Genomic DNA, 72,089 nt, shown 5'->3' with positions numbered 1-72,089 from the left:
TAAAGAAGTTTATTGTTTCAGTTGATACCTGGTTTTTGGTGATATATTGTTTGTTGCTGTTATTTTTAAAGCTATTCAGTTACTTTATTTTGCAAGATGGGTGTGGGAAATCCTTTCTTGCCCTTTGGAACTAGTCCATGTCTTAACCTACCAGTAACAGCAACTGTTCTATGTCAGTTACTTTCTGGGCCCTGCTTGTGAATGAAACCTCAGGAGACTTGCCCAATAAGCCCAAGGTACTAGAAATCATTTACACACTAGGGGCACTGTGCTCCTCTCTGCACATACCAGTGTGTTTATTATTGAAAACCACATTGGGGAAACATATTCTGAGCTTTCAAGGAGACAGTGCTAAAAATATGTGTCATGCCTATAACAGTTATGTTTGTAATTGGGATTTCTGCCCATTAGCTCTTACTTCTAATTGCTTTGATTTAGAGGTCTTAAAGACAAGAAGCTCTCTTTTTATTATCAGGTCAGATAACTTAAGGCTCTTCTCTGATATATCGTCCCTTTAAAACCACGTTGCAGGACATGGAGTTGTCCTGACAAGACATGGCCAAGATGAAATGTCCATGGACTGGGCTGACATGAAATAGGAAGTGGCAAATAAATCATCTGAGGACTCATGACCAAGCACTGCTAGGACCCATGTCCCATTTCCACATACAATAATAGAAAACCTTTTGAGATACTCATTGGACAGTAAGGTTCATGAAAGTTAGCCCAGGATAGTACTGACATTCTCATTAATCTTGACCCATTCTAGAAGTGACCTGAACTCCCCAATTGATTCAGTACCTCATTTAAGCCCTCTGGCATCTATAAGAGTAAACTTCAGCCACCTAGGACCATATGTCCCAAACATACAGTTACCATGTTGATCATAGCAAGATCTGCCTCCAAATTATGACAGGAGTGTTAGGCTACTGGTTTCTTTAATTCCTTTTCACTCTCCCTGACTGAGAGAGAAGGATATACTCATGACAAAAATAAGGTGAGGGAATTTGATAATGATTTAATGTATTCATTTTGTGGTACATGAAGTCAATTAGAATTTCACAGTCTCGACATTTTTTAAAAAGTACTGAGGAGTTATAAAATTTCAGAAATTTCTGTTCAATTTAAATGAAAGGACATTATATATACAAAAAAATTTTTTTTTCATTTTGGATGACGCCTATTGGCCTGTCTTTCAGGTCACTAATTCTCTTCTGCTATATCTAATTTTTGTTAAATTTATCTATAAAGCTTTTAAGTTCAATTATTTTTTTAGTTCTGTAATTTCCATTCTTTTTTTTAATGTATATAAAATAAAACTCCAGTTTAATTTTTCATCTTTATGTCTACTTTTACTGTCTATTCCTCTGTTCATTGAACATATTAATCAGTTAAAATCCTTATCTACTTATACCAATATTTGTTATCACCTATGGGGTCTGTTTCTACAGTTTGTTTTTTCTCTCAGTTTAAAATCTTATAGCCCTGTCTCTTGGAATTTCTAGTGATTTTAAATTTAATTTCTAGTGATTTAAAGATTAAAATCAGGACACTGTGCATTAAAAATCTTAGATGCGTCAGCTGATGTTCTCTTTTTCCAGAGAGGTGTACACTTTCCTCACCAAATGGATAGAATAAGAGCTGATCACCCAGGTCACACCCAATATCCATTAAAAAAAAAAATATCTGGAGGTGAGAGCAAGGCATCAACACTTTTTAAGGATCCCCAGTGATTCCAGTATGCAGCTAAGGAACGACTGTTACAGCCTAGTAGTTTCACCAAGGACTTGCCCCTAATCCTTGTGTCCTCAGCCCCTGAGAGTGAATCCTAATCCATGTTGCCTTAGCCTGGCAAGACTATCTACATCTCCACTCAACTCTCTGAGATATTCTGCTTCATTTCATAACCATACCTGTCTCAAGAATCTTCAGAATTCAGCAAATGTTTGGAGGGAAAAGCAGGTCATATCTTGGGTTCAGTTCTCCACCAGGATTTCAGGATTTCAGGATGAAACCTAGGATTTTATCAGGATTGTGGCCTCCATGTCTCTGCATTGCTTTAGCCCCATAAGCTTGACAAAGTTGTAGTGGTTTCTTGAACCCCAAAAGCTTCCCTTTTCCCAAAGTCCATATTTTCAGCTTCTTCTCTATTTCCCAAATCGGTGTATGTCCCCAGGGGAAAAGGCAGCAGAATATCAGTCCATCTCTCCATTATCTGCTACCCCACTCCTCACTAAATCCTGACCTTTCTAGCTTCAGCAACTCTCCAATGCCTCTAAAACACACATACACACGATTTTTAAAATCCAATTATCTAGTTGTTCTCAGTGAACATTGGTCAGCTGTTAACTACTTCATTATATCCAGAAATAGAAGTCTCAGTTCTTTTAAAATATTTTACTGTATCATACTCATAATTAATAGTATCTTATGCCCCAATACATAGTCAGATAATAACTCGGTTAAAAATTATTAATCATCTACTATGTGTCAGATACTAGGGATAGAACAGTGAACAAAACAAGCACAGTTCCTGACTTTGTGCACCTAGCACCCTTGTGTGAGAGAAATAAAGAAATAATATAATGCCAAGTGGTAATTAAATGTTATGAAGAAACATAAAGCTGGGTAATGGAACAGGGAATAGGGAAGGAGCTCTTGTTTTAAAGTGTGGCCAGGAAAGGCCAAATGGTGCAGCAGAGACCTGAATGAAGCCAGGGTCCAGCCAAGTGACTTATCTGAGATAAGTGTAGTCTAGGTATAGGAATAGCAACTGCAAAAGTCCGGAGTACGGAACACCCCTGGCATGTTCAAGAAATAGCCAAGAGAGCAGCAGGGCTAGAATAAGGGGAAGGATGATTGAAAATCCTCTCATGTTTTCTTTTTTTCTCTTTCTCTTATTGCTCATATGTCATGTTCCTTTTCTAAGGATCCTAATGGGGAAGAGAACACCACTGTCTTTAAGATTCAATTTTTTATGTACTGAAAATCTTCACAGCCATTCTTTTGAGATCATGGCCTACTATGATGTCCTGGGGCCTACACCCTCCACAGGTAAGATTTACTTGTTTTGTTTCATAGGAAATCTTTAAAATGGCTATTCATTCAATGTGTATTTATAGAGGACTGACCACATGAAGACACAATCCTGGGATAGGTATACACAACCAGGCTGTTGGCAGTGGCACTGAATCACTTACTGGTTTTAGAAGTCATTTTTTTTTTTTCCTGCAGTGCATTAATACTGTGTATCCTTATGCTACCAGTTGTTAATTTAAGAAGTACAATCAAGTATTAACTATGTATTCTGTATAATGGAGTAGAGAAAGAACACAAAAGAAGTATGGACTTGGCCTGCAAGGAGCTGCCTCTTGTAGCAGGAATTCCAATTTGAGCCTAAATTGAGTTTGCACTGGGATTCAACCACAATCTGGCTAATTCAGGAAGGTAAATGAGTCTCCTATAATGGAAAGGACTGGTTAGGAACAGACCTTTGGTCTAAATTCAACAGATTGTTGAGGGTGTTTAATACTCAGCACCAGTGGACTCATGCCTCTGTCTTTGGGAGAGAGTTCAAAAAATTAAGTAAAAACCAGGAGAGCTGTTTCCTGGATGTCTACTAAGGCAGCCAAAGCTCAAGTTGGCACAGTTTTGCAGCCTGAGTGGAAGAAAGCTGCTCCAGAGTTCCTGTGTAAGCAGAGAAGGGGCCCAGAGTGCCTGAGCAGCTAAGAGGACCACCCTCACTCTGAATTGAGAAGATGCAGGAGCGGCCATCTCTCTTTGATGTTCTGGTACTGGCAAGAGCAGTTGTGCCTTTGGCATGGCATGGCCACCATTGGAGGCATGACTGTTTTTGGCTGGACCATCCATGCTTCTGGTAGACGCAGCCACAGAAGGCATCAAACCCAGCACAAAAGAACAGAAAATGTTAATGGCAGATACCATGTGGTACAAAAAGAAAGAGCCTGCAAGCACATGGGAGATAGTCCCTGGGGACTGAAGTAGGATAGGGATTTGAGGGCGTTGGAACTCCTAAAAGAAGTGAAAAGTGATAAGGACAGAGTCATAGAATGGCATTGTTATGGTCATTGTGATGTTATTTTTATCCCTAAGATGTTGTGGTATCTAGGGTAAGATATGAAATACAGAGTCTAATCATACTCCTAAAAGGGGGGTAGAGTATCTCCACTTTAGGCAAAAACATGATGGTCCTGTTATGAATTGAATGTTTGTGTCCCCCCAAAATTTGTATTTTGAAGCCCTACCCCCAAATATGATGGTATTAGGAGGTGAGGCCTTTGAGAGGTAATTAGGTTTAGAAGACATCCTGAGGGTGAGGCCCCAGTGATGGGATTAATTCTCTTGTAAGAATAAAAAGAGATACCAGAACTTCCTCTCTCAGCCACAGGAGCATGTAGTGAGAAGGTAGCCATCTGCAAGCCAGGCTCTTCCTGGCTAAATTTTCCAGCATCTTGATCTTGGACTTCCCAGACTCCAGAACTGTGAGAAATAAATTATTTCTGTTGTTTAAGCCACCCAGTCTATGGTATTTTGTTTTAGTAGCCCAAGCAGAGGCCCAGATGACTAAGTGATTTATATAGAGGTAAATGTATTCTCCAGAGAACTTGGGGGTTGAGTCTAGGCTTCTGCTTGACTTAAAACATTTGTATATTCTCTGTGTGGCAAAATGGCAGAACTGAAAACGCCATAGCAATTTGTGAGCTAATACATGTCCAGTGACCCTGCTCTGGCTTAGCAGCAGGTATCAAATATTTTCATTGATCTATTCATTTAAATATTCTATTCAACCATCATTTCTGGAATACCTACCATGCACCATTAAATACTTATAGTGAATTAGGTAGGAGCTCAATATTTTTGCTCTTTTGGGGCTCACATTTGGTAGAGGAGAGATTCATGAGTCAGTGACTTTTTTTTTTTTTTTTTTTTTTTTGCGGTACATGGGCCTCTCACTGTTGTGGCCTCTCCCGTTGTGGAGCACAGGCTCCGGATGCACAGGCTCAGTGGCCATGGCTCACGAGCCCAGCTGCTCCATGGCATGTGGGATCTTCCTGGACCGGGGCATGAACCCGTGTCCCCTGCATCGGCAGGTGGACTCTCAACCACTGTGCCACCTGGGAAGCCCAAGCCAGTGACTCTTAAATATTTCCCTCCTATCTCTGTCTTTGCACAATGCTTCCACTGATAAACTTTTCTTAACCTGTCCCATCCTACACCCTGCCTTGAAAATTTCTGCTTACCCTTCAAGACTCAGCACACCTCTGGTGAACTTCCTTCCCTAATCAATCCTTCCTAGACCCGCCTCTTCTGCTTTCCCATGGAATCCTCCCTGGTATGCTTTTGGTGCATGATCCTCTTGTATTGTCATTGTGCCTAGCTTTGGCTTCCCATTGCATTTGGAGGTCTTTGAGGATAAGGTTTGTCTTTGTGCCTAGAACTGTACTATTTAATAAATATGTATTGAAAGAGGGAATGAATGAACATAACGTTGATCCTACCATCTCTCAGCCAGACCACAGAGCAACATGTTGACTTTCTTGAGCTGGTTCTTCTACTTATCAGCACTGCTGGACAATGTGTTGCTCATATTAAAATTCTCTTCTGTTGTGCTATAATTTGTTAATACACATGTACTGCATGCCTACCATGTTCTAGGAACCGTGTTAAGCCTGGGGGTACAAATATGAATAAGACATGGTGGGGTTTATAATCTGGAGGGGTTTATAGTCTGGTGGGGTTTATAGTCTGGAGACACACAAATAGGTAATTTTTCTAGAATATAATCTAAGCAGAGGTATGGGGAACTTGGAGATAAGAGGGGATACTAGGAAGGAGACTGTGGACTCAGCCCAACAAGGTTTTAGTAAGTCTTCTTCTCTGATAATCTTCCTGAGCCTATGATTTTTTTTTATGCTGTGGTTTATCAAGCACTTATTATGTGCCATATATAATTCTCATTGCTCTAAAATTAATTGATAAATGAATCCTAATTGATTTGCACAACAAACCTGAAAGGAAGCTATTTCCCCAGTTTGAATATTTAAAAACTGAGTCTTAGAAAATGTAAGCAACTTGCCCACAGTTATATAGTTAGTAAGTGTAAGAGCTGGGATGCAAATCCAGGTCTGTCTCACTGTGTAGGTCTGTGTAGACTGACATGACATCAAAGTTATATAATGGAGAGAACACACTGGACTTGAAGCCAAATCCCAGCTATTTCATATTGTCTATGTGAACTTGTGTAAACCATGTAAAACTCTGAAGCCTCACTTTTTTCATCTATAAAACTGAGATGAGAAAGTTACCTCAAGGATACTTGAAAGAAGTAAAATATGAGATTTATTTTGAAATCATGTAGCATGTAATTGTGCTTAGCTCAATGAATATTTATTAAGAAAAAATACTTCCATCTCCTTAGGTCTCACCACAGGCCCATGAAGCTCTTGTGTTTGTGTAAAATGCTTTCTTTCTCTTGTGTGCGGACTTCAAAAGCACAATTGTTAGCCAACTCTTGGGTAATCGTCCTGAGGATCTGAGGTTATATCAGTAGCTCTTGAGCTAAAGTGTCTCCCAGAGGAGCAGAAGTATATTTTTACTCTGGCTTCTAAGTCCCCTAAGTTCTTGAGCACAGCTGTGTGAAATGAATTTTTTAAAGACTGAAATTATTATGTAACCCTGCTTCTTTCCACTGATGATGAGGAATGGGTTTGAGAGGAGATGAACAGTTCAGACAAGTCCTAGGATTCCATTTAGGCAACTAAATGTTGCTAATAATTGTCAGAGCAAGACTCAGATAATCACATTAAATCTTCACAGGCATCTTAATGTTATTCCCTGCACATCTTACATATGTGCTAGACAACTAATAGTTTGGCCCTGTGTGCCATAATGCACCCCAGAGCCATGAGGTTTGACAAGGACATCATTGACAGTATTCCTGCTCTAAATATGATTCTCAGATTAGCAGTATCAGCATCACTTAGGAACTTGTTAGAGATACTGAATCTTGGGCTCCACCCCAGACCTACTAAGTCGGAAACTGCATTTCAAAAGATCCCCAGGTGACTCTTGTGCTCATTAAAGTCTGAGAAGTATGGAATTAGCCACTGATTAGGAAGCATTTGGGCTCAGGTCTAACCTGCAACGAAGGACAGTAGGATGGCAAGAGATGGTTTAACTTCCTAGTTGTGTGACTTTGGGCAACCTACTTAATTTCTCTGATTCTATTTCCTCATTTGTAAACTGGAGATAATAACAGTTTCCATATCAAGTGTTGTTAAAGAGTAAATGTGTTAATAAATATAAAGCACTTAGAATAATACTTGATTAATAGCAAGGGAGCCAAGTACTCTTGCTTTTACAAATGATGATGGTGATAAAATAAACTCCTCTAAGTCACACAGAGTAGAAACAGACAATTATAAGTCTAAAAAATAATTTAAGTTAGAAACCACCAACGTGGGTTCCTGTCAATGACGAACCTTAAAGAGGAGGAAATGTTGATACAGAGGTGGCTTTTAGTAGATAATCTCTGTGTCAGCCAAGACAGCTTATCAGATAATAGAAATAGGTCATCAAATATCTGACATACCTATTGCATACCAAAATTTAAGTTAAATTATTGTTTATTCTATCTTTTGTCATTATAAACGTGAATTTTTATTTGTCTGTTTGCTAAGAAAGTCAGAGACTGTCAATAAAATTGAAAGGGTATTTTAATAGTTGTAATGACTCTTGCCTTGTAAGTTTAGGACTAGAATGTTTGTTATAACAGCATTTATGAGAATATTTGCCATAAACAATTCTATCTGCTCATCTATGTTTATCATAGGAATTTGATTTTACTCTCTAACCTGTTGATAATCAACCTACTATTATATCTCTGATTTGGCCCTAAACAGCTGGACCAGTATAAAAGGACTGTACAGATACTCTTAGAATTAGGAATCTGAATGAAGGCATAATGCTTTTATTAATGTATGTACAAGTAAAATAGATACTCGACAATTAACTTTAAAATGTGTATAGTAAAATCTAAATTTGCCATGATTAACAAGTGTGTCATTATTGCATGACAATTTAGTTAGGCAGAAGGACAGGTACAGATAGGGGTATACAAAATAGATTCATAATAGAACTTCTAATTGTGTCAAATTGGGAAAATTTAAGTAGATTATGATAAAAAGATACTAAACATTTATATATCATACAATTAGAATGAGTACAATCTGAGTTAATGTTGTTTTATGAGATTATAGTATTAAACTATAGATGTTTATTTGATCATGTTTGCTATTTAATCTAATTTTCCTTCCTCATTAATGTATTGCTGTCATAGCTTGTTTGTTTGCAATTTGACCTAAATACATCTTTTAAAGTCATCTCCATCTTTATAAGTATAATCAGTTCCTTCAAGTGTCCGGGTAGTAGAATCTCTTCTGCAAAAATATATACAGATAATAACAATTTAGATAATTAAACAGAGGGGATTATATAGGTTATTGTGCACAGAGAATAATGACATTTAGTTTATATGCCAGATGACATTTGCAAATGGTAATGAAATTTGCTTCTGAGAAATAAACTTCCTCTGCTGATAGAAAATCTTTCTATCATCTGATGAGAAAGATTTTCTTGAACCGGAGGTAGCTCAATTTGAGCTACTCTGGCATCATAATGTTGTGGCTTTCTCTTTTAACCACTTGGGTAAACTGGAATAACTCTCCTAAACACAGAAACTGTTTTGTTTTAAATGCTTCAGGTCTAATTAATCAGAGTAACACAGCTCATTTGTACCACAGGAAACCAGGAGAAGAGAGAGAGGAAAGTCTCACAGTTGTCTTTGTTCCTTGGTGTTAACAGATTTAAAACTTCACCTTTACCGCAAACTGTACCTCTGTAATGACAGTGACGAGGCCCAGCTGTGTGCCTTGGCCCTCTTACCTTACCAAGTGGATTTTGTCAAGGCATCTGTCATGAGAGTGAAGGAGCTCATTCGTTTAATGATACATTGGTTCAAGACATCATTTGCCAACACCACCAAGGAAGATAAGTATGTAACCAGCACATGGGCACCATGTGAGCCTTTCTCTTTTCATGTCCCCTTTCTTTATTCTTTCAGGCTCCACCTCTTTCCTTGGTAGGGAGAGGGAATATATGTAGAGAGGGAAAGAGAGAGAGAGGAAGGAGAGAGGGAGGAAGGAGAGAGAGCGATATAGAGAATGAGGGCTGTTATAAAATGTGGAACACCTGTATTGCATTATTTCAAATATAACATAATGTTTTGGTAGGAACCAAAGAATAGAAACTAAAATGTTCAGTGGCATAACCAAATGGGTTGGTGCAAGGAAGTAAGGCACAGAAAAGGAAAAGGGAGACTACTAGCACGATTTGAATGAGTTGTTCAGTCGTTCAGTGTTCAAGCTTTAAGTATTCCTTCTACTGTAGCCAATTCTAACAGAGCAGAGTTGTCCTCTACAGGAGGGGGAGGCTCAAAAGTTGATATGTGCATATTTTAGTATCTTTCCTTCACTTTGGTAAGAACAGGCTCTAATGTATAGTAAAGGGATGTCAGGGAGACAGATACTGGTTTGAGTATTTTAAGATAAACTTTTGAAAAACGGAGAACTAGAATATATTTGTATGAATTCTCCATTTGGCAGAAATAGCAGAGGCAGGGGGTTTATTATAACATATTTATATATGGCCACTTTCTACATGGAATAAGTCTTCTTCAGCTTTGTATAAAGTTGTTACAAATCTTGATTTGTTCATCTGAATCACACATTCTGTTTACTCTTTGTATATTTTTGTGTTTAATATTGATGATAACATTAGTCACTTTGTAAAAACATACATTACTCCTATATAGTTACCTCCTATTTCTAAGCATCTCTAACCATTCTATATATTTTTTCTCTTTTGGTTGAGTAAAAATTTACTAGTAAAAATAGGAAAACTAGTGAATATAGCAAAAAGAAATAAAGCTTCTTGCTTTGAGTAGATCCTTGGTCAGATGACAAGCCTGGTTTTGAAATCACTTTTTTTTTTTTTGGTAGTGGAGAGCATTTATAGATCTGCAAGAAGGAACTTATCTAATAATGTAGTAGAAAAATAATTCTAAGACTTAAAAAGGTGGTATTGTGGGGAAATTGGACCACATATGTTCCAATACAATAATTAGTTTTCTATTTCAGGAAAGTAATCTTGTAATGTGTATTAAGTATTTATTATGTGTTAAGGATCTAAAAATATTCAAACCATCTGTCAAGTTAACTCCCCTCTAAGTTAAAACAAAACAAAAACAGGTGAAAGTAAGAAGTAAAAAATTTCTTATCATTTGGTTTTAAAAAATGAGCTGAGGCCATTTATATTAAGTATTTCATTAAAAAAGAGTACTCAAAGATTTTTAAAGAGATGTCAGAAATACTTAGATGAACTACCCTTAGAGAAAATAAGTCACATAAAAAAAGTAATTTGTATATTCAGAATAGTGCTACTAAAGATAATGAAATTGGGGAATGAAGTAAAATTGTCATGATGAAATACTATTCAAGACAAGTTTGGGAAACATGACATACATAGAAAGATTTACATGAAACAATTTTAAATGACTAAAATATGACACAAAATAATATGAACACATATCAGAGCTATATATATATGTAATCATGCTATAAAAATGTGAAGTTCATTGCTTATTAAGTCTCCCCCCACCCCCAAATTTTCTTTCATAAAATGTGAAGAGCATATCCTGCTTGAGCAATTTTCAACCATGGCTTACTTTGGGCACTTGGAAGCATCAGATTGTTAAAGTAGAGGTGGACTTTAAGTCTTGTGTCTATTGTCGTCAACCCCTGAGGGAAAATCACAGGAACTGAGTTACTGATTAGCTGAAATCTGGTTTGCTGTTCATTACCAGGACAAGAGTTTTCATCTATTTTTAGTTTTTTCTATTTCCTTTGTTGAGGTAAAAACAAATGATTAATATAATAGTAAGAAAATGCTACTCTGTTTCCCCTAAATTCTATTAGAGGAAATAAATTGCATAATTTTGCAGTATATCATCAAAAGAGATGTCTATGGCTAATGAATGCCAAGGCAGTAAAAATACATATTTGAATATCAACCACCATGAAATCCCAAAACTGTCGTGTTGGGTTTTTTCTCCCAAATTTGTTTATCAGCTTTAAATTGTTTTCCTGGTATATAAACTGCAGTTTAAGACTTAATGTAAAAAAAACCCAAGTTTCTTTCTTCACCCTAAATCCCCACCTCCCAAAAATATGTTTAGAGCATATTCTCCAAATTTGTTTTTTATGTATGCTTAATTTAAAAAAATGTATTTGCTGTTTATTGCTTTAAAATTTTTTCAGTTAATTTATATTATATCTTTATATCTGTACATTGTGATCTACCTTACTTCTTTTAAGGACTGCATAGTACAGGACAATGCAGTCTAAAAAAATAGAATGTGAGGTTCAAATATGACCCACATATGCAGTATTATATATTCTAGTAGCCACATTAAAAAGGTAAAAAGTAATAGGGGAAATTAATTTTTATAATATATTTACCCAGTATATCCAAAATGTTATCATTTCAACATGCAGTCAATAGAAAATTAATGAGACATTTTACTTTATATAACTCTTCAAAATACAGTACATACTCAAGTCAGACTAGCCACATGTCAAGTGCTCAATAGCCACATGCAGCTAGTGGCTGCCATATTGAATAGCACAGTAAGAGATGTACCATGAAGCTATCTAACTAGTCCCCTATTGATGAACTTCCAATATTTACTATTTCGAACAATAAAATAAAAAATATACTTTTGTATATATCTTTGAGCACTTGTAGATGTTTTTTACAGAATGAATTCATAGAATTGAGAAATGTTGGGTCAAAAGGATGGAACATCTCAAATTTTAATAGAGTTGACTCCAAAAAAGGCTATTTAGATTCTCACCAATGGTGTGTGAGTGTCCCTTTCCTCACAGACTTACCAATGTTGGACATTATAATTCCTTTTTTTGCCAGACTGATTGGTGGAAATATTGTTTTTGTTTGGCAAGTAGTGAGATTGAAAATAGAATTTCTTCTTCTGTAAATTGCCTTTTGAGCTTGGATTTTTCTCATAACTGAATAAACCTGTCTTCACTTTCTGGGTTAATGCAAGTACATACAACCCTTCATTCTGTGTGTCTAGATTCCGGAGACTTCCCTCATCTTATACAGTGGAGCTCCTCACCATATACATCTGGGAACGGGCAGAGAAGCTCCTGTTCTTCAGCCTGGTGCAGGGAATGAGGGCAGTCCTCAAATTTCTTGTTCGATATGTAGAAATAGACGTTGTTTGGCACAGACACTATCATCCCAAGTTCCCCATTTTTGTAAAGGTTAACCAGAAGCACACAAGGTAACTATTTATCTTTTCTACACCCTTAAGATATAAGAAGCAAGTTTGCCATCAAGGAAGAAAGTCTGGAGCAAAGAGTAGCTTTATTGTGATTCCATGTAAATGAGAAGGCCCTGATTACTACAAAGTCAATTCCCTTCAATTACTTCTCACAGAACTTTAATTCTAAAGTGTGAATTAAGAGTAATTTGAGTGAAATGAATAGAATGTGGATACAGACAACAAATGAGGAGGAAACTGAAGACTGAATCCAGGGAGGACACACTTCCTCAGGTGAAAAGGGAAAATGAGATCAAGTCAGAGTTGGTGGGGCAGAAACAAGTGGCTGTTTTCTAATAGGTGTGGTTAGCCCTCCATGGACTCACTACCACAGTTCCCAGAGAGTCCTTTTCTTAACAGAGTTCCATATTTAACTCAGACATTCCCCTCTTCTAACTATACAGCAAATTGAAACTGTGTTTAGAAATGGAGAGTATGAGGTTTGTTTTGCTTTGTTTTAGGCCATTTATTTTAGACCCTGTAAATCCTACTGTAAACGTGTGTGACACCTGCAATGCCTGGGATGAAGTTGCCCATGTGGCGAGACTCAGCTTATTGAAGCCTCTTTTCAGGGGAGTGAGAGCTGAGCCCCCCTGGCTTTTCACAAATGACTGGTAAACTGGGCAAGGAGCTACTGTCCTTGCATTTCTATGAAGAAAATAAAAAAGATGCAAAACATGTTGCCAAGAACACTCTGGATGAAGGAAACTTGTCTTAATTTAATTCACTACTTTAGTGAACCCAATCTTTAACAAACATCACTTAAAAGGAACTGTCTCAGCCTTTAAGAGAATTTGCTTTGGTGGCCTTGGACCAAAACACATTTTTTAAAAATCCAAGTGGCCACAATAAACAAATAAATAAAACAAAATCCCCAGATCCATTGAGAGAAGATTAACTGAAAGGGTAAAATAGCTCCCATTTCTTAGTTCATTAAAGTTTCAGGTTGACTTTTCAACTCTCCCGGCAATCTGGTATTTCCCTGGTCACCTGCGTTTTCACAATTTCCCTATGAAAACCTGCTTGTATTAAGTACCAACTATTTACTTCCAGACATCATCTAACAGATTAGTACATGGACATAGGGAAATATCCGGGAGATACACAACGGATTGCCTCAGAATAACTTGTTTCCAAATCATTTTATAGCTATCTGTGTCATAACCCATGGGTCAGAGTGGAGCCATACTTCAGGTTTACAAGTTGCTCAGTCATGAGCAGGCATAAACAAACTACCCAGGTCATTGCACTGTCCAGTTTTGCCACAATTGTTTTTAATTGTTGGGATCCACTATTTTTTTTTTTCTATTAAAATCATTAGCAGCCACTGGTAATGAAAGCCAGGGTCCACCAGAAATAGACCAGAGGAAATTTCCTGATTCTCTTGCATAGCAGCAATTCATCAGCACTGAAGGTATATGAAGTGTGGCTGCAGAGTAATGCCAGTGATCAGGCCTCTCCACACAGCAGAACTCTTACATATAAATGAGTGCCGTCCCCTTCAGGGCAGTCCTCAGAGAACCTGTATGCTTATTCCAGCGATGTGATTGGTCTGGAAACACTTTTGGATTTCCCCTCCAGGGGAAAATATTCTTTTGAACATCCTTAATGGTGACAAAATTTGTCCTTTGAGGGTGAATTTGATTTTTGGAAATGGTACAATGTATTCATAGTGAACATCTGTTGTTTTTGGTCTACCCGGAATCCTTTTCCCCAACTAATGGTTGGAGAGACTGCATTTCTTCTATTGTTCACTCAGTCTCTGAAGGCTCTTGAGGAGAAATAGTTTCAAAAATGCCTTGGGGTAGGCTGTGACAAAGTGAGAGAGTGGCGTGGACATATATACACTACCAAACATAAAATAGATAGCTAGTGGGAAGCAGCCGCATAGCACAGGGAGATCAGGTCGGTGCTTTGTGACCACCTAGAGAGGTGAGATAGGGAGGGTGGGAGGGAGGGAGACGCAAGAGGAAAGAGATATGGGAACATGTGTATATGTATAACTGATTCACTTTGTTATAAAGCAGAAACTAACACACCATTGTAAAGCAATTATACTCCAATAAAGATGTTAAAAAAATTTTTTTTAATCTTAAAAAAAAATAAATGCCTTGGGAAATGGTCACATTTTCCCTATATTGGTAACTGAACCCATATTTACCTGAGATGACTACTGCTCCCCTACTAGGTCCAAGTCATTTAGGTAGGATGGCTTCACCAGTAGTTCCAGGGGGCAGACATGTAACTCGGGTGATTGAGTCAACTGAAACACCACTGTGGCACTCGGCTCTGGAATTTGGATTTACACTGCTGGGAAGAGAATTTCTCATTCTGCTACGATGTAAGACTGAAACTGCTGACCACCATCTTGCTGCTTTGTGGGGAGAGAGCCTCCTTAAAAATGGAGCCAACACAAAAGAAAGGAGATGTGAGAAATGAGCAATGATACACATGAATGTGCACATATGTACACATCTATATAATGAGAGAGATCAAGTCCTGGTTTGTGCTCCTGAATCCAGATGTACTTGGAGCAAAAAGTGTCCTGGGGCTTGTTTATGTCAATAAACTCCTCTTTTTGAGCCAATAAACTTCCCTTTTGCCTAGTAGGTTTGATTTTTGAGTTTCTGCCTTACTAATCCTGACTAATTAGTGACTCCTGACTAATCTGCTAGAACAGAGCCAGGTCTGATGAATTAATTAACTCATCAAGCAAGGAGTAAGCAAGGCACCAAGACACTGATGACAAATTTCTACTCAAGAAACATTCATTAAGTACCTGCTAAGTATTAGGCCTAATAGTCAAGATACTGAAATAAACTAGTCAGTTCAGGATGGCAAGGTGCTTTCTGTTGACAAAAGAGACTGACTCTTTTTTCTCTGACAAAAGACTCCATTCCCAAGGAGAAGTCCATGACAGAAATGTCTTTGGGAAAGACAGCACTCTTGAGCATTGTCAGAGCATGTTATTAGTTTCCCAAGGTGACTAATTTTTAAAGAAGATAACAATTATTTGAGGTTATGAATTCTATCTTCATTAAAATAGAATTCTATGTCCCTCTGTGGTCATACCTCCTGTGGAACATGAGAACACAGGAATTTCTATGTAGGGGGAGGAACAACATGATGGTTAGCACATAATACATAAATTTATTTCAAATTTGGGAAGGACTCCTGACTGGTTTGAGAGCTTACATTGGAGTGGAAGGAGCAGTGAGTGGGGAAAAGTTTAACTCTGTCACCAGTCCTAAGTCTAGTTTTCTTAGCAGCGTTTCTATTGCTTGAATAGGTTTTTCCTCATGTCAGCTTTCTTGGTCTATTCTTAGAATGAAAAGTCCAGGATAATCTAGAGTAATTTTGCTCTGAAATTAGTAAGGTGAGATTTCTTTGGCTGCAAAGTGTGATCCACTCAGGTAAAGAGTAAGTGAATTTACTGAAGGGTGCTTGGGCCAGCAGCTCTCATGGTTTCCTCGTGGGTCTCATGCTCTCACCTTTGACTTGTGTTTCTGCCTCTCCTTGCATCTGCTCTCCACACCAACCACGTCTCCTCTTTCTACTGACCAGCTTTCCTCTGCTGACTCAACATTCCTACTTCCTCATGACTTCAGCCTGCACAGCGCTCATGAACATGACCCTTCCAACTTCAGCTCCCAACTTGAACTGCCAAATTCCTTCCATGTTTCTTAGTTCACATTCCTGAGGGAGACAGACTGATCAGTACAGTTTGTGGTTTTGAGCCAGATTACCCAGAATCACTGGCTAGCTATGGGACATCCATGATCAGGATGGGGCAATGCCATGTGGAGCCAAATGAGAACACCAAAGAAGCAGGAAACTTTAGGGGTATGGATGAGTACAATAATGCATTCCTGTTTCATGTGCTTGTGTCTTTCCCCACAGGACCTGCAAAGTGGCTTAGTGGCTGCCATTTTTAGGTCATCCAATGTTCCTGTTTCTAGTGATGCCAATTCTTAGAAATTTTCAAAGTGTTTGTTGGAAAGGCAGGAGAAAAGCACTTCTTCAGTAAGTCAGCAAGTAGAAGAAACCATGATCAGAAGAAGCAACAAGCGATGGCAGGGGGTGGGGTATTATCAAGCTAAATCTTGGGGTGGGGGGCAAAGAGAAAATAAGCGGACTATTTGGAGAACCAGTTTGAGACTAAGGAATATGCCCCCAGGAGGTAGGTCCTCAATAATATGCCCTAGACCCCCAGCTGCCCCTTATTCTATTCTCCCCTGCCCACAACCTAGAGCATATTAGGTCCCATAAATCAATATTTAAGGTACCCTATTGTTTATACAAGCTAGTCTAGGAAACTGGCCACCATTTATGACCTTGCTCCTATAGAAGAATGCATCCTCAGGATTGAACAACTAACTGACTTACAGATGGACTTGTGACACGTAATTGCTGCTAAAATTGGGAACTGCCTATAAATAGATAGCAATCTGGGACTTTCACTTGGAAACCAACAATCACTAGAGAATCAACAGCTCGCAGGAAGAAGCTTCTGCTTCCCTTTCCCACAACCTACTTTGCTCCAATGAAGAAAGTGCTACCAGAGTTTAGTCAGGTTTAAAGAAGTGACTTTAACCATGAGCTAATAGAGATTTTCACGGTTTCTAGTAAAGGGATTAAAAGTAATTCCAAATGTTGGAGCCAAAGTGATAAAAAGAGTGGGAGCTCTTTTGGGAGAGAAAAGGCAGCTATATCTCTGCCCCTTCTGCTTCTCTCTAGTTTCCAGGAGGGGTAAAGAGGCAACCTTTCCCTCTCCCCTTTATTCCTTTCTGTGCTCTCTCTGCCAAGAGGCTAGTTATATCAGAAGGCCAGGGCTGTGCTGCCTACTAAAGAATGTGCTAGGTAGCTCTAGGCCAAAAGAACTCAAATTTAAGTGTGATCAAAAACACCTGGTGGAGTGGTAAATAATCCAGACTCTCTCCTGGAATTTGGCCAGCAGGTCTGGGTGTGGCCCAGGAACTTGTACTTTTAAAGGATGATTCTGGGGCAGTTAGTTTGTGTATCATATTTGTGAAAGCAAGCCTGGACCCTGGAGCAGAACCTGGCTCTCCTGCTAAGGTGTGTGTGTTTGTGCGCGCACATGCACGCTTGCTCTGCTTTAGTTCTGGGCTCCAGGAAAGCCTCTTGCTCAAGCAAAAGGTTTTGCTCCTACCTAAATCCGAAGAGCTCAACATTTTGAATTTGGAGCCAATGCCAAGTTAAGTAACAGCTCCCACTAGTTAGGCCATAGACCTCTGAGCCAGAACTTCTTGGGTAGAGCAGTGGTTCTCAACCTTGTGGTACATTCGAACTACCTGGGGAGCTTTAAAAAATACTGATGCCTGGGTCCCACTTCCAGAAAGTCTGATTTCATTGGTCTGGATGCAGTCTGGACAGTTAGGATCTTTTAAAGCTCTTTGGATATTTCTAATGGGCAGCCAAAGAAAACCACTGTAGTAGGGAAAATAATTTTCATTTTCCTGGAACCCTGGCTAAAAACAATCTCAATATTCACTCTTTAACATGGTGGACACCATAGAAGAAAGATTGATATTTGCATTTCTGCAAGGTAAAACAAAACAAAACAAAACACCAACAATATATAATAGATAATGTCTTGAATAGTGTTTACCTGTAAACATAGTCAAGGAAAATAAAAATATTCTTAGTCTGGCTTCTTTTGTCCTTTGGCAAGAAAGAAAGGCATGGCATGATATAACTGAGAACTCTCTGAAGCATTTCAGAGATAAAGTCAACTACAACAATACTCCTGACTTCAAAAGCTTTCCCTAAAGAAACCGAAAGGTGTTAAACCTTTATGTTTTCTCTTTTTCCTGAGACCTAGCTGACCAGATTCATCGTTGATGTAGGTACAGCATTTCAGGAATATCTATGGCTTGATTCTTTTCATTTTCTAGAAATAGGTGAATGAATTTAACAGCAAACATATCAATGGACTATATCTTTTGAACAAATAGACAGCCAAATTCTGATCATTAGAGGAACAATGACTTTATTAAATCTGTAATATTCTAACATGTTCACACAAATTTAGTGACTAGTTTGCTTCAAGCTGTTTTTTTCATAACAATCTGGTGTATTGGGGTTTTGTGAGAATTAAACTATCTCTTGTCAAAATACAGTACATTTCTGTATTTAAGGATGATGACATTTATCTTAGAGATAGGTTAATGGAACGATGTCTGAGTTAGTTGGATCCCTGCTGAAAAGCTTAAGAAACTGTAAGTATGTGCTCAAAATTACGAGTTCTAAACTGGGGGTCCTTGGACAGAGCAATTTATGGATTTTGGGGAGGTCCACATATGCTCTGAAACAGTTTGTGTAATTTTGTATGTATATGCTTCATTCTATTTTCCTAGGAGAAGGTCCATAGCTTCTATCAGATTCTCAAAGAGTTTATAACCACAAAAGGTTAAGACACATAGCTCCATATATTTAAATAGAGAATCCTCCACTCTAGGCCCCTTCAACACAGTGTGCTATTGAGAACAAGGTATAGAAATTGAAAAATAATAATAACCTACTTTGCTCTTCAACCCTGCTCTTCTCAGGGCCAGGATTATAGACATTTATGTGATGTACTGACAGCCATTAGGTCTTAGCTGAAACTAATTTGCCATAAATGAGCATCAAAGGGAGCAGCAGTGGCAAAGATTCTGACTTTTGCTTCTTTTCCTGAAACTTCCCTACCATTGCAGGAAGAGTAGGCAGTTTTGACCAGCCAGGAAAAGCTGATAGTGGCCAAGACAGAACCTCTGCTTTCAGTGTACAGAATGGGTACAGTTTTCTACTTGCAGGGCAGAGAATACATTTAATATTTCCCCAGCTGATTCCTGTTCCTGCATCTAATTAGATGGTGTCAGCTTGAGTTGGTCATTGTTAAAGGCTGCAAATGCAGTACAGATGTACCTACCTTTAATCACACCCAACATGGGAAGTTGTGGCTTTTCTGAAATGATAAAGAGTAATGACTTTATGAAAAAATTACTTTAAATAGGAAGTAATTTAATTTTAAAGTTTATTCAAATTATAAATATTAATTCTAATTCCTGTTTGGAAATTTCTTCTAGGTGACGTTTAGCCTCATTATGGGGAAAAATGTGATTTTTTTTGTTAAAACAATATTTTAAATAAAATTTATCTAATATTATATAGCATTACTTTTTCAAGACATTTGAGTAGGGCAGATATATAGCTAAATTTTCCCCTGATGTGAAAAATATGATGTATGAAGTTAATTTTTTATTAACAAGGCTAATTCCAAAATATATGCTCAGTATATAGTACTCAGTATACAGTTTTATGGGGATTCAAGGAGTGACAATTAGCACTGTAGATATTTAGATATGAAGCTAAACTCACATTTTTGTAAACTTTAATGTAATTATAATGGTTTTAGCTTTCACGAAACTTAATGTGCATTTGCCTAAACAAGAAGAAAAAGAAACCTTATTTAAAATTGAGAAAACTGTTTTCTTAAATTTCAATTATTGGAGTAAATGCAAGATAATCCTTTCCATGTTAAAAATAGGGAAATACTTGTAAGTGTTTAAAATTGACACTGCTGCCATTCTTAAATCTGAGTGACCAGGAACCATCTAAAAATTGGTTTGTATTTGCTTTTGGTTTTCTAATCTGTTGATTGATCCGAGCCATTTTGAAAAAGAGATGGCAATGTTTTATCCCTTCTTTAAAGAAGATTCCAGTAATTTAAACTGAAAAATGACACTACGTTTGAGCTACTGGTGGCTTAAGTTCTTGAACAATAACAAAGACAGCTAATAATCCCTTTTCTCTAATGTATGAGAAACAAATCAAATGTGAATATAAGCATTGTTAAATGCTAATGATTTTTCAAAATGTTTTAACCTTTGAAATGACAGTAACTTTCTCCATTATAGATATATGACAGAAGTGGCAGAAATAAAAATAAATCAATTAATCTATTTGCAGATTAAAAATGCACATGACTGATTGCAGGACTCATAAAAATTGGATATTAATTCTTCTTGAGGAATACAAGTGAGGGTACTATCCTGGGTGACATTTATCCCCATATGGAAGAGTGGATTGAAAAAAAATTTTATTACTATAACATTTTAAGCCACATTACATTTATATAGTATTTTCATACTATTACCAGTTCAATATCTTTGATAGTGGGATGTCCAGATAAAATCCTCACTGAAGTTTTGGATTACACCTAGTAGAGTGTAAGTAATCTTGTAGCGTACAAAGCTTAGGAAGAAACTCTGACCCCTGGATATTTTTTAAAAGAATCCATATTGTTTATTTAATTCCAAGTATTTTTTAATTGCTATCATGCTATTTTCCCCAGTCCTGGCTGGTGTTCTTTTCAGGGATGCTACATTGACCCATTCTTTTAAACAACATATATAATCTAGCAAGGCACATGTCAACAAGGCTTCAGGTTGAAGTCAGGCCTGGAAAATATTTTTCAAGTAATCCTGTCTCCATCCTTTCAGCCTGAGGTGGAACTATTGAGAGTATGATGGGAAAATTGCATTGAGTGACATGTTGGGTCCTATAAGGGTCCTGCTACTCTGAGATTCTATGAATGGAATGGGTGGGGAGAATTAGTACAGCCTTCAGGCAGCATCTATAGCTTCTAAAGCCTCTGATGACCTCCTTCAATGAGCTTCCTAATGTTACAGTCTGGCCTCTGCCCGCCTTGGGGGCAGCTGGGACCTGGCCTTGTTAGTGATAGCTGCAAAGGGCCGTGAGGCTCAACTGATCATCACTGGGTGAGGAAGTGTCAGGATCACTGTAGATCTGAGTCAGGGCTAAACTCAGGATTTCTTTCTTTTCTTTGTAAAAACGTAGTTCTTGTCCTGCTTTCCTGGCTTCCTCCAACTCCCTCAGGGCCATTCGCAGCTCTTGGGAGAGAATTCCTGGTGACTCCCGCTCCTTCATGATCCAGTCCAGGGCCATGTGGCTGCGCATCTTTTCATCTAGGGAATACTGGGAATAGTAGGAGATGACTTCCTGGGAGCCAAGAAACAAAGTCCAGAGTGTCAGTAAAGAGCAACAAAGGTACCTGGGCTCATGGCCTTCTGACGCCTCCTTTCCTGTGCCTCCACTACCCCCAACACACCCGCAGGGGTTCTACCAATAATCAAACCTCTCTGATGTTCACCAAACGAAGCCAAATCTCAGGACACACCTCTTAAAGGAAATAGAGGGCTAAGCTGGTACACAAAGTAGGGTCACCCCAGGTTGAATCAAAACACTACCACCAGGAATGACCCAATAATGTTCATAGAACAGAGCTCTGACCTTGCTAGAAAATGTCTTCCTTTGAAAATACATTCCTATAACAATTGGTTTGAACATTATCTCATTCACTGAACTCTTCTGCTCAGCATTATCTCCTTTAGCAAGATAGAGAGGGAAACAATTATATGGAAGGATTCGGACAGAACTGGGTTTGGTCACACCCATTGCAGAAAGCAGGGAGCTTTGAATCAGGACAAGACTTAGACACCAGGAGAATCAACTTCCTAACTGCTATGTTGTTAGCTTAAGGAAGATGACAGACTGAATGGCTCACAGAAACTATGGGAAGAACTTTAAAAATGTATTATGGAATATAGGTATTATCATCATTGATATCATAATGGCACCTTCATGTACATTGTCTCTCACTTTCTCCAAATAATTAAAAATTTGTCACTATCTGTCAATTCTCATGTTTAAAATTTGCCAATACATTGTAACATCATGTATAAGTTTGATGGATGCACTTTTTTTTTTTTTTTTTTTTTTTTTTATTTTTTTTATTTTTTGCAGTACGCGGGCCTCTCACTGCTGTGGCCTCTCCCGTTGCAGAGCACAGGCTCCGGACGCGCAGGCTCAGCGGCCATGGCTCACGGGCCCAGTCGCTCCGCGGCATGTGGGATCTTCCCGGACCGGGCCACGAGCCCGTGTCCCCTGCATCGGCAGGCGGACTCTCAACCACTGCGCCACCAGGGAAGCCCCTGATGGATGCACTTTAAGAAGATCTTGTGGAGGGGATGCATTGTTTACTTTTATTTTCAAGAACATATGGTATTTATTTATGACCTTAACAAATTAAAAACAATCATGGAAAAGTGTTTATAACCAACCCGGCATATTTCAAAGGCTTTTTATTAAATCAAAGGAAAAGAAAAAAACAGCCAAAGCCATTGTCAGCTACTCATTTCTTTCCCATCTTTGACATTTTGAAAGCCAGGCTTTCTAAGCAAAGAACAACTAAAAACTCCTGGGGCTGCAGTGCATGGAAAACTCTTACATCCACCCTCATATTGCTGACTAGTAGAGGCTCTGTTTCTCATACAAATTCCTGTTAGCAAACTCTCAAAACAAACTACCATCTTCAAAGTCTAACGGGGTAAAGGAAGAATAAATCTTGAGGGATAGTAGGTGAGAACCATTAAGTGCATGGGAGGGGGGGTTGTCTTTGCTACTAAAAAAAGGGAGAAGGATGCTTTTTATAGGTAGCAAAGGAATAGTGAAACCATGTCTCTGAAAAGTAAAGAAGAAACTTCCAAACCAAAAAACGGGAGCGACTGAAATACCAGGTTGTCCACCTTTACAATCATTTCTGTTGCCCCTTAAGGACATTTGGTGGGGATGAGAAAAATCCTCCTGCTACACAACCAACTCTACCTGTTCTCAGTGAGGAGGTTCAGAAGCAGTGCAGACTCACATTTCTTTCTGCCTTGAAGAGTGGGAGAGGGCACACATTCAGTAGGCGGGACAGGTGCATAGAGTAGATTCAGTATTTGACTTAGAAACTAAGTCTGTCTTAATGATCCCTTCATACTGGTATTCAGTACAGGTATCTAAATAAGGCCTAGGCCCAGCCAACATTCTTCTTAGTGTGCATTTTTGGTCAGTCCCTGCTGCAACTGGACTGATACATATCCTGGAAGATGACAAGCCGTCTGCTCAGTCCATACAACGCAAACGTGTTTTTATTGGAAAATCTCACCTGTCGGGAACACTTTGTTTCACGAAGGGCTTTTAGGCTTCCATTCCAGTGCAATAGTTGGAAAATGGTCATAAGCTCCTATAAAACCCAAATACCTGTCATTAGTCTCAAAGCAGAAATGTGAAGGAAAGTGCCTCAGTGATTGCTGAGCAGGGCATAACTCTGATCCCCAACTATATTGGGGAAATAGAATATACAGTACTGTCAGAACACTTTGAGACTTTTCAAATACCACAGTCCTAGGCTTTCGGAGCATTTTTCCTTCCCTCCCCTGCTATTTGGCACAAATTATTAAATAATTGACAAATACCTTTCAACATTAAAAATACATATGCTCTAACAATTATACACCGAAGAAATTATGTAAATATACCAGCACATCTTAGAATAATGTACAGGCAAGGCTATTCATTGCATCACTTTTTAAAATTGCCCAAGACTGGGAATATTTTAAATGTTCATTTTTAAAGGAAGGGTTAAATAAAATATCATCCTAAAGTGTAGCAGAATACGGCACCCCCAAATATGCCACTTGGGTATATTGATTATTTTGAGCTGTAAATACTTAAAAAACTGCAAAGAGGCTTTCTCTGAACTCCCCTTATCTGCCTAAAGACAGATCCTCCAAAAGGAACACAATTGTCATAAATCCCCTCCTCAAGAGTTGCATCAACCAGGGAGGATTGACTCTTATCACAGAAGCAGAAACTAAAGTCCATTCCACACCCAGACAAACTTTGTCACAAACCTTCATAGCTCCCACCTATTCTTCTAAGGGCCCATTCTTCTTTCTTAAAGATTATTTAAGGCCTGAGAGGCCTATATCCCCTCTCCCCTTTCCCTATTAAGATGGTATTCAATCCTGAATTCAAGCCACCTTGTGGAGGTACTCATTTTTCCCTGGGTACCTCTCACATATACATAAAGTGTACTTCTGTTTTTCTCTTCTTCATCTGTCTTTTATTACAGGGGCCTCAGCTAAGAACTCAGAAGGGCAGAAGGAAAATGATTCTTCCTCCCTACAACACATTCATCCTACCAAATATGCTGCAATCACAAAGCATGAGAAGGCTCTCTAGTTCTAATATAAAGAGTCTCTATGAGGTGTTGTTAAGTTAAAAGCAAAGTGTCCAACATGTACACTGTGTGCTACTATTTGATTAAAAAGAATAGGAGATGCTTATAAATATTTGCTTATAAATGCCTAGAAGAGTTCTGGCAAGATACAAAAGAATCTGGTAACATGAGTTGCCTCTGGGGAGAAAAAAAGAGGGAGACCTTTCTCTGACATTCTTTGCACCTTTTGAATCATGTGACAATATTACGTATTAAGGAAAACAATTTAAATATACTGGACAAACATATAATGGACAAACTACAGAAACTGTAAAAAACCCCTAAGTTTATAAATTCAGTCAAGAAAATGCATTAAAATATGGACAATAAGGTTGAACTAACATTAAAACTCACCCATAGTTTTCACATTCAATGGCTAGGGCTGAGCACAGCATTAAGCCTTTCTATCAGCATCATCCTTTCCCTGCATGATACCCAGGGCAAGCTAATGTGTATTCAACATACTAAGATTTTATTTTCCTAATCGTATTAGGATTCGCAGTCTTCCATTGAAGTTACCTGCATTTTTTTTTCTTTTTTGACCAGAGAAACATCTACTGTGGATTAGTAGTACAAACCACAACCACATAATTGTTAGAAAATAACAATACAATTAAGGAACTTCCTGGTCATGAAGCTAGTTATGGAAACTTAACACTTAGACAGATGTCTTATGCCCATTCAAAAAAAGTGGACTTTTATTGTCTTTACATCTGCTTGCTCTGGAAAACGCTTTCACTGTGAAAATCAGGAGACACAAAGTCACTCTGAGATTCCAGTTATCTTAAAATTATGAGGTAAAATTTAAAGTGATAAGATCATCAGAAAAAATAGCACTATTCTCAGGTCTATAACTGCCATTAGAAAGTAATGCTTTTCTTCTTTTCAGTTTGGGATACAGTTTGGGATTTTGTGTATGTACTACTGCACAGTAAGCACCCCAAGAACCCACAGAGACCTTAGTAAAAGCAAAACCATGTCTTTCCATTAATTAAAATATGACATGGACACCAGCTGAGCTACGCCTCCTGCCCCAAACACTGACCCCACCGTCTGCCCAGGGTCCTAGGTCCAGTGTCTGGGTAACCCACCCCTCTTATGCTAATTTGGAAAAGTGAGAGTGGTTTGTTCCATAACCAAATCTTGCCTAATCTGGATCTCACCACTATGCTTCTTATCAAAGTAACCCCACTGGGGCTTCCCTGGTGGTGCAGTGGTTGAGAGTCCGCCTGCCGATGCAGGGGACACGGGTTCGTGCCCCGGTCCGGGAGGATCCCGTGTGCCACGGAGCGGCTGGGCCTGTGAGCCATGGCTGCTGGGCCTGCGCATCCGGAGCCTGTGCTCTGCAACGGGAGAGGCCCGCATACCGCAAAAAAAAAAAAAAAAAAAAAAGTAACCCCAGTAACTGAGGAAGATAAATTTGTGCTGCCCTTCTTACCGTACCCTCAAGCCTACTCAGTGAATGCTTTGCAGCCATAAAAATGAATAGGAATGCTCTTTTGGTTCTGATATGGAATAGTCTCTACCGTGTTACAGGAGGGACAATATTTACGAATAGGATATTTTGTCTTATGTTTTATCTTAAGACTCCACTTAAATTTTGTATTCTATTGTTTGCACATTTTTTTTAAAAGAAGAAAATAAATACGACTCCACTCTTTCCCCACCCAATCTTCATGTAAAGCTGACAACCCAGAAAGATATACTGAGTTTATTCTGTGGCTTCCAATAGCCCTCTTGGCATTGTCCTTGCATCCTTTTGGCCCAGTTTGAGAAACAGCCTATTGCCAACAGAGCTCTTAATTCCATCCTCTGACAATTGTTGCCTTAGTAATATATTTTTCTTCCAATGTCCTCTCAGCTATTATTCTTATCTGTGCACTAAGCCCCCCATCCAGATAAATTTCTTTCATGCCACTCAGCAGTCCTCCTAAGACTTCAGAACCCACAATTCTGTGAACAGAACCAGAAATCTTTCCCATGTGCCTTGGCAACCTACATCTCTCAAAAACTTCCCCACAGAGACCTGAACTGTTTCTGCCTGCAAGAAGAGGATCATCCTCCTCCTCACCTCCCAAATTTCTGTTCTATCACCAAGCAGTTTTTCCCTCTGCAGTAATACAACTGCCTCTTCTTCACTGTTGCTCTTGTTCCTAAAAATCCCCCAGGAAAGATAATCTTCTGTCTGCCTTCTTACCTTATGTCCTGATCTAGTTCTTGCTCTCCTCTCTGGAGATATGACTCTCACCATCGTCATATAAAGTATATTGAAATATTTCCACATTCTTCCTGTCCCATCTCTTTATTTCCCCTCATATGACCAAGTTCACTATCTTCAGATCTTCCTGAAGCTGTATGAGTCCTGGGCTCAACCCCAGGCAATCCTTCTGTGCCTCACATTGATTCCATTGGAAATCCTTGCATTATGGCAGACTGGCAAGGAGAGGGTAGCCAGGGACTTCTGTGAGGATTCGTTTCATCGTTTCACCATGACTCTTCACTGTCTGGTCTTCACAGCCTCATTTTCTACCTGTCGAAGCCCTATCACTTTGAAGGAAGTCTGTTTGGTGATCTACCTGTCCTGCTCCTTCCTCACTGAAGTCTTTGTACTGTTTGTTACGTGGGCTGATCTAGAAGCCTGGGTCAACTGGGTGGGCTGACAGATAAACAAGAAGCTGGCCTAGAGGTGGGGCTGGGACTAGGGTGAGGTGAGTCAAGAAAGATTTAAGGTACGTCATACAAGTTCAGGGTCTTTTATTTAAAATTCTGTCTTTATTTAAAATTTGGATGTTTTGTTTGTTATGAAGTTTTGCACATTTATTTTGAGTTTTTAAAATACTGCATTATAATATTATTTGCCTTGATTACTGAATTTTTTGACACTCCTTTAAATTTTGTACCCGACTTCAACGCCTAACTCTTCTTACCCTAGTCTGGGCCCTTCTGGGGATTTGTCTCAGGGACAAGGCTGGCTTCACGAGGTTGTGATCTGTGCAGTCACAGAGGCTCTGAACTTGGTTTAGTGTTCTGCTGTCTTGAAACTCTTAGTAATTTTTGAATAAAAGGCCCTGAACTTTCATTCTGCACTGGCCCCATAAATTATGTAGCCAGTCCCCTTCAGCAAAGTAAATTTAAAATCGAGTGGTGAATCAAGCCCTGCGTTTTCTTTCTCTTCAAGGAAATTGCAGTTGTAGCTTTCATTCTACAGCTTTTCTGGTTCATTTTGTCATTCATTAAATTTAAACCAACAACAACTGGGCTCTGTCCTCACAGTGCTTCCTAGTGTTGCCTCCTATAAGAAACAATGTTTGGCCTCCCAGCTACTCCCCGGGGAGAAAATGTACACTGCTTCTCTCTGGAACTCTGTCTGGGAGACTGGCTTGGTTCTGTGATTCATCAGAAATAAGAAAAACAAACAGTGTAAATGGAGAACTTGAAAAACAGGTGGGCACAATCTCCCCACCCAAGAGACTAGATTTAAGAGGAAATTTGTTTATGGGATGAGGTTTTAAAAGGCGACCTGGAGAATTTAGCAAAGATGTAAATAAACAACTCGTCTTTGGACTGCATTAGGCTTCAGAATAAATATATTAACCAGCTTCAGTCAAAGTCTGCCTTGAATCTGACCTTGACAAGACCCAGTGGCCATCCCACCCCCCAAACATCAGGCAGTTTTCTCTATGGTGAGGGGCAAGGCTACCTTAAACAGGCATCCCAGCCTCCCTCCCACGAAGTGAAGGTAAGCAGAAGCATATATCATGTTTCCTCTGAGCGCTGCCTCCTTGATGGCCCCCCGAAAGCCTGCAGGCAGTCAGGAGACACCAGTCTTGTTTTTATACGGTATAGTCATCCATAGCTAGATACAAACACACATCTATTACCCACCAGGGGTACTGAATTGCTGTGTTGACTGCAAACAGCCCAGGTCTGTGGTCAATTCCCATTATGTGCAGAAACAAGCTGATGCATTTAACCCAGGCCACCAAGGAATGTGTAGGAACCCAGCAGGCAACCTGGAGCTGGCGGAAGGAAGAGGGATGTGCTTCATGGCCCTCCTCCTGGGTTGCCAGAATCCCTACTGGGAGGAGGGAGTTTGGATTTTTCCTGCCCTCACATCTTCCTCTTCCTTTGTCCCTCATCCAGCACCCAGCCTCCATTTTGAAAATTTATGAAGCATTTCCACAGTATGATTCAAATTATTATTTCATGTATTTAAATACCTTACTACACAGACCACACAGAAAACATGCAGCCCGTAGCAAGGCAATTAAAGTACTACTAAAAGATGGTTTGAGTACAGCCTTTCATAGTACTTGGACAGAATTTTAAGAATTAAAAAAAAAAATCTTGCCTTCCCTATATTTGGCAGACTCACCCACTGTGTTAAAAAATCATTCTTGATTTTTCTGAAAATAGCTACTAAATCCTATACAAGCTATTATGTACTGGGCCAGGCAACATTCATTGTATAATAAAAGAAGTACAGTATTTTTCTGTCAGGGTTGAGGGGGGAGGAATTAACATAAATGAGATTCTTCCTTGGGGAATCACCGTGCTAAATGTTTTATAAATGTCATATTATATATGCCCCACAAAAAGCCTACACAATGGGCATCATGATGCTTATTTTGTAGATGGGAAAACTGAGTCTCAGAATGGTTGAGCTCACAGGTGGCAAGTGGTAGCACGGGCTGTACATGTAGGTCTGTATGGTTTTTTAAAGTTTGCGTCCCTTCTCTTGTGTCATGCTCTTCCCTTTTATTTTTTTTTCTCTGTTTGACTTTAGATTGTTATGGAAGATTAAAAAAACAAAAAACAAAAAACAAAAAAAACTTGACAGTTCCACTCTTTTATTCTATAGCAAGGACCCTGAAACATTTAATGCAGGGGAGCTACCTTGTCCTCATGTAAAGCCTTTAGGTTAGATAAAGTTGTCAAGGGAATCCATCTGGTAGCCTCTGGCATTTCAAATGAAGCAGTCCTTCTTCAGAAATATATATAATAACAGTTGTCAGCTTTCACTGAGCATTAACCATATGCCAGGAACTGTTCTGGACTTTCTATGTGGTCCCATTTAGTCTTCACAATGGCACAGTGAGGTAGCACCACTACTATTATTGCTACTATTATTCTTCCTGATTTACGTACAAACGAGGAAACAGATTTAGAGATGAGCAGCTGAGCCCACTCCCAAGCCTGGGCTCAGAACCACTGAGCTGCTGCATGCCCCTGTCTACACCAGAAGGTGAGCTTCAAGGTCTCTTCCAAACTAAGACAAGCAACATCAAAGGTCAGGGAGACTACAACAACTTAAGGAGAAACCTGGATGACTGAGATCTTCCTAGGGCAGGGTGAGGAAAGAGTATTTTGTGTCAATCAAATGAGACAGTGATGAGGAAAATTACTGGTTTTTAAAAATGGGCAGGTGGGACATATCCACCTGAGAAATGGCTATGCCATTGTAGTCAGGAAAAGAGTTTGAAAGGTACCAAAGATGGTATTTGGAAGGTGGTGGCTTCAGGGTTCAACTGTAACACCACTGTAAATTATACCATGATGAACATTTGTGTCCATAAAACTTTATATTCTGACTGTTTCTTGGAATCTAACCTAAAAAAATAGAAATCTTGGCGGGTAAAATCTCCTCATTATAACATTGCATATTGATTCCTACTGGCATTGATGTATATGGATGGTCAACTGTATTCATGTTTAATTTTTTAGAGAGTACACTTTTCATTCTCAATAACTTCTGAAGTTTTGTCCGCCCAGCCCAATATAGGATAATAGGAGTGTGAACTCAGAAATCAGACTGCCTGGGTCTGAACCCTGGCTGTGCCATTTGCTAAGCTGTATGACACACTTCCTTCAATGAAGACATGGGGATAAGAAATACTCACATGTTTATTGTGAGGGTTAAATTATGGTAAGATTTGTTAAATGCTTAGCACAGTGCCAAAGTAAGCATCCAATGAGCGTTAGCTATTATTATTCTTATTGCTATTAATATAATTATTTAATTTGCAAATAACAGGTAATATAGTTCCTCAGCTCTATTATTGCTTGTCAGCAGTGGAATGAAAAGGGTTACAGGTTGCTAAATGTTTTGATTTAGTTAACAATAGGAGATGGCATATCTTATTTAACAGAAATACCATAACTGAGGGGAAAATTGTTTAATATACATTGCAGGCACCTTCATCCATGACTTCTGAAAATTAAGAACCAAATGGTCACAACCAACACTTCAAACTGTTTGATTTGGTTTAAGGGGGAGCTTTATACTGAAAAGCTGGTAAAATGTTAATAGGGTCATAAGACTGTAATGTTCCCTGCCTGTTTCTTAGCTTAAGTCTTTCACTTTCCTTTAAGAAAGCAAAGATTGTGCCTGTTTGCTTTTTTGTTTTAGCCTCCTGAGGTGTGGCTAAAAGGGAGCACAGTGCTGGATTCTAGGAGGGTTAAATTAAAATGATCAAAACAAAAAAAGAGTAGATTATTGGGACGGGGGCTGTTAGTGATGAGTGGCATTCCCCCAGGCTTCTGGGGGTTGTGCAGCAAAACAAATATGTGGAAGGAAGCAGGTACCTGAAATTCCAGCATGGTCTTCCCCATGTTGGACTCCAGCATGTAGTGGTAGGCTCCAATGCTGGTGCTGGGGTCGTCCGCGTCATCCAAAGTGCCCTTGGGAAGTAAGCAGAAAAGGAAAATATCATGGGTTTTTCCTCCTCTTCTTTGGGTGGTCATGAATTAATTCTGCGGCCTCACAGTGAGCCTTCTATTGTCCTAACCATTCAGGGGTGCATCCTACAACACTACAACCGTCTCCAGTTGATTTGGGATAAAATCCTTACTCTCACCATCACTCATAGTTAAGAGGATTTTGTAATCAACTTGAATCTAGCTTTTGATTAGAATGTTAACTGATTATATACTCAAAAAGAATAATTATCCCAAAGCAGAAATTCCTGTATCTCTCCACAGAGTTTTTGTTTGTGGTGGCATTAATGTTTGAGCAGTTACTCTCCGAGGCTGCTTTCATCCATTATCGAAATCTTGAAATGCTGACTTGCTCCGTAAGATTCCAATGATCACCAAGCAAATTATGTAACTAACAGGGAAAAAATCTCCAGTTGTATGGACCATTCATATTTTACCACCATGATTCTTTTTTTGTTTTCTTTTCAGTACGCGGGCCTCTCACTGCTGTGGCCTCTCCCATTGCGGAGCACAGGCTCCGGAGGCGCAGGCTTAACGGCCATGGCTCACGGGCCCAGTCGCTCCGCGGCATGTGGGATCTTCCCGGACCGGGGCACGAACCTGTGTCCCCTGCATCGACAGGCGGACTCTCAACCACTGCGCCACCAGGGAAGCCCCGCCATGATTCTTAATGGGAGCTTTTCATAATATGCTGGTGTTCGGCCTGGAGACATGGATTTTGGTTTATAGTTTTTCACTTTTGGACCACTTAATCTTTAGGAAACAAGGTGGGTGGGTGATGGGAAGAAATGAAATTCCCCTTCAACTTGGTTAGGGGGAGTGGCATTAAAAAAGCTGACATGAACTCAGGAATGGCACTGGGGCCTGAGCTTCAATATCCCATGGCCTTGGATTCCTGGGAAGGTGGGCAACGGCTTTGTGAGACTGAAGAAACTGCCAGCATCAGATAGCAGCAAATTTATAGCTTTTGAATGCAATAACATTAACACACTACTGCTGAAATATTTATGTTGGCTTTTTAAATATCCCAGAGGAAATCCATCCAGAAGCCTGCAAACCATATATATTCTCCTTCCTTAGAAATTTCCATGAAAAAATGATAAATTACATTTACACTGAGGGCACCTCCCTGCTCCTGAGTAAATTCCACACATATAAATCAGGCATCATTTTCCTAACTTCTCTTCCTCAAAGGCACTTGAAATTTACAGGGCAAGAAAATAAAGGCTTCCTTTCATCCTCAGAGCAGATATAGACCAGAGCTCCCTGAGGTCTCTCTGCCAAGACAACCACTCTCTGTCCCCGCCTCTCCCCTTATCTCTCTTCTGCATGATAAGAGCATTTATGAGGGGGAAAAGAAGCAAAAAGGTCACAGCTAGTGTGATAATGTCACCTTCATTATCAGTAGCTTCTCCAGAATGACAGAACCTTTATAGTCAGATTAAGGGAATCAGAATGAAAATCTCAGATGGTGTTGATCCATGCTAAAGGCGAAGCTAGGAGGTGGCTAATCCCTTTGGTAATGCCAAGTTTCTGCACTTGAAGGACACACAGGGCGACACCTGCCCCAGTTGAGACCCAAGGTTTCCTCCATGATTAAAATGGTTTATAATTTGGAGGTACGAGGATCAAGAGCACCAAAAATTCATGGGGCAAATCATCTACTGTACTCCTAGACTGCCGAGAAAATGTCCTATCTAAATTTCTAAGACAGAGTTTTTGGCTCTCAAAGCACTTTGTATTTAATTACATCCATTACAGAGATTTCCAAAGCTCTCTGAAAAAAGTAGTTGATATTAAGCATGATAATTCTAACAGCTAACAAATATTGGGCATATGGCTTTTCCCATATCGAAGCAGTCTGTTTCCTTAAAAACATAGATTGCAGGACCTCACGCTGGCTGGGGAACTGGCACTTTTAATAAGCACTTCAGATAATTTTTATGATTCGTCAAGTTTGGGAAAAATTGAGCTTCTTTATCTCTAGGTTAAAGCAGTATTCAACAGCATGCATTCTCAGGCCCTGAAAGAATCTGTGCTCCTCAAACAGCAAACATTCAAATAAACAAATCAAGGTGGATAATTTGGAATGGAATAGGGAGCCAGCTCTAATATCATGATTTCCAGTCCAAGTGTTCTTTCTGCTGAAAATTAATGATTTAATGGGTTAAAAATAAAACCTGCACAATTCTTTTTTTTTTTAATTTATTTATTTTTGGCTACATTGGGTCTTCATTGCTGCACGTGGGCTTTCTCTAGTTGCGGCGAGCGGCGGGCTACTCTTCGTTGCAGTGCGCAGGCTTCTCATTGCGGTGGCTTCTCTTGTTGCAGAGCACAGGCTCTAGGCACGGGGGCTTCAGTAGTTGTGGCACGTGGGCTCAGTAGTTGTGGTGCGCAGGCTCAGTAGTTGTGGCGCACGGGCTTAGTTGCTCCACGGCATGTGGGATCTTCCCTGGCCAGGGATTGAGCCCGTGTCCCCGGCATTGGCATGTGGATTCTTAACCACTGCACCACCAGGGAAGCCCCAAACCTGCACAATTCTTAAAGAACTTGTTCACATTAGCATCTCCCAAGATTCAAATGGCTCCGTACTCTAAGTATAGCCAGCTTTTCCCTTCCCTGGTGGGTACTCACACTAGTGGAGGCAACTGCTTCCTGCACACTCTCCATAATGAATTCCTTGGTGATCCTGCGAGAGGGCAGCTCATTGAAGAGGGAGTTGATTAGGGCCACTTTAGCTGCATCGCGTCTGGCCTCAGCTCTACTTAAGCAGCACTTAAGAAGGGAAGGAGAAAAGGAGTCATTAAAGAATTCAGCATCTCACCATTTCGTCCCATCTCAATGGGTCTCTGGACATTTCTATTTATACATTTACTGTCTGCAGCTATTCCTCCATACCCATGGCTAATCCCCTGAAGATCATGCAGATTTTCTTTCAGCCCTAGAGCCCAGGTAAATGTCTTGGTTAGTCTTCAAATGTTTTTGTCTTATTTCACAGTCGTTGAATATCTACTATGCACCAGATGCTTTCATACTCTGTTAATAAATAACAACAAAAAAATAATGGCTACTATTCTGTGCTAGGTGATTACATTCATTATCAGGGCCTTCCTCAAATCCTTATTTCAGAGAGAAAAAAAGTAAGGAAGGAAGGAAAATGGGAGACACTTTTAACACAATAATTAAAAACACAAGTTCTGGAGTCAGATTCCTTGGGTTCAGATCCCAACTCTGGGACTTACTAGCTGAAAGACTGTGGACAAATTAGTCTTTCTGTGCCTCAATTTCCTCCTCTGTAAATGGGAATAATAGTAGCCCCTGTGTCACAGGGTTGAAGATAGGCTCAATTAGTTAATATAGAGAAAGCAGTGAGAATACCCAGCACACGGCCACACTCTATGAGAACATCTCAGGTTTATACTTTTTAACCTTCAGGTTAGGACAAAGGGGCTGCTGTCAAAATCTACTGTTTTTGCTTTTCCAGCATTTATTCCTCACCCTCCTTCTAATAATAGTCCCCTGAGGACCACCTTTTCTACCTTGCTCTCAATCCACGCAGTTTGGGTGGGACAGGAAGTTTGGCTTTCCTGAAGTTAGGGGCCATAGGCAGCCTATGATTAGTAACTCACACAAAAAAATGCATTTTTCCCCAATTTAACACTGCTCTCCATCCTCTTAGCCTGGCATTCCTGTGGCTCACATGGGTCTGCTCGATTTAACCCGATTCTTTTCTGTCCTGTCTCTTTTCTTACCAACTCCTCTTATTCAAGTTCTGGTTTGGTGTGGACCCTGGGTCCAGACAGAGGATGAAGCCCTATGAGAACTGCACTGCCCCTGGAGATCACACATGTTGGAGGACCCCAGGGTGTGATGGCTCTCTCCTACAGGCTCCTAGGAACTGTCTAATGTCCTAGATCTTACTCCAGGACTCCTAGTGGGAAACAAGCCCCAGGAAGAGAAGCCCAGGCCTGGGTCCTGGTCAACAGGGTGGCCAGACACCCTTGCCTCTGCCATTCAGTGACTGTGAGACCTGGGCTGCCTGTTCTTTGGAGCTTATTTCCTCACTGGGCAAATGGGGAGGCTAGGCTCTCTGGTCTCCAAGGTGCCCACTACCTAGAATGCAAGATTCTTAGAATCAGTTGTGCTTGGTTACTGACGTCAAAGAAGAGGGCAAGTACCAAAGACCCCACTTCATTTTGCAGTTTTGTGCCTCAAGGGCTTCATAGCACCACTGGGAAAAAGCCAAACCCTTCCAGTTTGCTTTTAGCACATTCCTGCCTCTACCTCACCTGCCCCATGCTGACCACCCCTGCACTGATCCAAGAACACTCCAAACTCATGCGCTTATGTCCTCCAGAGGCCACCTCTCTTCTCCATCTCCACAGACCCAGTATGAGTCCCCTGAGGTCAGGCCCTGACCCCCTCTGATATGCCCCCTGTGACCTCCCTAGAACAGTTTTGACTATTAGTGCAATGATCCTGTACTTGACTATGGATTACCTCTTCTTGCCCTTCCCCCAACCTCCAGGCCTGGGACGTGCCCCTTATATACTTCTTGAGCATCCTCCAGAGTGCTTACTCCCAGGGTCAGTTCTTGGAATGCTCATGTGTGGTTAGTACGTGGGCAAAGTAATGACAAGACTTCTGAAATGGTAGGAACTTGACACCAAGGAGGACGGAAAAAACATGTGTCAGGAGCCTAACAGAACAATTAAAGGCAGGTATTTTAACTTAAACAACTCAAAGAGATTTCCAATATTTCCTTTAAATGAAGAATGGAGCTAAATTTCTAAATATGTATGTGAAAGGTGGTTTGGGCTTTTTCTCCTCAGTGTTGAATGACAAGCTAGAAGGCTTTGGGGTAGCTTCAGGCAGCAGCGCCCTTCAAGGTTTATACCTTTCTCAAGGTTTAGGCCACCTGCATTAAACCAGGGTTGGGGGGATCAGAGGAGTTAGGCAGATAGATTGTCTTTGCATTATGGACTTGGCTGGGAATTTACAAGACACTGAGTTCTGAGTCAGCAGTCTAACTGAAGCTTGGGTGCCACCTCTTCCAGGAAGCCTTCCCTGACCAGTCCCAACTGCAGGCTGAAAGGACCAGCATCCATAAGAGACACACACCACACTATTGTGTAATTGTCTACTAGTGCTCTGCCCATTGACCCCAGACTGTGAGCAACTTAAGGGCAGAGTCTGTGACTTAATCATCTCTGCATCTTTGCACCTGCAACATAGTTTGTTGAATGAATAACTGAATGCAGCCTAAGAAATTCAAACACAGGTCACTAATGCGCCTGACAAATATTCAAGAAATCCTCTTAAAGAAGAGAATTCAAGATATATACTTATTACTTTAAAAAGTCCCATTTCAATATACACTTTATAGTGTTCATAACCCAGTAACATAAAAATATACTAATATGTGAATTTCAGAGGGAAAATTGGCCATTAAGTTCAGACTCTGAGAGTACTATTTTTGCCTGAGTGTAGGATATGTTTATTATTCTTTAGAAAATCAGTTCCTTGTTAAAAAGCAAACAAAGTTTTTGCAAATATTACCTGACATCTGTAAAAGCAGCTCATTTTAACAGGAATTTGCTGTATGTAATCTATAATAATGCCATTGGGGTTTTAGAATTTAGAGAATTAGATTCAGATCTGGGCACTCTTAAGAAACTTTATATAACTTTCTATCTAAATAATAGCAATTTAAACCATCTTTCATAGAGAGAGACCTAGTAAACACTACTTAGATAAAAGAAGCTATCTATTTTAAATAAGACCAGCTAAGTACTAGATCAAAGGCGCCACATACATTTACAACCAAATAGCACTGCTTCTGAGATCAAAGTGCTGCAGGGCTGAGAGAACAGAAAGAGCCTCTACCCAGAAAGCATGGAAGAGGAGTATGAGACTTAACCAATTTTGAGATTTTAAAGCAGACACATGTCTTTACTTATTTTATTGTTTCAATGTACAGCATCTTTGGTTAAAATGGGGGAGAAAGTGTACCAACTAATAAGTACATAAAATAAAATAAATTCTGAGCCATCAAAGGCTTTTCTTGCTATTGTTTTTTGCATTTCTGAAAGACAAGTACTTCAAAATGTCTATAATGTTAACCAGCCGCTTTCTTTTAAATTTTGGAGCTACAAATCCAAGCCAGTAAAGCTGTATATTTTTCTTTAGGGATCTTTTAATGGGAACTCTCGAACCATAAGGACCTGTGCTTGGACAAGAAATTTAGCTAAAAGCAATCTACTTGGCAAATCTAAATCAGAGTGTGGATTCTGCTGTAAGAACAGGCACTGTTAGAGTTACCATCAAACAGTGGGAAATGCTGCAAGAAAATAAAATATGGTAAGTGACAGGACGTTTTACTGATGTGTCCAAACTGGTCGTCAAAGACATCAGTTGGGGAGTGAATGAAGTATGATGTTATTTCAAAGCAACTTCCTGCTGGAATTAGACTTCCCAGGTTGTATGGTTTATTCTTGCTGTTTTTCAGCCAGACCCCAATCATAAATACAGATTTGTAAACCATGCCTTATCCGCTAACCATTCTTACTTGTTAATATAGAGAGACAACTTCTGTCCTTTGCACTTTGTGAAAGTACAGAGCTGGAATATTTAACAGTCAAGATTTTACTCAAGTCAGCTGTGGATTTCTTTGGTATGTGGAGCCACATGCTTTTCAAGTGGCTAGCAGACCCCACTCAGACATTTATCTTGAGGCTTGGATGCCTTTCATTTGCTGGTAGATTATAAAACACTATAATCATTTCAAAGCCTCTCAACTCTACAATTAAAGCCAAAAAAAAAAAAAAAAAGAGCATCTGTGACATTGCTTAGGAAAACCATTTAAAGGTGGTGGTATCCAGCCTCTGAGATAACCCCCAGTGATCTCTGCCTCCTGGTACTCACACACTTGTGCAGTCCCCTCCCATACTGTACAGGTTTGGTCTGTGCAACCAATAGAATATGGCAGAAGCTAAGGTATGTCACTTTTTAAATTAGGTTATAAAAGACCTTGTGGCTTCCATCTTGGTCACAGTTGCTTTCTCTCTGGGAAGAGTCAGCTGGCATGTTTTGAGCAGTCCTACTGAAAGGCACACGTGGTAAGGAACTAACGAACGCCTTCTGCCAACAGCCTTCTGAGTGTGATTGGAAGCTGATCCTCCAGATCTGATCAAGCCTTCAGATGACTCCAGCTCCAGCTGATGGCTTGACTGAAACCTCTGGGACACCCTGAGCCAGAACTACCCAACTAAGCTGCTTCTAGATTCCTGGTCTTCAGAAACTGTGTGAGACAATGATAAGTTTTGCAGTAATTTGTTACCCAGCCATAGATAGCTAATACAAAGGCTTTGCTCACATCAGGCAATTGGGAACTCCCTCAGCCCACCCTTGAGGGAGAGCTCACTAACAGTAATCCTCGTTGCTGACTCTATATGCTGGGTGCTGAGCTAAGCAGCTTATGTCAATTGTCACATTTAGTTATTACCACAATCCTATGAAGTTGGTTTTGCTGTTATCCTTATTCCACCCACAAGAAAAACAGAGGTTACATATCCTAAGGTCATACAACTTAAAAAGTTACCAAAACAAGATTAAACCCCATGTCTGTCTGACTTGAAAGCCCAGATTTTTAACCACAACACTAATCTGCTTGTCACAGAAATGGTCACCCACCGTGGGATAGAGAAGATATAAAATTGGGCTGAAGTCTCCCAGCATCCCCCAGATCAGTACAGATGGTACTTTAGCCCAAGCTCCAACTTTGATATTCCATGGGTCATTTTGACATAAGACACCAAGAGTATCTCTTCCCATTCCCACATGATGAACTCAATTTCTTTTAGAAGAAAAGGCCAAGGAAGAAGCAGTGCATTGTCATAAGAAACTTTGCTCAATGATAAGGGGCAAGTGCTTACAATTATATTAATACCTCTTCCCTCCTATTGTCCTTTTGATGCTTTCCTCCACCTGGACTGTAGGGAGAAGGAAAATAGAGAGAGAAAGACCAACTATGACTAGACTAGAAGATCAAATGTCATTCCCTGTTGGAAGTTTCTCATGATGGCTGGAAGTGGTCCCTTGATTAGGTATGGAGCCAAAAGAATTGGGAGTTTTACCACATACAATTGCTCAACAATTTTAAGATGTGTTTGGTAACTCTTCGAGAGCAAAAGTCATTTAAATCAAACTTCCCCAGCTCCACTGGATAAGAAATTCTCCTTAGACCAGCTCATTCTGTTTCTGTATTTTATTTTTGGGTGTTAGATCATGGACAAGCTACTAGGAGCCCACAGGGTACACTATGAAGATCATTGCTAAGCCTAGGCCAGGAATCCAAACCAATAGTTCAAAAACTTTAGTATGCATAGTAAGATCACCTGGGGAACTTGCTAAATATGCACATTCCCAGGCCTCAGTCTGACCTGTTGAATCAGAATCTTCAGATGGATCACCGTGGGGGTCTGCATTTTAACAAGCTTTCCAGGTGATCCTGAAGCAGGTGGATCCAGGACTATGCTTAGAGGAATGTTGCTCTAGCTTCTGTCCCTTTTGTGTCTCATTTCTAATTGGCAGAGGCAAAACTAGGTTCTGTGGGGCCTGAAGCTTACACAATTTGAGGGACTTTGTGTGAGAAAAACAATACGAAATTACACATTAAAAAGACTGGCATGTTGGGCTTCCCTGGTGGCGCAGTGGTTGAGAGTCTGCCTCCCGATGCAGGGACATGGGTTCGTGCCCCGGTCCGGGAAGATTCCACATGCCGTGGAGCGGCTGGGCCCGTGAGCCATGGCCGCTGAGCCTGCACGTCCGGAGCCTGTGCTCCGCAACGGGAGAGGCCACAACAGTGAGAGGCCCGTGTACCACACACACACAAAAAAAGACTGGCATGTGAATTGGAAGGAGCCTATAGTAGAAGTTTCATTGGCTTCATGGTTGAAAGGGAGAACTCTCTCCTCTACTAAAATACTCTACACTTCTATACTCTGGTCACAAAATGTCTGGGGGTTGTCCCCCCTACACCAACTAATTCTCTGATACCAGCTGGGTGTCCTACAATTTAACTCAATTCTGAAACTGTCCACCTGAAGATAGCATCAGATTCCACAGGCTCTGTCCTACAAGATGACTCCACTTCAGACACTAATCACAACTCCAGGTTGTTAGTTGTGTTTCTGACCAACCAACTGAAAATGACAGATTCCCACAACTCCCTCCTCTGCTTCCATCATTTGCTAGAACAGCTCACAGAACTCACGGAAACTATTTACTTACTAGATTATTGATTTAGTATAAAAGGATATAACTCAGGAACAGCTAGAGAAAGAGACGCATAAAGCAAGGTATGTGGGAAGGGGCTCAGAGCTTCCATGCCCTCTCCAAGCAAACCACCTTCCCAGCACCACCAACCTAGAAGCTCTCTGAATCCTATCATTTAGGACTTTTAGGGAGGCTTCATAACATAAGCATGATTGATTAAATCTTTGGCCATTGGTGATTAAGTCAATCTTTAGCTCCTCTTCCTTATCAGGAGATCAGAGGTTGGGGCTGAAAATTCTAAACTTCTCATCATATGGTTGGTTCTCTTAGCAACCAGGCCCCATCTCTAGGAGCTTCTCCAAAAGTCACCTCTTTAACATAAACTCAGGTGTGGTATAGCCCTTTATTCGTTATAAATAATAAAAGATACCTTTATCATTCCTATCACTTAGGAAGTCCCAGGGGTTTCAGTGGCTGTTGGCAGGGAATCAGACCACATATATGTTATTATAAACCACAATATCACAATGGTATATCTACCTCTGCTAACATCAAACATGCTAATTTCTCACTAGAGAAATTACTTCTACACAAAAGTCAAGGACAGCAACATTCAGGTTGAAAAAAAAATCCTTTACAACTGTTCTTCTAAAAGTAGGCCCTTAGGAAGTATGTAAGTACTCCTAACTTAACTGAGGTCTCAATTTTCCTTTTTGCTCAGCAGTTTTTATTTCTTCCATGATAATTTTCCATGTGTCACACTATGCAACAGAAAGATTAAACCAAGAGTGATTTGTGGGTCAGTAGGCTGTCCTGAAATAAAATAGTGGCTAATCCATTTTTTAGGATGTATGGAAATTCTTAAATTAACTGAAATAAAATTTTGGTAGCCATGTACATGTTGTAAACATAGAAATGCCTAGTAAGATGCTAGTTTTATTGTTAATTATTGATAACAATAAAAATTGAAATTATTATAAGTGTGTTACTGTTCACAGAAACATTTTCTAGCCAGGATGACACAATTTATACTCTGAACAGTAACTTTCCTGGTAGTCCTAATTTTATTGATAGTTTTTCCCTTGCTTTGTATTAGAACATATGTTGAGTGACTGTTTCTGGACACTAAGATTTTTCTGCCCATACATCCCAACTACAGTGTTTTCTTTATGAAAGCATGTGGAAAGACATCAATATAAGTGACCTTTCTCCATCTTAAACAAACAACAGTCTTCTTAGAATTTTTTATATTTGCATTTTAAAGACATCAAGAAAAATAAAGGTCTGCAGATCCTAAATGTATAAAACTGAGTTAGGTACACTTTATTCTGTGTCTACCAATGGTAGCCGAGGAGTTGAAAAGTGGTCTGTAAGGAGCAAGTTTTTTGGAATAAGACCCGTAATGTATTATACATTTGACAGATTTTATCCACATGCAAACTCTAAGCTGAAGATGCCATCCTCCCTGGGGCCAAGGGCAGGTCAGTGTTATTTAGGTGGCATTTGCTCAGTAGCCCATCGGACCCAAGGGGCTCTCCCAAGCTGGGACTTTGCAGGTGGCAAAACCAAATAAACTGACTGTGTTCGAGGTGAGAATTCTTGCCCAGATCTTTTAGGCTGTCAAGTCTGTCATTCAGGTGGTTGGGAGTGTTTTGCTTTTGTGACTCAGAGTGCAAGTCTCAGCAATTGACTTGCAGAGTTTGTGTGTACGGCCTGCCAGCTCTGGTCAGTGTCACCAACACCTCAGTTTCATCCTGACAGCAAGCCATCAGCACAAAGAATGCCACAAACCAGGCCCTGATACTAATTGTCCCTCTTTCAATTCTTTAAGACCTTGACTGCCCTGGTCTAAGCATGAACATTTGCATGTGTTCAAATTTATCTATTCGTAGATATATTAGCATTTTTTTCCCTTCCGGACGGTGATGTGAAAAAGGGCAACCGTTGAGACTCAGTCACCCAAGTTAATATTGTGTCTCTTTCTCTGTAGGTCAGGCTGGCTGCAAATACATTGGGAACAATTTGGAGCTCTGTGTGTGCTAGGAATGGGGGTCTTTGCTAGGTATGGGGGAGGGGACTGGTCTGGGAGTCCAATTTTCAGAGAAAACTCACCAGTTCCTGTCAACTGAAAGAAACGTTTCATGCACATGGTGGGTCAGAATGTTATTTTTATAATACAAACCACCTGGCCTCCTCCTCATTTACCTCTGCCACAAATGCTATTCTACACACATACCTAGACCAAGGTCCCTGGTAACTATTACAAAACCATGTTGTTTTGCTCCTTGAGGTTTTTTTCTTTTCCCTTTTTTCTTTTCTTCTTATTCTTTTTTCAACTTAAGGTGAAGACAAGATGAATTGATCAGGGCTCAAAGTTTTGGTTTATTTTTATAGTTGCTTTGATGTAAAAGGACTTGGCTCTGCACGGAGAGGGATGGGGGGGTAGGGTGGGGAAAGAAAGAGTCAGCCTTTCTTCCTCATTCAGCAGCTTGTGAGACAGTGAGCATCTTCCTAAAGTTTATCAACTAAGGCTGGGGGACTCCCCTGGAGATTGTCCCAAGTCTATTTACCACGGAGACTTTTCCTAAGCATTCCTTTCACTATATGCTGCTGTTCTCTTTGAAGCAAAAATATGTGAATATCTCTATTCACTTTGCTTGATTAAAAAAAGTAAAGTTAGCAAAGGGTTCTGGAGAATAACTAGGTCTCATTAAAACAATATGCACTTCCAGTTTCACAGGCAAGCCATGAAAGCCTGATCATTAGCTGACATATGACTTTCAAATGGGAAGGGGTTATAACTAACCTTCCTATCTTTGAGTCTCATTAGTTGCAAAGCAGGATGCTTTCCTGTGGAGATTTCTACCAGGAAATACCTCCTTTAGAAGTTAAGTTACATTGCATAGCATGTTGTGCATCTGCGTCAAGGTATACAACTCTAGAGACAGAGAAGAGGTCATGGTTGATTTCAAACAGTAATAGCTGGCATTAAAACAGCATTAGTACAAGGCAGTAGTCTCAATTTTATGGCAGGAACTAAATCTCTCTTTGGAGTATGGAATGCTAAGGCTAGACCTTATTTAATAATCAGTAAAAAAAGAGAGCATTACAATTCCATTTAGCCAAGTCTATGAATTAATCAAATTTTCTCTTAGTCCTTCTCTCTCGGGAAAAACTTAATTTTATAAACTTACTCTATTGTGATTTAAATATACTTTTAATTCCCTGGACTTTGAGAAGAATCATGCAACGCATGAAAGTATAAAACATGTGTTTTATATCTAATAATACAGGTGAAGTGTGCTTACTGCCTTAAAAGTGACTAAAACAAAACCTCTATCCTTTTAGGTAGTATGTACCTTCACAGGCAAAGGTTTTGGTTTGAAAACCAAGTGGCATAAAAATGGAAGGCCTTTCAGAGACAGAGCTTTGGAAGAAACTCATCTGCTCTGAGTGTTCCCTCTCACACCTCCCAACTGTGCGACCCTGTTACACAATGCCAAATACTGGTTGGAAATGAAAAAAAAAAAAAAAATCAACAACTTGCCTCTGGAAATATTAAATGTCTCAATTTCATGCAGCATCTGGCATGATACAAACAGCCTAAGTACCTGACCCCAGTGTTTACCACCTGCTTTTCTGTAAAGCAATTTTAACAATAACAAAATATGTGAAAAAAAGCATGACATCACATTGAATGAGTGTTCTACACTTCAAATAAATCGAGCTATCACATCAATGTTTTAGCCAGGTGATACATTTTTTATTCAATCATAACTTTTGCACATAAGTAATCACATGGTACTACACTCAAAGAATTTTTACTTTTTATTCCAAATAAGAGTAAAATACATTAATCCAAATCATTCTAGCAGACTATATGGAAGACCACATCACTGGCTTGAAAACAAAACTTGAATCACAAATCTTTTAATCAAAATATAAAATAAGAGAAAATACTCAATTAAGTTCCCCCTTTTGGATTTGGAAACAAAAACAGCTGCTGAAATAATGAGTGGCTTTCCTTCTGAGTTCATCAAGAGGGGAGCCAGACGTTGATCTGATGGCCCTTGTGTTGCCCTTATTGTAAAAAATGGAAATTACTGCAAGTTTTCATGGTCATGATATGGGGCTAGGGAAGGATTAACTGCCTAGACAAAAATGGCATAGAGAAAATACACCCAAGATGCATGAATTTCTACTTAATGCCTTAGAAGATAGTTTCTTTTATAAAAGACACAATAAGCACTAATGTGTTTCAGTATAACTTTCTAAAAGACAAATAATTTAATAACAGTAGATCATTTTATTTATTGTTTAGAAATTCAAAAATGAATCATATTTTCACTTCTCTTCTTCTATACTGAAGTAGTTTGTGAAGGCACAGTTAAAAGGCAGGGTTATGGCTGCTTTCTTTCCCTCTGGCTCTCTGTTTTTTTTGGGTTGTGGCGTCAAAACTAACTGAAAATTCTTTAATTAGTCTTCTTGGACACAAGCCTCCCATTTACTTCAGTGGGAGGTTTCTTTGCATAAAACCAGTGGTTTGTGTCCACCAGAGCCTTTTGACTGCTTTCCTTTGATTAATCAGAAAACTAAAGCTCAGTCTGAGTACCACTTTTCTAAAGAATGAATGAGCATAATCTCTTACAGCTTTCATGAACCAGAAGGATTAATCTGGCAGTCCAATCCCATACTCCACTTCAAGTATTTTCAATTACTTGGCACCGTTGGAGGTGACGTCCACGGCTCAGTAAGAAGGCTACTGCTGGCATAATGGTTTCTCCATGTCCCAGCACATGGTCTTGGCATTAATAATCCATCATGAAATGATTTGCAATGCACAAGGGTGACATTTGATTACGTGAAAGGCATTGCAGGAATGAGCATGTAGGCTCTTAAGGCCAACTGCTGGCAAAAATATGATAAAATGTTATATGGTAAAAATAACATTTAGACGGTTTAGTTGAAACCACTGAAGACAGTTTCTGAACTAACCAAGAAAAGTGTAAGGACATTGTTTTAGGAGAAATTTTCTTTCTTTTTTTTTTCCTTCCTGGTTTTCCTTTCTCAAATCACATTTTGGGGAGCCAAATAGGTTAAGATTTGGCAGCCAATCACCCAAACACATTTTCAAAACATATTTGATTCAGGAAATTCTGGATCTTTTAAAGCAAGGATGTTAACAATCCTCCTGAGAACCTTAAAATATGATGATTTAAACATAAGGAAAAGGAAACCCTGAAATGATCAGAGAAATCACCAAGAGGCTTCCCTGCTGAAGAGTTCAGCTTTTTAAATTTTGTTTTCTATTTTTTAGAGACCATAAGGAGGATGGTAAATTTACTACATACGGGAAGTCTTATAATTTGGGGTAGAAATTTATGAGACGATAGGGAAATTCATAATTCTCAAGGAAGCAAAAACAAAAACAAGAACATTAGAATTTCTTAGACTCATATCCTCTAGATCTATTCACTGATCCGTCAAAAGCATTATATTCTAAGTACATTATAATGAATGTAGTTATTACATATGAACAAACATAACGCATGGGTGTGTATGGCCAAATGTTGGTTATTCGAGATCATAGGTATAGGGTGGAGGGAAAGTTATTTTGCATAAATGAAATTCAGAGAGAATTAGAAGGTTTTTTAAAATCAATAGTTTCAAATTAATCCACTTTCAAAACTTTAATCACAGATATGAACATAATAATATCAGCTGATTTTAATGTTACTGATTTTTCCTTCCTAGCCCACCATCTTGCAGAGTGAGGTGAAATACCTTAGTTGATATATTATGTTGTATGTAATAGTATATATTGTTTTGTATATCTGTCAATAGTGATTATATTGTTTTTAAAAAGGACATATATAAACTTCATTGATTCTTCGGATTTGTTATTCATCATTTAGCTATTCATTCAACAACATTTATTAGGCACTTACTATATGCAAAGCCCAGTACTTGGCATCTTAGGGATATAAGGATACAGACTCTGTCCCTGAGGCACTTACATTTTATTATAGGGACAGAACATGCACATAAGTAGCTGTAGCATAAGGTAAAAAACATTAAATACTAGAAGAGAAGCAGAGATAACTAACTGCACTGGAAAATCAGAAGAGGTAAAGATTTTTAGTGGGGAGATTCAGGGAAAATTCATGGAAAATGTGATATCTAAGTGAAGTCCCGGAAGATAGTCAGGGTTTAGACATGAAGAGAAGGTGGCAACAGCACTTCATGAGTATGCCATAGTATGAGTGTGGAGTGGCTGGAAGAGGTCAAGGCCTGGATGAGGGACAGTCAGGCTGAAGCACTGAGTGTCAGAAAGGAATTCAGGAGATAAAGCTGGGAAAGTTGGGGCTAGTTGTAAAGTCTTTATTGCCAGAATAAGGAATTCAGACTTTAATAAGAAGGTAAAATAGTAGGGAGCCATTGGAGCCATATTTGTTTCTTTTTTACTTTTTTATATTGAAATAATTTTAGACTTATAGAAGAATTGCAAAGATAAAAGAGTTCCCAGAAAAAAGTCAGTATTATCTAAGTTTTTATGCTTTTTTAATAGTTCATGTAGTATTTTTATATCACACTCCTATGATTACATCCCCTTTCTCATGCTGAGTGTAGTATATGTCTTTTACTTTTTTTTCTTACTCACAAATGTCTTTCTTGTTTATCTTTTCAAAGATATAGTTTTTAATTTTTTTGACCAGGTTTGCCAGTTTTTGCCCAATTTCATATCAGCTCCCCCATAGCTATCCTACATATAAATCAAATCTACCTTAAAACAAAACAAAACAAAACAAAACCCATAAAAACAGTGAGGTCAATGCACAGGAGTCCCTTGATCCATCTTTTAAACAGAATGCTGTCCCTAAGTCTCATACAGCCACAGAGCTGTGTGACTTTTTGTCATGATCCTGCTTGGAATACGGTGGGCCATTTCAATATGAAAATTTGTGCTTTTCTTTAACTCAAAGAAAATTGCTTCTGTTACTTATTTCTCCCCTTATTTCCTTTGTCTCTTTCTAGAATTCTTATTAGATTAATGTTTACCTCCAGGATTTATCCCCATGTCTCCTGTCCTCTTTTTCCATCTCTTTGTCTTTTTGCTCTAAGTTCTAGAAAATTTACTAGTTATTTTTTACTTTGTTATCCTTTACTAATTTGGCTGTGATCTATGTCTATTCATCTGTTTACTCATTTTTAATTTATTTTTATTGTTCTAATTTGGCAATCACACTTTAAATTTCCTGTTCCCTGCTTGCTTCTTTTTTCGTAGCTGTTTTAGGGATACTTATCTTTCCACAATTTTCTGAAGATAATAATTTTAATACTCTTTTACATACTCTGCTGCTTGAATTATTTCTGCTCTTTTGTTTGCTTGCCTTGGCCTTTTAAAATTTTTTTCTTTTGGTTTTCTTCAAATGTTTGGTGATCTTTAGTCCATTGACATTCATGGACAAAGAACAAAAAAAAACAGATTCATTTATGTGGCTGGCAAAACCTTGCTCTGTGGCTGAGCAGCTCTGTTTTCCTAGGAGGCCTCCCCTGAATGGGAAGTCTGATGGGAGCTCTCTGTGAGTAGGCAGGCTTCACCTTGAATGATCGATGATGGACCTGCAGACTCATGTGGATTAGGGAATCCTTTCCTCATTTGCTGCCTTTCTTCCCCCTCCCTTGCTCCCCATCCATGTCTAAGTGTCTAGGGTTCCATCAAGTTCTGTTCTAAGGCTTCTAGAGCCCTTTTCAAATCATCCTCATCAGGCAGTTCACTTTCATTAGTCAGAGGTAAAAATCCACTGTTGACCACTGCTCAGGGTAGAAGGCAAGACCTCACTGGCTGGCGGTGTCAGAAGTTTTGAAAGCAGTTCTTTAAAATTACCCCATGCTACTGTCAGAGTAAGCTTTCTGAAACACATTTGAATATATCATGCTCCTGCTCAGAATCTTTCAGGGATTTTGATTTTATATAGACTAAAACCTGTTCTTCTTTGCAAAGCATGAACACCCCTTATAGTTGGATGTGAGTGCCTACCATCATCTCCTACTGTTTTCCTGTCACAGACACACTTAGGCTCCCCAAATGCTGAAAGTTCTTGTGCTTTTCTCTTGTACCATGCCTCTGTACACACTGTTCCCTATGCTGAGAATGTTATCTCCTCTTTACCGATTGGCAAAGACACCCTCAATTGTACATCTCAGTGTGTGATTGCTTCCCATGAATTCTTTTCTGACTTCCCTAGGCAGACACAGGTTTGTGGGTCTATTTATTAAACTATATCTTCCCCTTACTCCACAAAGGATTTGAAATAATATAAAACAGATACATGGTAACAGGACGAAATAAATGAGTGAGGCACACAAAGCATTTGAAATAATATAAAACAGATACATGGTAACAGGACGAAATAAATGAGTGAGGCACACTAAGTTCAAAGGGAGAGTAAAGTTAGAAATATAAATAATATCAAGTATGAGTTTAGTCCTAAAAATTACACAACACTAAGTTTTATTTACATACTATGAAGAGATACACTGAAAATTTGCCTCTGGGCTTCCTAGTTGTCAAAGCTAAGAGGGAAATTTGAGCGCTTCTGAGTTTCACATTGTCCATAAACTATAAATGAGGGATTTTTGCCAGTTACTGAAAATTAAGAGAGAGTTTACTGCAGTAAAGGGGTACTTATAAAGGTGACTGGTAAATTGAGAAGCTCCAACTTTTGTGTTTTCATTGACCCTCTAATATTACTATGTAATTACTATAATTTTTGTACATTTCTTTCCTTAAGGTATGGACCATATCCTCATTACTTGATCCAGTGCTTGATATTTCCTAGTCACTCAATAAATATTTGTTACGCACACAATCAGATACTGATTGTTAATGCAGACAAATGTTTTTGTGTGAACAGGTATACAACTAGAAATGTATCATCATTTACACCCATGATAAACATAACAAAGAATTAACCAACTGGAAGAGTCTTTATACTAATTAACAATACTTGGAATATCTGCTATATATCAGATAAACACATTGCATGTATATTTCATATGACTCTCAACCTACCCTGTGGGTATTATTCCCCATCTCAAAATCAGGGAAATCAGTAAGTTAAATACATTTCCCAAGGGTCTACAATTATTCAGAGGCAGAACTTGGGATTAGCATAGGTGCCTGAACCCAGCCCTGTGACCCTCAACCTTTGCTATAGGTTCATGCTTTCGTGTGTAGTAGATTGATTAGTATTTGATTACAAATTTCATAAATGTGAAGACTTTCTACTGATGGAAGGGCCCTGATGGAAGGACTTTGCCCAAGTTCCTTTGTTCTTTAAGATTTATTCCAAAATATTTGAGGGAAAAGGCAGCAGCAATCAGGCAAATAAAATACTATAAAATTAATTTTCCATAAAGAAATATCAGGGGACAACACCCTAATAAAAATGCTTCCATTTAAAAAAATGGGAACATCTGACCAATTTTTCTCTTACATAATGGAATGTGGCATAACTTTTTTCATTAGACCCAAGAAAACTTACAATGTACCATTTTATAAAAGGGCTTACTCTGTTTTAACTCAATCAGCTTTCACTGATCAATTTATGGTTGCTTCTTACCTGAAAGTTGCCAAAACAGCTTCCCCCTGGGAGGGTCACATAACTCACAAAGGGTGGTCCAGGAGAGGGCAGCGACTCGTAGACCACCACACCTTCACTTGGGAACGCAGCCCTCTGTTGCTGCTTGCTTTCCCAAAATTCCTGTAACATTGACACAACATTCACTGAAAAAGACAAGAAATATAATCAGTTATTAAGGATGGACATACCCTAGCAAAAACAACATTTTATTTGTGGGTTGGATTGTGTAACAAGGCACTTCGAGTTTAAGCAGAAGGGAGTATGTGTATGTTTGGGTGGCGTGGGGGTGTGGGGTGCTTTCAGTTGTGAAAGAAACAAATACTATTTAACACAAATGTGTTTATTTTTTCATGAGTATGGCTCAAGTGGTTTGGCACCCTAATTCTAACAGCATTTCAGTATATTAAATTTACAAATTAGTTTTTGATAACAAATTTAAAAATCTCACTCTTTCTTCTTCGAAAATTTTCTTTAATAAACTTTGTCCAGATCTATGATTATCCATGACTCCCACTCCTGTTTCTCATAGATTCTTGGACCTGCTAAGTGAAAGCTAAATTCAGAGGTAAAAATATGAGCAGTGTAATTTTATTTTAATTAATTTATTTTATTTGTTTTATTTTTGGCTGCATTGGGTCTTCGTTGCTGCGCACAGGCTTTCTCTAGTTGCAGCGAGCAGGGGCTACTCTTTGTTGCAGTGCAGGGGCTTCTCATTGCGGTGACTACTCTTGTTGCAGAGCGTGGGCTCTACGTGCACAGGCTTCAGTAGTTGTGGCACGTGGGCTCAGTAGTTGTGGCTCGCAGGCTCTAGAGTGTAGGCTCAGTAGTTGTGGCACACTGGGCTTAGTTGCTCCGCGGCATGTGGGATCGTCCCAGACCAGGGCTGGAACCTGTGTCCCCTGCATTAGCAGACGGATTCTTAATTACTAAGCCACCAGGGAAGCCCCAAGCAATGTAATTTTAATTGGAACTCACCTATTATAAGATTTAAGAGGAGAAAGGCAGAAAGAAGAAAACTCTTTCATGCTCCTTTCCACCCTAATCCAAAGGAGAATGAAAGCAATTGTGTAATAAGCAGGAGGCTGGGAAAAAAAACATAAGTGAAACTAATAACATGGAAACCTTGTTAAGGACCACGTCTGTTAGATGACTTCAGAAAACGTAGTAATGGCTACAGCCATGTGTTTTAGATTAAATGACCTATGATAGCCTGTAGAAGTTCCAGATCAAATTAGGTTGGTTTGTTTATCCTGTACTGCAAATTGAATTGTGGAAATTAACAAGGATAATAGAATTGTAGAGGCAAAAGAGACCTTTCAGGTCATGCAGGCAAAGCTCTGCTTGATGCAGGAATTCCTTGCACAATACCACTGACAGCTGCCCATTTGGCCTGATTCTGGACACACGGAAGGACCTGGTAATTGGCACATCTTGATGTAGCCCATTTCAAATGCCAATGGTTTTAACTATAAGAAGGTCATTTTGGGGAGTGAGCGGAAATCTGCTTTCCTATAAGGTTCATGCAAGTAGGCTATTTCTCATTTCTGGGACCTCATAGAGGTTAATCCCCGTATTCATAAGAGAACCCATGACATACTTGAAGGTGGTATAGGACATCTGTTGTTTTTGCCTCCCTGGCATTTGTTTTCCCTCTTTGTAGGAATAGCACGAAAGTTTTCCTTAAAGAACCACCTTTCCGTCAACCAAGTCTTCTCCAGGGTTGAGGAGTGGGGATTAGACCAAAGTCAAGTCATTTAGAGTCAATGAGTCCAGGACTTCTGTTGGAAATGTCAGAAGACTGGATTCTCCTTTTTCACTAGAGTTGCTGGGGTTATAGGAGAGAAGTATGGTGCTGCCCAGGCAAGGGAGACTCATGGCTGAAAAGAAAGCCAACATAGAGAAGGGTAAAACCAAGAGATAGAGAAAGAAAGACTAAGTTCTGATGTCATAGCTTAAGCTCCTGAACCAACACATCTGCTTTTTCCTTACACCGTTTTGAATTGGCATCTCACACTTGTGTATAAAAGTGTACTAAAATAGACAGCTCTCAGGTTTCCTCAGGTTCTAGATTGAGGAGCTTTTCTTCTTTCAAACTTTCTTTGTGTAATATGGTGTCTATGCCCTTTGACATTCTCCTGATATATTTCTGAATACATGTGCTTCAAAATGCTGGGTTTGGTTATTTTGCAGGGAATCAGGAGAGTCACAGTTTGACCTGGAGGCAAAATCATTGCACAACCACTTTCTAAGCTGTTGACCAGAGCACCTGGCTCTTTCACTTCATTCCTAGGTCACCCATCAGCTTCCAGCTTTACAAGGTGTAGTTCAGGAAAATTCGCAAGACGCCCAGGGAATTGGATGCCTGTGTATATTTAAGAACTGTAGTTTTTAGTATCTAAGATGTGTTTTGGGAAAGAAACTGGGAAATATAAGACTATCAGAGGGGATAATTGAATTAACCAATAAAATACATGCTAAGTGGTCAAGGTGAGCTTGGTAATTACAGACATTTTTCATTCATTCAAAAATATTTGAAGTAATATTTTCCACCAGTTGATGTAACCCAAAATAGAATTAGAACTTTTATTTCCTAAACTGTATTTCTGCTCCCCAACTTCTTCTCCCTCCCATGTACAGAAAAACAAGTATTTTGAGAGCGGGCTGATTTGTGTTTCAACTTGCCCGTGACCTACAGAATTCAGCAGAGATGTCTTGAAGATTGAAGCCTAAAACCGAAGTCAGTGGTCTGTTGCTCTGATAGTCAACAAGGGCCATTAACCGGCTATTTTAAGTTGGTTCCTTGTTGAATGATGTTCAGCTGAAAACTGGAGTAAGAAGCTGAAGACTCATGCTTATCTAGGTAAAATGAACACAAGAATTTTGGCACGTAAAACTGTGTGGATTAAAGAGTTCAAAGGTGGGTACTAAGTAAAATTTCTGCATGAATAAATGTAGCAGTTTTCAAATTTTTTATCCTGTAACCTTGGAAGATTTCTTTGATGGTCTTACGTATGTCATCACCTCTAAAGAGTGCAACATATGTACATGCACACACACAATCCATCTTTCTATCTCTATCTCCTCGTGTCTACTGGAAAACCAGATGAATGGAGTGCAGAGGGAAGAAGGCCAGCATGATGTTTGGAATTTCAAAGATCAGTATATCTGAAGATGCTCTATTTATGAAACACATGCTCCTTTATTTTTCTGAAGTAGCAACAACAAGGTTCATGGACAATGTCAAAGAAAAGGCAAGCAAAGGGTCAAGTACTGCTGAAGAAAACTACCCAAATTTGAGGAAAGGCCTCACAACACAGTTTAGTCACCAGCTGCAGTTGCAGCTTCAGTGCCCAGCCAATGATCCTGCCTTTCATGTTATAAACTTAAGCCACCAAGCATGTGATATCCCTCCCTACATCTAGTGACCCATCTGCACAAGTGCCCAGCTCTACCTTATTTCCTTCAGTCTCAAATGAAGTTGTGTTGCTTCTTCTGGGCATTGTTCTATTAGTAATTCTCTTGGCTTCCTATTTTTAAATGTTTTCTCTTTACTCACTCCTCAGCAGCCATAAGTATGCTCAAGACAACAAATGAATGAATGAATGAATCAATTAGAAGAAACACTCAACCTTGGGACTATTCTTTTTTTTTGGCCATGCCATGTTGCATGCAGGATCTTAGTTCCCTGACCAGGGATGCAACCCATGCCCCCTGAATTGGAAGCGCAGAGTCTTAACCACGGGACGCCCAGGGAAGTCCCCCTGCCATTCATTTTTAACCCACCAACAATCTGGCTTTCCCCTACATTATGCTACTGAAACTACTTGGCAAATATCACTAATTCTAACTTTCAGTCCTTATTTACTTGACCTCTAACTACATTTGACACAGCTGATCAATTTCTTCTAAAAACTCTCATCTGCCTAAGCTTTTCTGATAGTATTCTCCCTGATTCTTCTTCTGTATTTCTATCATTTCTTCTCAGTCTCTTTTGTGGGTTTCTCTTCCTCTGCTCACCCCTCATGTTGATTTGCATGAGAGCCTTAGCCTTGTCTTTTCTTGCTTCTCTCTCTACTGTTCTTGAATGACAGAACCTATTTCCATGAATCCATCTACCATAATATATGCCAATAGTTCCCAAAACATTCTCTTGTAACTCCAGCTTTGTTAACAGATACTTCCATTTGGATGTCACAGAAATTCAACATATTCCCAGAATCAACCCATTTTCTTTTCCATAAACTCTTTTCCCAAATTATTTAGAAAGTGATATAATCATATACCCAGTTACGTAAATCAGAAACCTGACAGGAACTTTAAACTTAATTTCCTCTCTCCAGATCTAATAAATGCCCAGATTTTGTCAGTTCCACATCCTGATGTCTCTGATAGTCATCACTTCCTCTCAGTTAATATTGCCACTGCTGCATTGGTTCATATCTAACCAGATATACCACAGTACCCACTTGACTCCAATCACCCTCCCATCCAACCCATCCTCAACTGTTTCCAGGTAATCTTTCTGAATCTTATGGTTAATTAAATCACTCACATCTTAAAAATCTTTCTGTGGGTCCTTCATTACCTACAGAACAAATAACTTCTTGGCAAGTCATAGAAGAGCCTATGTCTTGATACTCTTTCTCATTCCAAACTTCCTCAAGTCACCTTCCAGGCCCCTCAGGCTCTCATGCTCCCAGGCCTACTGAACCAGAATCTACATTTTAAACAAGATTCTCAGGCAATCTGATGCACATTAAAGCTTGAGAAGTCCTGAGTAGGATAGGACGAAGTTGCTATTCTCATCTCTCTTATCATGTGCCTATTATATGCCAGGCACTAGGCATTTTCTCATTTAATTCTTACAATACCCTCTAGAAATAGGTATTATCATCCACAACATAGAGATAAGAAATAAAAGATGCTCAGGATACAATCACACAGCTACTAAGTCTCAGCCTTGGGATTTTTAACCTAGTTTGGTCTGGGTGTATAGTCTAGCTCTTTGCTCATCCTGAGCCACTCCTAACTATAATGGAATTTAAGTTGTTTTCATGCATGTCTACATCTATTAGAAGCGTTTTAGAAGAAGAATAAAGGTTAATTGAATATTTGAATGTCATCAAAGGTATGGAAGATGTGTTGACTTTGTGAGGCTGTTGGTAGGAAAGGTGTAGGAGGCTCTGCACAAGAATTACTTCACCTACCATTTTCTATGGGCCATTTTTCTGATACTTGTTCTTGGCAGTCAAACAAAGTAAAGGGTTAATATCTATATTCTTTTCATACAAGTGATATGACACTTTCTAGCTTGGAACTGTCACAATGAATGAGCAGTCTGTGTCATGTGAACAGGTATCCTGATTAATCTTCAGCTAACACTTTGCTCTGGTTTAAAACAATGTTGTAAATACCCACCAGCTGTGGGCTTCAGAGAGGGCTGTGATTAGGCCTACCATTCCAGTCCCTTCTTTCAAGGAATAATGGCTAAAGGAGAGACCACAAGAGGAATAAGAGGAAATGACAAAAGACCAAGGAGGGCTTTGGAACAGGCTTCCTTTGAAGAGGGGCATGAACAAAAGTCAAGGTCAAGTTTCTCTGTCTGATTGTGCCTGCCACCTCAGGATCAGGAAGCTACCATCTGGAATACATGGTTTTTGGCTATGCATTATTTCTCCCAAAGTTTAGTGAAATTCTTTCTAAAGAGTTTCTACTTTGTCTGAATGGACACTAAAGGAAAAGGGCTTTATCCACAGACATGACAAGATAAATTGGTCATCCATAGTGAATCTGGACACCAGACAGGAGAGAGGTAGTGAATCCTCAGCTGGAGACCCAGAGAATGCAGATGAATAACAACTTGGCTGATGCTGGAGCCAAGCTGAGCAACTCTCCAACTTCAGGGTTTAACACTACAGGTCATCTATTGGTCTTGCCTTTGTCAAGGTAACTGATGTTTAACTGGTAAGATTACTATAAAGAAATAGAATGTCCAACAAACACATGAAAGAATGCTCAACATCACTAATCATTAGAGAAATGCAACTCAAAACTACAATGAGATATCACCTCACACCAGTCAGAATGGCCATCATCAAAAAATCTACAAACAATAAATGCTGGAGAGGGTGTGGAGAAAAGGGAACCCTCTTGCACTGTTGGTGGGAATGTAAATTGGTACAGCCACTATGGAGAGCAGTATGGAGGTTCCTTAATAAACTAAAAATAGAACTACCATACTACCCAGCAATTCCACTACTGGGCATATACCCTGAGAAAACCATAATTCAAAAAGACACATGCACCCCAATGTTCATTGCAGCTCTATTTACAATCGCCAGGACATGGAAGCAACCTAAGTGTCCATAGAGAGATAAATGGATAAAGAAGATGTGGTATATATATACAATGGAACATTACTCGGCCATAAAAAGAAACGAAATTGAGTTATTTGTAGTGAGGTGGACGGACTTAGAGTCTGTCATACAGTGAAGTAAGTCAGAAAGAGAAAAACAAATACCGTATGCTAACACATATATATGGAATCTAAAAAAAAAAAAAATGGTTCTGAAGAACCTAGGGGCTGGACAGGAATAAAGACTCAGACGTAGAGAATGGACTTGAGGACATGGGTGGGGGAAGGGTAGGCTGGGACGAAGTGAGAGAGTGGCATGGACTTATATATACTACCAAATGTAAAATAATTAGCTAGTGGGAAGCAGCCGCATAGCACAGGGAGATCAGCTCGGTGCTTTGTGACCACCTAGAGGGGTGGGATAGGGAGGGTGGGAGGGAGACACAAGAGGGAGGAGATATGGGGGTATATGTATAGCTGCTTCACTTTGTTATAAAGCAGAAACTAACACACCATTGTAAAGCAGTTACACTCCAATAAAGATGTTTAAAAAAAAAAAAGAAAGAAATAGAATGTTAAATGGCTGAGGCTGGGGGTATGGGAGGAAGTGGAAGGAGAGAGAACTGTTGGGGAGATCCTAGGAACAACAGCATGAAATCCAGTTCCTTTTTGTGACTTCTATCAGTTTATAACATCTGAGAGTAAAGAAAGCAATTTAACCTCTGAATTGACTTTGCACATCAAACTTCTTAATGAATTCCATTGCTCCAAATTGTTTTCTCAGACACATGTAATAGACCCTGTTATGGACTAAACATCTGTGTCTCCCACAAATTCATATGTTGAAGCCCTAACCCCTAATATGATGGTATTAGAAAGTGGGGACTTAGGGAGATAGTCAGGTTTAGATGAGATTATGAGGTAGAACCCCATGAAGGGATTGGTGTCCTTATAAGAACAGAGATACCACAGCTTCCTCTCTCTGCCTTGTGAGGACGCAGCAAGAAGGCAGCCATTTGCAAACCAGGAAGAGGGCTCTCTCCAAAGTACTGAGTGTGCCAGCAATTTGATCTTGGACTTTCCAGCCACCAGACATGTGAGAAATAAATTTCTGTTGTTTAGGCTACCCAGTCTATGGTATTTTGTTACAGCAGCCCAAGCTGACTAAGACAAAACTCTTCAGCAATTTTGAAAATTTTCACATCAACAAGACGACAATTTGCTATGCAGTTTATAGACATTAGTGTGGATACTTTTTTCTTCACTGTGTTTTAAAATCTGAACAGGATAGAGTTTTCAGAGTGGTAATTAGATCCCCAAGCAAGTCTTTCATAAATGAGGTTTTCATTTTCTCCTTCCTCAAGCTTTCTCTTTGATTATAAAGTTCAGCATCAAACTTCACAGAAGGCAGTTGACCAACGAAGACATCCGACAATGTGGAACACTTTGACCATCCAACCTTTGACCCTTTCTAGCAGAAATCCTCAATTAGCTTCAGCAAATGCAGTGTCTTTACTTGTCCTTGAACATATACTGCATATTTTTTCCCTGTGTTTTGGTTCAAGTTCTCCTTCCTATCCTGAGTATTGTTTCTGCCCCTCCCTTCTATCCATCCAATTTATTCTCATAGTTCAGAGGAAATGCCACGTCCTCCATCACGCCTTGCTCACTGGTTCTAGCTCATATGAATGTACTTTTCTGTGCTCTTATTCCATTAGTGGCCCTATGTCTTAGCACTTAATCTCCTATAAGCCATGTAATAAAATAGATGTGGTGCTCCAGGCTAAATTTATCAAGTCAGACTCGGCTGGACTTACTTCTGGCCAGAGGAATGAAATGTCTTGTGATAACAATGCATCTTATAGAGTACAGTATTATGTTATTTGCCTCACAGCTGACTGATTCTAGAGGGCAGGCACTCTGGTTCATTCTCCTCTGTAGCCTCCTTGGTATCTAGCACAGGGCTATTCATCTAGAAGCAGTAGTTGAATTCATTTGGAATCTAAGAAAACTACATATCTGTACTGTGCAACTGAATGAACATACAGAAGATAGGTGAAGGTACTACGATTCATGGAGAGATCAAGACTTCCTTCTAGATAGGAGATTTCTTATATGAACCACCATGGTGCCCACACAGCATGGATGTGGTGGTGGCAGCCATGGCTCAGATGGAGATGGCTGAGGAGGTGCAGAAAGATGAAGCCTGGGCAGAGTAAACATGTGATTACAAGTTGCTTGCCAGCTGGGGCTTTACCTTCATGATAACCAGGACTTAGGGAAATCCTGAACAGGAATGGTAAGTACTTTTGTCTCAGAGTGTCAATTCTAATCCATTTATGTTGACTGCCTGGAACACTGTGTTGAAAAGGATTTGAAAGTAGTCTCTGGGATCAGGAATTGTGTAATAGAACACCACAATTAACCAGCAGTGAGGCACTGGTCTATCTGGTAACCCTGTCTTTGATGGTATAGAGTTAAAAAAAAAAAAAAAAAAAAAGCAGTCAAAATAGGCCTCTGTTCATAAAGGCTTACAATTTGATTGCAGAAATAATGAATTCATGATATATTTGTTAACAAAATACTAGACTGCTACATTGTAGAACAGAAATGATTTTAAGGTAATATTTAAAACTTTAAAATTTATGGCACAATGATTAAATAGATTCAAGGGGAAAAGGAGATAAATGTGAACTGAAAAGGTCAGAAAAAAAACATGTGTAGGGGGACATCCCTGGTGGCGCAGTGGTTAAGAATCCGCCTGCCAATGAAGGGGACATGGGTTCGATCCCTGGTCCAAGAAGATCCCACATGCCACAGAGGAACTAAGCCCGTGCGCCACAACTACTGAGCCTGCACTCCAGAGCCCGCAAGCCACAACTACTGAACCTGTGCCACAACTACTGCACCCTAGAGCCGGTGCACTGCAACTACTGAGCCCACGAGCCACAGATACTGAAGCCCGCATGCCTAGAGCCCGTGCTCTGCAACAAGAGAAGCCACCGCAATGAGGAGCTTGTGCACCACAAGGAAGAGTAGCCCCCACTCACCACAAGTAGAGAAAGCCTGTGCGCAGCAACGAAGACCCAACGCAGCCAAAAACACATAAATAAATTAATTAAAGAATGCATAGGAGGAGGGCCTAAGCTGAGCCACCTCAGAAAAATGAGATTTACACCGGGATGGGGGAAGGGATAGAAGCTGTGCTCTCAAAGGAGTGAGAGTGGCATTTGACAAAAAGAGTAAGAAAAACAGTAATGCCTCAGCTGTGGAATTATGTATGGGAGCAATAGGCAAGGATGCCATTAGGAAGAGGGTACAATTTGATAAGAGACAGGGCAAGGGGAGTTTGTTTCTTTTAATAATTAGAAATTTATCCTATTGTTCTGGTGCCTCAGTTTTACCCAAGTGGGAGAGAAAGGCAAGAGCACAGAGTTCCTTGTCCTTTGTCTTTGCCTGAGGTGATGTGCTGCCTGTAGTGGCTCCATTCATGAAGAACAAGGGCACAAATACTTGGAGAGAATGTGCGGTTGCTCTTATGCATCTGGGTGAGCCCAGGAAGGATGTTTCTCTGGGAGGAGCTTGGGCAGAAAATCTCCATGAGGAGTGAGTAGGAGATGCAGCAAGCAAGATAATGCTCCTTTTGTAGTCTGGAAGGAGCATGAAGCCACTCAGAGGGCCTTTATCCTAAAAACTCAGAGCTTGTCATTTTCATAGATTGGACATGATGAAGATGCTAATAGGGACACATGATATATGTTTTCATATGGGAACTCTGAGATGGAGAGGATGTAAATGCCCCATGGATTATAGAGTGTGTTATACAAGAGTCCTCAAATACGGGCTTTGGTTCGAACACAATAAAACGTGTACTGCATCTTCTATCTCCACATTTTATCAACAGGCAGGCAGTTTCCTTACGTAGTTAAAAGCATGGACTCTGGAGCCAGAATGCCTGGGTTTGAATCCTGTCTTTACTGCTGTAAGAAACCTACCTAGTGCTTCTGTTCTATCTGTAAAATATAGTACTTACCTTACAGGGTTGCTGTAAAGCTTAAAATGGAAAATGCTCAGAATAGAGCTTCACACATAGTAAGCACTAGAGTGTTAGCTATTATTTGTGGTTAGAGAAGGTGAAGGAAGAAAGAAAGGAAAAGGCATGATTATATGCTTGCATGTTGCATCTTTGAGACTGACTGTTCTTTTTTTTTTTTTTTTTGGCTGTTCATGGGCCTCTCACTGCTGTGGCCTCTCCCGCTGCAGAGCACAGGCTCCGGATGCGCAGGCTCAGCGGCCATGGCTCACGGGCTCAGCCACTGGGCGGCATGTGGGATCCTCCCGGACCGGGGCACGAACCGGCGTCCCCTGCATCGGCAGGCGGACTCTCAACCACTGCGCCACCAGGGAAGCCCGAGACTGACTGTTCTTGTATTGGAAACCATATCATTAAACATTCTAAAAATAGTCTCAAATCTGAAAATTCTCTAATTGGACACATTGTGCTTTTTAATTTATTTCCAAAATATGTGAAGAGTTCAGAGATGGAAAAAAGAAAGCTCTTTTAATATCATCCAGTCTTGGGGCTTCCCTGGTGGCGAAGTGGTTGAGAGTCTGCCTACCAATGCAGGGGACACAGGTTCGTGCCCGGGTCCGGGAAGATCCCACATGCCCCGGAGCGGCTGGGCTCGTGAGCCATGGCCGCTAAGCCTGCGCGTCCGGAGCCTGTGCTCCGCGACGGCAGAGGCCACAACAGTGAGAGGCCCGCGTACCGCAAAAAAAAAAAAAAAAAATATATATATATATATATGTATATATATCATTCGCTCTTAAAGTCAAATGGACAGAAAATAAATAGATGAAATGCTACATGTCTCAAAATCTGGAGACATGGATGTCTGTCACAATTTTTCACTTTCTAATAAATGCTAATGGCAATAGAACTGCTCTTAGCAAAAACTACAGAGAGGGGCTAACTCTTATTTGAAATCAATGTTAATGACTGTGCTTCAGGAAAGTAGAAACATTATAGTTCATTGCCCAGTTCAATTACCTAATACCAGGTAAGTCCTGCCTGGAAGACAGTCATTTGTCAGTAATAAGGGGTCTTAAAAGTATGTTATGAATGTTATGTTATGAATCTATAAGAAAAAAAGAAGCAATTTCTTTATGCCTTACATGAGAAAAAAATTCTAGCTGGGCAAAATTTCCCTTGCCAAAAGCAATTAAAGACAAATTGGAAAGGCTACCAATTAAGGATAAACCATTAAGAGGCTTTCAAGATGATAACCATATTTTTAAATCGATTCTCTGCCTCCAAACAGATGGATTTTTGTTATGCAATATTGTAATATAATCTTTAAACTACCCTTAGCAGGTGATACTTTAAAATAAAGTTAATTAGTATTTTCTATTCTAGCAATTCAATCATGTACAACTTGTTTTTGTCAATGTGATTCCTTAGACTTGTTGAGGAGAAATAGGAAAAGGACCCCCAGATAATTTAAGGAGCAAGCTCAAGGCATGATGCCAATTTGCCATTCATGCAAAATGGGGTACCTTTGGGTCTTGTGCTTGGCTTGGCTAACTCCAGGACACTGACCAACAGAGCCAGCTGTCTAAACATTTATAACCATCCTCAGGCTTTGACAAGTTTTGACCAGGCTAATGGAATCTTGCTGACACAGCTTGTGTGTCATGTACAATATGTAGGAATCTTGGGCCCCTTCTTCTTTTCTGTAGATACTCTTTCAAAGGTAGCCACAGCCACACAACAGAGCTGAGACAGCTAAGAGTCTTGCTTTGTTCCCAGCATCATTTTCTTTTAGTAACGCTCCAGAGTCAGTGCCTAGCTCCTTCAGCAGCTGGGAAGCTGGTTGTGTTTCTTTTGTTTGCTTTTTCTTTTTTTCTGGTCTGGTCCCCATTCTCTACCCTGAACACTTTCTTTGAGGGAATTAAGATCCTTTGGGTTGTTTTTTTTTTTTTTTTTTACAAAATTAACCTCTTGGGACATTCTCTATAATATGTAAAAAAGTACATCGTGCGTTTTGGTTTAATTTTCACTTTTAGAATTTTAAATTGCTGAACTATAAGTCATCTGGGGAGAAATTTAAATAACACTTAAAAAATATCTTCGGATGTACAAGGTAATTTTTTAAGAAGGCAGAGGGGAGAGAATATCAAGGAACAAGAGGGAATCACAAAGACATTAAAATAAAAGGTCATTAAATATATCACAATTGAACGGCAGCAGCAATAGCAGGCCTGAGCTCCCAAATGTGCTTTATCTGTGCACCATGGTTCAAATGATGTCATCCAATCACAAAAGCTACATAGACTAAAACCTGATGTAATCTACTTAACCAATTAGGAAGTATATATTGATATCTTTCCCATGGGCCATTGGGCACTGACATTGCACTATATTTAAGAGACTTTGTAGGACTGTTGACTTTAGATAACCAAGGATCCAAGATAACAAAAAACAAACAAAAATATCAAACAGTTACTTTGCTGACCAGCTCTGTTTAGTTAGAATGGCCAAATCTGTGCAAATGTGGCTTTAGGCATGTAACATACCTTCCCCGGGTAGAGTCATTTTAAGAAGCTCTCCATGACCCTGTCACAGCTATCCAACTAGGATTTATGTACAAGGCACAGACAGAGTTTGGCCCTAAAGAGCTTGGTGCACGCAGAGTTGTGTGACCCAGAGTTGAGGGTAGACCCTGAGGATGAATATAAGGACTGGCAATCTGAGTCACTGCCAGTGTGGTATATGGGATAGTTTGGGCTGCTCTACCAAGGCCAACCTGAGGCAGTGTTCTGGGGAAGTTGCCTGAGGTGGCTGTGTTTATTTTCACAGCCCATCCTTCTTCCATGCTGCCTCCTGTTTCATGGGGCTGTCAACTTAACCCTGCATGCAATTAGGCTGTGATTAAGGTGTCAATGGATGATGGTTTAGTACCATTTATTTCATCATATTTCACTTGACAATGGGAAAAATCTTCCCCCTTTTTGTGAGGGAGAAAATAAACAAATCAGCCACCAGAAAAGTCTATTGTGCACCTGCTAGGTGCCTGGCCCTGTGGGAGACACCTTGGGGGTTACATAGAAGTGCAAGGTATGGCTTTGCCCTCCTGGGACCTCCAACTTAGGTGTGGACAAAAACATGCCAGCAAAACTATAACTCATAGTTCAGAGGCACATGAGAAAAATGTAAACTACACTATACAGCCCATAAGTGTGAAAGGGGTGGTGACTAGATGATGGGTTCCCACAGCTGCATTAATGGGATGAGATCAAAATAGGGATCAACTGATTATCATCCCAGTAGAAAAAAAAAAGCAAAACCATAATTCAAACAGTATTCTAAGGACACCAGAGAGAGAATGTAGAAAACTACAGGGAGTGTAATAATTGCCTATTTTGTCATTATTAAACTTTCAGTAGGTTTCTTTTTTTTTTTCCTTTTTCTTTTAAAATAGGATTTTTAAAACTGCCTTGACAGACTAAACTTATATGAGCATTTGAACATGGAAGAAAAGAAATAAGAGCCTTTGGGGTTAAAACACCAATATGAAATGTATTAAATAAAGAAGATTCTTTTATGAAGGGCTTCTAAAGTTGTCTTACATTTCTTAAATCAATCTGTAGCACATAATCAGTAAAACCGTATCATTTAAACAGAAAAATCATAACTTAGAAACTCACCCTTGTGCAGCTGTATCCTATTATGGGCTGTAACTTAACACATGAGTTTCAGAAGTTGTTAAAGTTGAGTTCAGGCTAACAAATCTTAACTGTTAAAAAAAAAAGCCTATGGTGAGATGAGACAGCAGATCATGAAGAGGCACCAGATTTGATCACAGGATGGGTGCCACTCATATTTTATTTTGATTTGTTAAATCTTATTTATATATTAAGAAATAAATGTATTAAGACAGATATGGCCATTAAGTGATCAAGAAGCCACTTCTTTTCTTCCATTTTGAAAACTTTTCCTCTGGCACTAAGACTTTCAGTATTTAAACTCTGCCAAATGTATCTTTACTGAAAAAAGGAGAACAGTGCTTATGCCACAGATAGCTGAAATGAAATCTGCATTTTTCTTTTAGTATAAATTCAAATAAAAATAGTTGTGTCCTGTAATAGATAAAGTAAAACTAGCTTTTGAATAGGTTTTTTCAGTAGAATGGACATCCACAGTTTAGATGCTAAAATTATCAGAGTTCAAATTACTGTAATTAAGATGCCATCATTAATCCAAAATGAGCTAGCAAGCAATGGAGTTTTTTGTTTTTTGGGTTTTTTTTATAACAATACTTCACTTTTTAAAAAATATTTATTTATTTATTTATTTATTTATTTATTTTTGGCTGCGTTGGGTCTTTCATTGCTGCACACGGGCTTTCTCTAGTTGAGGAGAGCAGGGGCTACTCTTCCTTGTGGTGCATGGGCTTCATCATTGCTGTGGTTTCTCTTGTTGTGGAGCACGGACTCTAGGCGCATGGGCTTCAGTAGTTGTGGCACGTGGGCTCAGTAGTTGTGGCACATGGGCTTAGTTGCTCCGTGGCATGTGGGATCTTCCCGGACCAGGGATCGAATCCATGTCCCCGTCATTGGCAGGTGGATTCTTAATCACTGCGCCACCAGGGAAGTCCCTGTTTTTTGTTTTTTAACCATGCTCTTTCCAGCACACTTTCTGTGGTGGAATACAATGCAATACGTGTAGGAATTTTACTGCACAAGTGCCTTCATCCCTCACATCCTACTCCATTCCTTTATGTGAAATGCAAAAACCATAAATGTATCATCAAATTTATAGATTTTAGATAACTACTCTAAAAAGCATGGGATGGGGAAAATACTTGACTCCTGAGAATTTTTCCTGTCTTGCATTCCATACAGCCAGATTCATGATTGCTAAGATGTTTTTAATAGCGCTATAGTATGGTCCAATTTTTCCAAAGGGTAAAAATGTACTTTTTGAAGTATTCACCTAACTGGTATAAATACAACCTTTCATGCAGAAAATGTCTCCTCAAATGGAAGAGTTAATGCACTTCAAATATGTGAGAAATTTTTCTTCTAATTGTGCAATGTTTAGTTAAATGTTCCACCGTATTTTTTCATTATAAAATTTTGGGAAACATTAGTGAAATCTAACACTTCACTTTATAAATCATTGCTAGAAACCAACATGTTCTCATGGCTTTAATGATAGCTAAGATAGTTTTTAACTATCTGAAAAAGTTTGCCTTGATTTTGGCCTTTATTTAGTGAAAGTGGTTTCTCCCTATAGGCATGTATTGCATCCTGCCTGAATGGGCAAAAGGATTCTTGCTGTGAAAAATCTGCAATTCTCTCCAGCTTAGTATCAGGAAGTATACCTGCAGCAGTTGTCAATATAATCTTTTCCCCAATACAACATGCGGCCATACACTTCCAGAACTAATCTACGATCACTGCTAACTCTAATGGACCCCTGTTGCTTACACTTGAGTGTGACTCCACCTGCCTTCTCAGCCTTGTCTCCACCTCCCCTGATGCATTGTTCCTGTATTGCCTGATCTGCCTTTGGACAAACTGTTCTCACTCCTCATAAATGCCCTTCCCTTATTACTCTCCTGTTACACTCCTGTTCAGATATGCCTATTTAATGGGCTCTCTCCATACACCCAGAAGAGTCCATTTCAGTTCCACCTCTGTTTTCCTAACAGATACTGCCATGACAGCACAAATGACATGGTAATGTAACATCTCTGAGAGGCAATGTCTTGCAGTGGCTAAAGGTGAGAGGTTGGAAGATAGAATTTGAATCCTGGCTCTGTCACTTTATTAGGTGTGGCCTTGGGCAAGTCACCTTAACCTCCACAAGCCTCAGTTCTCTCACTTATAAATCAATAGTACCTATGTTATTGGCTTGCTGTGAAGAGTAAACATTCTTAGCATAGTGCCTTAATCACATGATGAGGACTGACATCTTAGAATTACTGTTAATGCATGAAGGAGGATCCCAAGATGGCAGATAAGCATATTATGCTCTTGTAATTTGAAGGATTAACACTCAGAGTAGGATCTGAAAGTGCAGACATCTTGAAATCATGGGGCGGTGATTTCCTTTGGGAAAGCATGTGAGAAATTGTTAAACAGGGGCAAACAGATAGTAAGCTCACACACAAACTCTCAAAAGAGCTGACAAGGGTTTCTTTCAGGATAGCTCATCTTTGGTTGTGACACATGACACGTGAAAAGAAACTGGATGTTGCACAAAGCCAAGAAGGAAGGGCAACATGGACATATGCCTTAATTTCTCTGCAGAGAGATTCTGTCTGGTGGTAGAGACTCCCAGAGATACCTGTTACAAAATGGATCCATTTAGGTAGTGGAGAACAGTCCAGTGTCAGCTTAGATGAGCAAATTACAAACTGAGAGCCCACCTCATTTAAAATTTCTTTCCATTATTTTTCATGTGAAATGCAAAATAGAGAAAAAGGGAAAAATGTCATGAAATTTATTTCCTTTCAGGAAAGAAAATAAAAAACAAATTACAACTTTTGCCAGATGAACACCTGTCTAAAACAAATGAGAGGTTTAATGCATTACAAAATGTCACTTGGAGGGCCTCCTTGGCTGAGAAAAACATTCATATTTTATTTCCTTAAATGAATGTAACTATCCCCATGTGCATCGGTCTCAGACCAAAAAACTCTCTGGGTACTTTTCCTGACCAACTTGAAGAGAAAATTCAATTTACTATTGCTTGTTTTTAAACAAATCAAAAGCCAAGGGAGGGCAAAAAATTAATCAAATGATCGTTTACATTCCTTGTATTATATGTTTCTGACGAATAAAGAGAAAAAAAAACTGCCTTTGCATCATAGAAGAGAAATTTAGAAAAACACTTTTAGAATGTTATTATTATTTTTTTATGCTCCTTTGTTCAACTGTGCACGGTTTTAAGCATTGTTGAATTGGCTTTTCATCTTGTAGGAAAGCAAGGTAGCAATTTTTTTAAGGACTTGGCAGTGATGTGTTCAAGTGCTTAGCTCTTTCCTTCTGGCAAAAAGAGATTGGCCTGGGGTGGGGGAAAAGGAGCCAAGAGTGACTAGGAGGAGAGGAGGCTGCTTAGAACCTGCTATTCAAGGTTGATAGTAGCTTTTTACAGGCTGTGTAAAGCAGGATTGTGGTGGCAGCAACTTATGGGTATGCCAAAGAAAAGGAGTCCATGTGCTAAACCCTGGCACATGCATGGTAGGTTGCCGAGGCATGGCATAGGCCCTAGGCAGACTTGTGATGTCTGCCCCAGAAAGTAAGTGAAATTGTTCCCATTTATTCCATGAGGATGGTGAGTGGTTGGATGTTTGGATATCATAAAAACCCCTGGCACAGAAATCTGCTATTTGGCTTACTTTCATTTAGTCATTTTTCAGATTAGAAACACCTGAAGGGAGAGGCTCAGAAGTTAAAATTCACACCTATTAAGCCATGCAAGCAGTTGCAGAGTGGCAGCTCATTCTAGGGTAAGCAGGCAATGCTATCTGATGAAATTTAAGTTCTATGTTAAGGAATGAAATATATAAAACAGGACACTTCTTTGCTTTTCCATATAAAAGAGTTCCCACAAAGGCCTGGATGATGGAACCTAACGTATGGTTTATTTTAATCCTTTTCTGTTTTATTCTCTCTGGTAAACTGTAAACAATTGCTGGGATTTAGTTCAGTTCAAAAAGTGGGCCATATAATTTCAGATTAAATTTCTTAAATTCACAATGAACTCAGTGAAAAATTTCACCTCTATTTCCTTTTACTGTTTCTACTATCCAAACCCTCACCAGATGATCCCTCTACAGTTTATCCAAAGTCTTAGGCAGGTCAAGATCCTTTTTACCCTTCACTAGTGAATTCAGTGCTATTGTAGGAGAGAGGCATTCTTTCCTCCCCTTTTCACTTAAAAAAAAAAACATGCCAAACCTGAATAGACTCCAGGCTAGACTGGGGGAGGGAGTGATTTTTATTAGTTCTAACATAGCTATTGACACATGCTTGAAGACAATATTTAAAAGAAAGCAAGAAGGTAAGAAAGCAAGAGAAACAGTAAGAGGAGTAAGAAAGCAAAATAAAGAAAGGAAGAGAAAAAAGGAAGAAAGAAAAAAAAAGAAAGAGCAGGCTTTCACTTTATGCCCTAGTGGGCAAATGGGTTACAATTTAATTTCTAAGAAGAACATTTTATAGAACAAAATTGCCTAACATTTCTTTCTCTTCATCACACATATGAGAAATATAAACCAAAAGGACATCTGGAAACGAACATTATTCAGCAATCAGAAAGCAAAAATACAAACCACTGATGTTTTGATGGAGACAAACATACGAGATTCACAAAGAAGAAAGCTGTAACTTATTGAAGTAAAAAAAAAAAAAATTCCATATGCATTTTACCTTTTGGGCAGTTCCATAGCAAAGTTCTGTTTCAGAAGCCCTTTGTAATATGAAACCCACTGTAGATAAGATACAAGGTGAAGATAGTCTGTTTTGCAGCAGCAGGAAATCAAATTGGTTCCAGAAACAAAGTTACATGATAAATGGTCTAACAGTATTGCTAGAATTGGAAATCTTGATTGAATTATTTTTCATAACCATTAAAAAAAGATTTTGAAGTAACTTTGCCATAGCTGTTTAGATTTTTTTGGGGGGGAGAGGGAGGGCGTCGTTGCAGAAGTGGGAAGACATCTCATTTTACTGGCCTTTTAACTAAAGTGTTATAATTTGTTATCAAAATTTAAGAGCTCAGTTGTAATTTATTAATTTGTTTGCAACAAAAAATTTCAAACACAATACTTTTTTAACATAACTAATATATGGTATGGAGGATTAACCAGGTTAAAAAAGAGATATACTTTATTATCATATTCAAGTTATTTTTAGTTTTAATCCTAGTACCAATCAGTCTTGATTTATTTAAAAATCATCTGGAAAAGTTCATTAAGTCTTAGGCGAATCTTAGATTTTAAGACAGACTTCTAAACGGTTAACAAGATGTATCACTGACAAAATATCCCAGCGACTGATACCCGTAGGTGAAATGAAATTATTCTGTCTGAAGTCAGGAACAAGTTAAATACCACTTAGACCACAGCACACGACTACAGAGATTTAGGAGAAAACATACTTAAATAGGATGTGACTAGACATTTAGGACTATTTTCTAAAAAAGTCAAAAAACGTTTTTCCCTTCAGTACTTACAGTCTTTGAAGACTAGAGCCGGGTCTCTGTGAGGCAAGACTTGGGCAATGATGTGTCTCAAGGATTCCAAGGTTCTGTCCATCTTGGGTCTGCCTGTGTGAGTCTGCTGCACAGTGTCCTCATGCCTGGATTCTTGCAGTCCTGGTCTGAATTTGTGCAGCTCATTGATGCACAGGATTACCAAAGAATCTCTTTTAACATCTGCCAATCAGACATTTCCCAGAATCTAAAGACCCCTCAGGGGGCCCTCCTCCCAGGCTCACTTATCTTTGTTGTATGCTGAGCTAATTAGCTCAAAAGGCTGGCTGACAGGCGGGTTCCCATTGCTTCCTTCTGTTAAACACACCCACCTACAGGCTAGCTGGGGAAGCTCACTAATCCTGGGAACAGCTTTCCTCTCCAACCAGATTTTGCCTGAATGGTGTGCAGCTTTCTGACTTCCATATTTCTTTTGGTCACTCATCTTCTAATGTGCTGTCTTCGGGTATATAGAAGCAAGAAGGTTATTTCTCAAGAAAGTTTCCTTAGTAGCAAAGGAGTTTCCAGCTCAGGACTTCCAGCTCAGAATCAGTATAATCTAAATTCTTCTCGGTAAAGAAGTGCTGTAAAGATTGTGGATGTAGCCAGGCACCAGATCATGTATTGTATTTGAATTCAGGAGCATCTCTTTGGGAGCCAAGTGTTTAATTTTTTCACCCACCCAAATTATAGTCACTTTTGATGGGCAGTGGCAAGTAAAATCTCATAGTCTGTTTTGACTTGCTTGGGAACATTTGTTTCCTTCTTTATCCTTCGAGGCAAATCGTTCCCAAGATTGACTTTAATGAATTCTGATATCATTCACTTCCTTTCATTCCCTTTCATGATAACTTTTTATATTAAAAATTTCAGGAGAAGTAAAAATATATTTTTCAAAGAATATAGGTGGTTATGAAAATATCTGAAGAAAACAAAGCTGCTTTTTCTACCGATGTCCTACACCACTCACAACAATGTTAAATAGTCCTTCCACAGGAGACATGTCATAGAATTCTACTGCAGTAATAAGGATTTAAACCAGATATAAAAGAACTGATTTTAGTGGCTGTAACCTATGTTAGTTGTTGATGGCTTGTTGAGGACTTCCTCACTTTTATTTAAAATATTTTTCCAGGATAGGCACAGGAGATCGCTTTCCAATGTTCTTTCCAATACTCAGATTCCATAATTATGTTGTACTATAGGATTAACTGAAACCAGTTCTTTAAAGACTATATAAAATGTTTTCCATGTGATCAGCTTCTTCAGATAGTCGGTAGAAGCGGTGGGCTTAATAAAAGGAAACAGAAGGAATGAGGCTGTAATAGTAATTCCTATTATAATGACCATCACCTAGTAAAATGCCCACAGAGAGTATGCATATACCACACACAACAGACATATAGGGTTGCCCCAGAATGCAAAGATATTATAAAAAAAGAAATTGAAAGAAGTCACACTTCTTTCATAGGGTCCCAAAGTGTACTTTACATGGGCTGTAACAAATAGGAAATCATCAATGTCCTTGCCATCCAGTTCATAATTTAAAAGAGAAAATAGATGGTTTGTAGACAAAAAAATTATTATATATTGGTTGGATATGAAGCATAAATGAATGCAAATATTTTCAGTGTGATACTGAGTTAGAAACCAAGATATTTTAGGTTCCCATTAGAGGAACAGAAAAAATAATATGGACTTCTCAGAGGAGTGAGACTAATAATATAAAAGTAGAAAAATTAGAAATAAGTCTGGGATTTCAATCAATAATGGACTTTTTATGGGCTTAAATTTAATTCCAGTAGTACATAAAGTATTTTGGTTGTGTAGTGTGGTGGAAGGAACACTGAATTTGGGATTAGTAAGATCTAGGACTTGATTTTAGTTATCTGCATAACTTTGAAGAAGTCACTCATCTTCTCTGGACTCAGAGTCCTCATCTAGAAAATTAGGGGTTTGAGCCAGATGCTCTCTTTCAGATCAAACATCTATGATACTATGGGTATATTACAAATGAGCACAAATATTATCATACATTTTCTAGCCTTCTGGAAAGTCATAATTTATTTCCTAAAAGCTAGACTGTCTTCAAACAAATCACTGCTATTCTCATAGTCAACTTCATACCCATTCATCAATAGTAAGGGACACATATTCATAGAGTGAATTAAAAGATACTCACCACTAAAGCTAACTAAAAAGAAGGGTAAACATTTATTAAT

General features: G+C 39.3%; 1 protein-coding gene across 1 annotated transcript; it reads right to left on the bottom strand.

The window, feature by feature from the left end:
- Positions 1 to 21,217: 21,217 nt before the first annotated feature.
- Positions 21,218 to 69,931, bottom strand: LIX1 (limb and CNS expressed 1; the record flags this gene model as incomplete). Its single annotated transcript, XM_079702077.1, has 6 exons — positions 21,218 to 21,505; positions 23,496 to 23,573; positions 31,197 to 31,292; positions 33,963 to 34,103; positions 50,231 to 50,394; positions 69,850 to 69,931. The coding sequence occupies 6 exons, from the start codon at positions 69,929 to 69,931 to the stop codon at positions 21,218 to 21,220; spliced, it is 849 nt and encodes a 282-aa protein (XP_079558203.1).
- Positions 69,932 to 72,089: the final 2,158 nt, after the last annotated feature.

Source organism: Hyperoodon ampullatus (genome assembly GCF_949752795.1).
Source record: "Hyperoodon ampullatus genome assembly, chromosome: 4".
Taxonomy (NCBI): Eukaryota; Metazoa; Chordata; class Mammalia; order Artiodactyla; family Ziphiidae; genus Hyperoodon; species Hyperoodon ampullatus.
This window is presented reverse-complemented; position numbering and strand designations above follow the sequence as displayed.